Genomic DNA, 72,089 nt, shown 5'->3' on the forward strand with positions numbered 1-72,089 from the left:
ACAGTACATTATGCTTGATAAAGAACTATGTTACTGTTTTATGTTTTTATTATTCTATACTTTTGTCATTATTCTAGAGGGTACTCCTTCTAATTATTTAACAAAAGAAAGCTCATATAAAACTGTATGCCATTCTATGTCAGCAGCAACCTCAAGCAACTGTTTACCACATCTCTTAAGTGTATCATTTTCTCCCATGATTGACTTAAAGTCATGTTCACCTTGGTCCGAGGGGAGCAATAGGCGTGAGTGTGTGTGTGTGTGTGTGTGTGTGTGACATATAACCCAAGTATGTAGAAGGCTATACTATCTAGGTTTGTGTAAGTATACTCTATGATGTGTGCAAAATGATGAAATTTCTCAATGCTTTCCTCAAAGCATATGCCCATTGTTAAAGGACCCATGACTGTACATATTCCTCTTTCCTCATCTTCCTCAAGGGAAAAAATATATATATAAATCAGTTCCATATGACTTCTCCCAAAGGGAAGAATGAGAAAAAGAAAGAAGGAGTATTCCCCTATGTCTGACCCAATTACTCTTCTTACTTTTTTGTCTCGTTGTCTCACCAAAGCAGTCTCTTAGGATTAAGCGGAGTTGTCAGACACCAGCCACAGCACACAGTGAGCAGATGTGGTCAGGATGGATATGTACCCCAGACACAAAGATGGAGAACCTAGGCCAGCACAGGAGCCCAGGAGGTAAAACATCACGGACCCAACAGCATCATCTCTACTGACAAATAACGGTCCCAGTGTATATAACCAAGGATTGACTAACCAGGGCCTACAAAGCAACTATACTTCAAGACATGGGGACAAGGGACAAGAATATGCTGAAATCTCTGAGAAACAATCCACAGGACAGGAAAGAAAATGCCAAAAAGAAGGCAAACTTTTAGGTAAAGACAAGACCCCGAGAAGCTATTAGTTTGTCTCTGTTGTAAAGCTGTATTTAAAGAAGTTCTTGGTCATCTGAAAGGAATATTGAAGAGGAAAGTTGTCAGATTCCATCCCTGGTATTGGGAAACAACATCTTGACCATTACATCTCAGTTATTGTCTTCCCTCTGTATCTCTGTATCTGCAGGTCCCATATCCATGGATTCAACCAACCACAGATTTTAAAAATTCAGAAAAGAAGTACATCGGAACTGAACATTTGCAGATTTTTTTCCTTGTTATTATTCCCTAAACAATATTGTAAAACAACTATTTGCATAGCATTTACATCATAACTAGATATTATATCTAGAGATGACTTGAAATATACCAGAGGGTATACATAAATTGTATGCAAATACCCCAATTTATAAAAGAGACTTGAGTATCATGGATTTTGGTAACTACAGTGGGTCATGGGATCAATTCCCCTCAGACACCTGGTGACTGTATTCCTTTCTGCTTCTAAAGATGTCTGGATTAAGCCAGTCTACATGGTTTAGTGATACCTCTTCTAATTTTTACTGAATTTAAACTTCCTGGGCTTCCTTATAAATTTACTTTTCCAGATAGATTTTGCTACTGAAGAGAGGAAAATAAAGAACAACAATCATTTCCATACTTTAAATTTCTTACTAAGTGCCTTATAGATATTAAATGGTCACAATAACTCTTTGAGTTAGAGTTATTTTACAGATGAAGCCGTAGCTACCTATTGTTAAGTTACTTACAGGCAGACCTAACTACTTCTGTTCCTCTGCAGATTTTAGCACAGTGACTGCATAGATGGAACACTCTCAATTATTTGTTCAATTAAATGGAACAGGATTTCATTGGCAACACTTGGGATTAAGAACACCATGCCTCTTGATTCAACAAATAAGGGCTTTTTTCCTTTCATCACCATGGTAATAAAAATAGCTAATATTCACTGGTCTCACTGGGTGCCAAGCTCTGTGCCTAATGTGTCCCATTCATCATTTAATCTGGCAGTCACAAAAATTTTATATCCCAATTACAAATGTGGCTCAAAGGTTTAGAGAAACCATTACCAAGGGGAGTGTGCACATGTATGGGTGTCTCTCTTACTTCTTTTAAAGCCACTAGTATTCAGTAATAGGGGCTCCACCCTGATGACCTTATCTAATACTAATCACCTCTTAAAGCCCCACCTCTAAATACCATTGTCATAGAGTCAACATGAGTTTCAGAGGGGAAAAACTATAGTCAAACCATAGCTGCATTCATCTGCCCTAATATTTTTGCTATATGTTTATATATTCTTATATATGTTACATACTTACTAATTTTTTCAAAAATAATATTATATTTATACTGATCTGCAACATATTGATTGTTAACAGTTTCAGACACCTTTCCATCTGAGTATATCTACCAAAATTCATGTGTTGAAGTCTCAACCCCCATTACCTCAGAATGTGACTATATTTGGAGACAGAGTAAATGGGATAGTTAAGTTAAAAGGAGGCCATTAGGGTGGGCCCTCATCCAGCATGTCTTGTATCCTTATAAGAGTAGAAGAAGACACAGACACATGGAAGATAGACCATGTGAAGACACAGGGAGAAAATGTGTCTTCACATCTACAAGACAAGGAGAAAGGTCTCAGGAAAAATCAACCCTGCTTACACCTCAATCTTTGACTTCTAGCCTCCAGAAATATAAGAAAACTAATTTCTGTTGTTTCAACCACATGGTATATGGTATTTGTTATGGCAGCTTTAACACACTAATACATAGCTCTACCACTTCAACACATTTCTTTTTAACTGTCATATAGAATATTATTTTTTAAATGGAACATATATGTATATATCCTTCCTTTTTAATTTACAAACATCACTAAATTGAACATTCCTGTGGATGCACTCTTATGTATTTGTGAATGAGTGTTTCTGTTTGTAGATTCATCAAGAAGGAGCACTCATGTCAAATAAGTAGCATTTTTTTTATAAGTCAGGACATATCACCTTTGCATTTTGCGTGCACATGGTTTGTTAAAGAATTCATCCCTGTTCTTTCCCAGTACTAACTTGGCTTCCCACTTTCCCTTCTATGTTGCTTGTTTCATTTTTTACATTGCATTTGACCTTTTTCTTAGAGAGGTAGTTAAAAATAGAAAGAGGAAAAATAGTCATTCACATGCTTAAGTCCAGAAAATGACAGAACTCTCAGATCCATGGAAGTCAAAGAACATGTTCTGTCTCCAGTTTCAGTTTAGGGTTCATCATCCCTTGAATTCCCCAAGCAATGCCTTAAATTCATAGAGATCATACTAAACGAAATGGGGAACATTGCAGCCCTAGCAGTCAATATGGTTGTCATTGCTAAATATGTCATTGTTGTCGTTGCTAAATCTCTCCAGGAATAGATTTGGGTGGAGACAGCCTGTGGCATGACAATGTTGGACTTCTCCATAGTTGGTTTCAAAGAGCTCAACGCATTAACACAGACATTCATTTCTGGCACAAAGCATATTCCCCTCTTCTCCTTTATTTCTCTTACCTAAAAAAAAGTCAATACCACATGGTTTCAGAATGCTATTCCCTTGTTTAGAAACCACACTCTCCATGACTATGGCTCAGCACAAAGCACCAACTTTCTGGGCGGAATTGAAGCTCTCCACAATCTGGTCCTGCTCTCCTCTCACCCCTCAACTGTCAGGCACAGGGCCTCTGCTCCCAGAGTCTTTCACACCACCTCCAAGGAAGCTGCAGTTGCCCCACCTCATGCCTTTGCTCAGGTCAATTATGTGCATGTTCTCACCATTAGACTGAGCTCTTAGAGTGCAGATCCTATGCCTCAGTTCCATTCTCCTGGAACAATGTGAGACAATATTAAATATTAAAAAAGAGAAAGGAGAGGGGAAAGAGTAGGGAGGAACACAGCATCTGCCTCAAGGATATTGCTCTCCCAAGTCACTTGCCAAATCTCTTTCTCTTCTCCAGCTATTGAGCTGAAATGGCAATACTGTACACCCCAAATCTATTTGTCTCTGATGCCTGAGACAGCAGTTGAGACAGAAACTCGGCTGTTGAGGACCTCTGTGAGATAAGAGGATCCGGAAAATCATTCCCACTGTTTCTAGCCTTAAGTCCAACCAAATCTGTTCCCCCTTACCAATAAAGTCAGTTTTCTCAGCTACAAAATGGGGATAATAGAATATACTTTATGGAGTTGCTATGAGGTCAAACAACATGTTTAATTAAAAAAAGGTTTATAGCTTATAAATATATACAACATATGGTTGCAGAAAACCCCCCTTAGCAGCAGCAGCAGTCTTAATATCCCACCTTTCAGGAGTCCAGGTTTCTCTCCCCAAGACTCAGTACAAAGAAAATGCAGTGATGAGAGCTACCCACTGGGCGGCAGTGTAGAGTTCAAAATGGATTTGGTTTGGTAGGTATATTCATGATAAATAAGTCCAGGGAAGAAACAGAAATATTTAAGTATCATTTTCCTGGTCACTGACATATAAAATTACTTTTGAAGCTAAGAGGAACTAAGGAAATCCCAGAGGCAGTAACAAACCTATCTACTGAGATTTTTCAACTATTTATTCACCTTCAGAGGACTTCCCACAGTTGGAAAAGCTGGTAGACATGCTTTGGGCAAGGAATTTCCACATAGGAGTGGAGAAATATGGGAATTTCCAAAATTTAAAACCAAAAAGACACATCTCCTTTTGTTTCAGAAAAAGTGGTAGATAATGGCTTTTATAAATCCCCTGAGAGATGAGATTTTCAATTTATGGAGTCAATGAATCTTCACAGTTAAAAAGAAGGGACTGTGTAATTAATGATCCAGTCCAAGGCCTCATCCAACAAATGAAGAAATGGGCCCCCAAAAGGACAAGTCATTTGCACAAAGTCACTTAGCTCAGTGATAGCATTGCCCAGCAGAAGCCTGGGTCTCCGACTCCCAGGGCTGTTATTGTCCAGGCCACTAGAGCCATGTCTAAATAGGTGACTTTTGAAGCAATAAAAACAAAGTGGCTTACCAAGACGTAGAGTCCTGGACTCGTGGGAACTGGGAAAAACTTTTCCATTCAGCAATTAGGTATTTATCTAATGATCTCAAAGGCAATTTATATGTGTCAAACTTTCCCAGGATGGTAGAGACAAAAAAGCAGCAGTCTAACCATAGGAAATCTCCGTTTTAGGTAGAAACTGGACAGCAAGGAGGTTTGGCTTCAGGAAGGTTTTCCAGCACAGATATAATACATAAAATTCTCATTCAGAAAATCTTCATTTTTTTTTCAGCCTAACTCCAATCCACTTGCCAATCTAATGCAGAGTGTGTTACACATTAAAGCCCCAGGATCCCTTATGGGTAACATATGTTGCTGAAACATGTGGAGCCATAACATCTTGTAAGCCAGTGGAATTGTCCCTAGAGTTAATAGAACTCAGTTAACATATGTTTCTGCTATTCTCATTCTGAGATATATTGAAATATATCATGCACAATGTATGGTTAATTGAAAGATACAGGGGGTATATTAAAAAATAAATCTGTTTATGTGACCTATGCTGAAATACATTTGAAATGCCATCAAGTTATCTTCATACTGATGTACGTAGACTCTCTCTGTCATTTCCTCTGATCTCTCTATCCTCTTTCCTTTCAATCTCCCGTGACTTCTTGTATGTTTTGTTGGTGCCAAGCTAACCACAGAATACTAAGATTAGAGATAGGGAGGTGCAATGCCAGGAGCTGAGGCAGCAAGGAAGGAGGTGTGGTAGGAAATGAGGAGCAACAGGAGAAAAGAATCAGTCATCCCCACCCTCTGAAGCCTGGCAGAACCATATTTTAGAAACTTAATCCCAAGAGGAAATCAAGTACATCTGCTTTACCCCCTCCCCTTGTTGCATGGTCATATCCATGTGTCAAAGAATGGTCTAATTTTAACTTCTTTTGTACAGCAAGAAAGTCATTGAGATGGGAAATAAATATTTTAGCCTGCAGTTTTCTCTGCTATTCCTCTCACTGTCAGATGCCATGCACAGCTAGCTCTCAAAACCCATCACCTCCTCCTGCATTTTCCTATTGTCATTCTCTCCCATCCACTTACAATGCCCTGGTCTAGGCTACCTGTGATTTTTAAGTCTGGCTCATTGCCAGAGCCTCCTACTTAGTCTTGCTGCCAGCAGTCTTTTCCTACTCTGATCCATGGTTATAACCAGCTCACCAGAGTTGTGATCTTCTTAAATTCAATCTAATTTGAAAAATATGATTTTCCCATGGTTCTCTGTTGCCTACCAAACAAAAGACAAACTCCTTAACAGCATGGAAGGCCCTTCAGGATCAAACCCCAGCCCAGCCCAGCCTACAAGCCCATCACTGTCTCCCAACTAGATGGAGAAAAGGCACCCAGCACAGCAGTAGCCTAGGAATCGAAAAGAACATTCTGGGTGTTCTTAGTATCTGATACTTGATAGATACACAGATGATATTTGTGGAATAAATGAGGAAAAAAAAGAATTTAAATGGCCCATGTGAAACCCAAGACCTGAAAAGCCTTTTATAGGACATTTCACCCTGAAATAGTCTTCAGGCTATTGAACATTCCAGAGACAGAGATCTTGAAGTTCCGGATCCTAAATTACCTTGTTATCAGGAAATACATGCCAAAGTATTTAGGGATGCAGTGTCAGGACACAGCTTTCAAGTTGCCATCTCCCAGAAAAATAGTTTCCCTATGCAAGAGATGAAGCAAATACATTAAAATAATAATTTTGGACTCTAAGTGGAAGATACATGATTGTTATTCTTTCAAGACAATTCTTTCAAGTTTTGATGTCTGATATTTTTTCATAATAAACATTTGGGAAAAGAATTAAAAAACATATTTTTTTATGTTATTTTATTTCTCCCCAAAAATAGTTTAGCAACAACATCTAGGAAACAGGGATCATACTGACTCCTAAAGAGCCAGCTAAAAGGGAGCAGGAAGAGCCCCAGAAAAGGACAAAAAATAGGGATACCACATTGCCTATTTTTCAAAATATCATGAAACAACTATGAGAAGAAGAACCTTAGCCCATTTACACTTTAACAAACTCAGACTAGGAAATAACACCTATGAAAATTCTTTGAGAATTCTTCAGCCCATGTAACTTACTCTTGGTTTAGAGTAATATCAAACTGGTGTTTATAAAACACTTACTACATGCCAAGCACGGTGCTAATTCAATAGTAGCCCATTGAATCCACGCAATAGCTGCATGACTTAACTACTATTATTTCCCCCTTTTATAGGCAGAATCACTAAAGCTGTGTCTCCCTACCAACAGTTTCTGGTCTGCTATGGTTTAAATATGGTTTGAGTACATTCCCCAAAGGTTGGTGTGGTGGAAGCTCGGTCCTCATGTTAGCTCTTCATCCCTGTGACCAAAACACCTGAAATGAACAACTTACAAAAGAAAAGGTTTATTTTGGCTCATGGTTTCAGAGCTGACTCTATTGATCTGGGCCTGAGGTGAAGCCAGGCATCATGGTGGAAGGACATGGTGAAGAAGCTGTGTTCTGCTTATGGCAGCCAGGAAGCAGAGGGAGAGAGAGGAAGGGGCCATCGGGAAGGTGAACCCTTCCGGGGAACACCTCTGGTGATCCACCTTGTCCAGTGACACCCCTCCTTACTACACTTGCCACCCAGGCAGTCCATTCAAATTAGGATGATCCAGTCATTTAACCTCTGAATATTCCTGCATTGATACAGGAGCTTTGGAGGAATACCTAATATCCAAACCATAACAGTCCCCAATGTGGTGGTAGGACCTTTAGAAGGTAAGACCTAATAGGAGGTCTTTGGAGGCACTGTCCTTGGAAGAAATTAGCGTAGTCTACATGGAACTCTGGTTAGTTTTCAAGGGAAGGTTTTTATAAAAATGTAAAACTGACAATCCCTCCCAGTTTTTTGGCTTCCTGTCCTGTCTTACCATATGATCCCTCTTGCATGTATCCTGCCATTATACCATCTTCTGTGATGTGATGTAGCCATTGGAGCCCACACTACAACCAGTGCATGCTATTTAGAATTTCAGCCTCTATAACTATGAGCTAAAGAAACCTCTTTTCTTTTCAAGTTATTCAACCTCTAGTATTTTGTTACAGCAGTGGAAAATAGACTAATGTGCTCTTGTCTAGGAGCCCTAACTGTGTAGACCTTTCTAACACTGTCTTCTTAGCCATTTCTCCTCTTACCCTTTGGGTCCCTTGCCATATTAGGTACTTCTCTGTCTCATCGGGTGTTCCTAACACCTGCCTACACATTTGTAAACTGATCTTACTCCATTCTCACCTCAAATTATCCTAAGTTAACCATATCATCTATATTCTGCTAGAATTCTATCTAATAACAGGAGAGACAGAGACAGAGACAGAGACTGGACAAAGTGAATCCTACCCAACAGTAAGATGCATCAGGAGGTAGAAAGGAAGCTCCTGAAAAAAAAAAAAAGGAAAACATTGTATGCAAACCCCCAGTCATAATAAAAACCAATTCAAAGGCCAATTTGGAAATAGCTAATAATAATGCTGAAAGTGCACAAACTCCATTGCCCAGAAATAGTAAATACTCCTATAAACTCTCATAGCATCCACACACTAGAAAACATGTGCAAGAATTTTCAAAGCAAATTGTGTAGCAAAATCCCAGAAAAAAAAATTCTTAATGTCCACCATTCATAACCACATAGTGAAACAATATGTGGCCACAAAACAAATCAGTTAGAACTACCTGTATCCATATAAATGACTCCCACAGACATAATTGAAGCTAAGAAAGTAATTTTTCAAAGAGTACATATAAAGTGCTACCCTGTGTAGACAGTTAAAAAACATGCCAAGCAAATTATGCACTGTTTAGCAATACAAACATAGTAAAAGACTGAAGGAATGTCTCAGAATGACAAACACCAACTGGAGATAATGATCACCTCCATAGAGAGAGAGGCAGAACGGGGATGTGTCCACAGGGGCCCTTAACTTTGTTGGGGTCTGATTTCTTACAGTGGTTGTTTAATACCTAAGCTTTCTTTTATTATTCTTTAAACTTTCTATATGTTCTCATATTATTGTATCATTTCATAATTATTTTAAGGAAAGGAAAAAGGAAAAAAACACTTGTGGAAGTTTTCAAGGAAAACAAAGATCTCCAGGGTAGCAACTCCATTACCGGCATTTGACTCACTTCCCACCCTTTCTGCCCCTTTGACATTCAAAGTCACTCAAACAATTCAAGGTATCTGGGCTTCTCTGAACTTGAGGTTCATATGGTGGCAGGGTAGTTCCAGGTGCCAAATTCCAACTCTGAAAATGTCAGAAGGAGCTTCACTGGGAAACATGCCAAGAAACCAATTAGGAGAGTACATTTCTTATTAGGAGAGATTATATGAATTTTAGGCAAGATCAGGTTGTGTTAATTGGTCCTTTAGGAGCTACAGAACACTGCCTCAAGAACATGCTTCTAAATTGTTATAAGAAATCTTTCCGGGGAAAAGAAAGGAACAGGTAATTGTCTCCCTGTGTCACCAAAAAACTAACAAGAACTCCTAAAGTACAGCAGAGGACAGCTAGAGGAGACCCCACAGGCCCAGCCCAAAGAAGGTGCTGGAAGAGGTCATGTCATACTCTTGTTATGGTTTGGATCTTGAATGTCCCTCAAAGTCTCATGTGTGGAGGTCTATGTCCCCAAAGCAGCAAGACATGGGGTGAAGTGATTGAATTGTGACAGCTCTGACCTCCTCAGTGAATTAATCCATTAATTAAGCTGAATGGACTAATGGGCAGTGCTGAAAACTGTAGGCATTGGGACAATATTGGAGGAAATTGGTTACTGGGGGCACGTCCTGCAAGGTATTTCTTGTCCCTGTCTGCTCTCTTCACCTCTCTTTCCATGAGCTAAGCAGGTTTCTTCCACCACACTCTTCTGCCCTGATGCTCGGCCTCACCATCTACCATGGATTGAAACCTTTAAAATCATGAGCGAAATAAATCTTTCCTCCTCTAAGTTATGTCAGGTATTTTGGTTACAGGGATGCAAAGCTGACTAACACACTCCTGAATACATTTCTCCATGAACTCACAAAGGCTCTGTTCTCAAAACATCCAACAACAGCAAAACTACATAAGGAGTATCTTCTCCCTCATCATGGTAGAGGTGAGGCAGCCCCACCATGAGACTAGATCCCAGTACCGTGAGGCCTGGGATTCAGATGTCCAGGATGTCTGCAGCCCATGCCCCTGTAAGCTGTCTGGGACCATGGCCTGGTTGGGGAGGGCAAGTGGGGAAGCAGGAAGAATGGGATTGTTTGTAACTACTCAGGGGTGCAGCTAATATCATCACATCAGCCTCCAACCATTCACCCTGACGGTATTTTCACCACTTTTCCAAATCTATTTTTTCATGAAGGGATCCCTTCTCTCTTCATTCCTTCTCTCTCATCTTTTCTGACAAAATTGCTCTTCTTTGGAAACAAACATTCCTGTTTCTTCATTGGAATGCCTCCTATCTCCTCCTTAACAACATTCTGGTCAGTTCTTGGAATGTGGTTTACATTATCACAGGAGAACAAAATAACACAAGGGCTTCCCAGTTGAGCACCACTGGTGGGCTTGGGCAGAATCCTGCCTGGAGAGGGAGGTTAGGGGTGAGCCCTCAGTTTCTGGAGTGACTGTCCTCTTCTCTGGCAGAGTCTACTTGGGTGCCTTGGGAATCTCATTGCAAGTCTCTCACAGCTGCTGTGAGCTGGAGCGGGTGGGGGTGACACGGTGGCATCTGAAGAGCCTGAAGGGAGATGGTTTGCTCTTGTGGGATTTGTTGCTGGGATTGCAGGCTTCAGGGCTGACTCACCCAAAGAGGATTGGGCACAAGCCAAGGAGCAACGGAAAGACTCTGGGGTCACACACACTACTCTTAGCAGTGCCAGCTCAGCCTGCTGGGGGCCAGCTAGGTCTTGCCAGGCAGGCTGAGCCCCACCCAGGGAGTCAAGACCTTTTTGCAATTATCAAGGTTTTTTTCTCTACTAGAGCAAGTATGCATTCCTCTCCTGAGAATGGATTACAAAGCAAATTGTTCCTGCCTCTCTTCAAAGGCCAGTGGAGTTAGAAAACTGCTCCTTCTCCCTCCAGAAAGTTTAAAATTAAGCACAGGCAGGTTTGTGTGCTCCAGAGAGCAGCTTTGGTGGAAGGTAACATACTCATCCCCTTCTCCTGAGCCTTGGGGCTAGGCTTCCAGGTGGAACCCCACCTCCTCTGCTTCCTCTTTTATTTGCTGACCCCCCCCAAACCAGTCCAAGAGTCCAAGGGAGAGGCAATTGCTACAATGGAAACCAGAAGGACAACAAAAATAAGTGCCCCAGGAATGTGACCACATTGGGGCAATTTCACAAAGATCTTATCGCTGAGATTCAGTTTAGGTATCTTCCTGAACCCCTCCAGCTCCCTTCCAAGCCTCCAGCTAGTTCATAGGGTCACACAAGCTCTTCTGGCTGGTTCCTTCTTTTCTAGAAACTTCTATCAAGTGAAGTTTGCCCAAGGCCCCCTCTCTGTTTTCCTCACACACATGCCTCAAGCAGTCTCTCTCCCAGCTCATGAGAAAGTCATTCCCCATGGCCTTGCTCTGCCAGAGAGCCTAAAGGAGAAAACTTTTGAAAGGGTTCTGAAACCAGATCATCAGCTGCCAAGTTCCAAACCATAAGTGTACCAAACCACTGGACAGACCCCTGAATCTACCTTTCTTACTTTGCAGGTGGGAAATGAGGAGCTCGAATACGGGACCAACCCAAGTTTCTGGAGTATCTTTGAAAACAAGTCTCATCTCTCCCATGCCCATGTATTCACGAAAATTGCCAGCCCAGAAAGCGGTGATTATTCTCCAAATAGAATGCTTTCCTTCAGGAAACTTGGGGTTTTCACCTCAGGCAGGCAACTAGAATTCTTGCATAATGGGCCCCCTCTGGCTTGTCCTCATGCCTTGTCCTCCTCACCAAGGACAGCCACAGTGCCCTCTCTAAAGTCCCCAGCCTGGGCCCACTGCACCTCTGCTGAAAGGCTGCTACACCCTTTTAACCGAATTTCTGACTCATCCTTCAGCCTCAGGTTCACTGTCCCAGTCTTTAAGGGGCTCTGGTCACTCTACCACCTGTCCACAAACAGCCAGGCCAGATTCTCTTTCTTAGCCTCTGCTTGATTCTTCTTCCCACTTACCACAGTCTCTCATGATTCTGTCTCTTTGCTTTTGATGTGAGCTCCCACGTCCAGCTTACCAGCACAGGACCAGGATTGTGCCTGTCACAGTCACTGTTGTCTCCACAGCACCGTGGCTGGCACAGGTGTGTGTTCCATAAACACAAGGAGTCAGCTCATGAATGAGATGCAGTCAGAGAGGCAGGACACGGGTTTTAAATACTATGACTTTATTAGGAGCAGGCTGTTGTCACCTCAGCAGCCAGCTCTCTTGTATACACAGTATACACGCCCAGCCAGGACCCAGGTTCTCCCATCCTTCCTCAGCACAAGGAATGCAAAAGAACCCAGCACGGTGGGGGCTCTATCAGTGACAGTATTTAGTGTCTTCAGGAGCTGACTCCCAGGCTTGGGGCACTCAGGACCCTCAAATTGTCCTCAGCTCCTTCCAGCCCCCCTCTCTAGAATGACAAGGTCCAGAAAAGGGTGTTTGGTTCAAACTCGTCCAATCAGTGCACATGATGGGCAATGTAAGCTAGGGAATCCTGAGCCCAAAGTCCCACTGAGGAAGTTGCTGGAGCCCCCAGAATGTTCCTCTTCATCCATAGGCATGAGAAAGCACCCTAATGTTTTATTCCATCACCAGAAACCTAATGCTTGAGTCTCGGCTCTACTCAGCCCTGGAGAACATGGTTGGAGTGAGGAAGTGTTCAAAGACAAAACAAATTCCCCAAGTTGTCTTGGTCATACTTCTTTGGGAAAAGACAAGAAAGAAAAAACAAACAGACACCATGGCAGAAGAGAGCATGGAGAGCTGGCTTGCGTCAGGAACAAGAGTGGTCATCCATCCTTGAAATGACCTGTAAAACAGCTAACAGCAAACACTGCTCTGCAAAGGGGCAGTCTCCCCCGTGATAGCACCTCCCTTCCCACCCACCCTCTTTCTGCACAGCCCCCTGACCACCCTCTCCTCACAACAGAGAGAATGCCCTAAGCACAGGGTGCCGTGCTGTCGTCAGCTGGCTAAGCTCCCTTCTGACTAGGCCCTAGAGCCCCGGGGGCCTTTTGCCTCTGCAACTTCACAGTGCTCACTGGAACAAGGAGGGGGATTCCTCCTCACTCCATCCTCCCCCTCAGAGAGCTGCATGCCTTCCACCCCCTGCAGGAGTTCTATGCAACGTCTCCAACCTGGGACAGGATTAGATCATCATAAAGGTTAGGCTGGTCAGCTGATTAGTTTATGGATTTTTGACTATTTGGGAACACCACATAAAAGAACTGAACCTGTCTCCCCAAGAAGATGCAAGTTTTGATCTTACCTCATGAAGTTCTCCACTGAGGACCTAGACTAAGTACCTATATTCCAAAGCAGAATACCTACCCCCTTTTCTCACTGAGGCATCTGCTTAGCCAAAAGATCTCTAACCTCAAAATATCTTCCCACATGGAGCTGTAGAAAAACGCCTTGGTTTTTATACCTCTGACACATCTATAAGACAGACAGGTCTCTAGCAGTTCCCACTAGTGACTGCCAAGGGCCCCTGGGTCTCATGGATTCTTGGTGTCTCCTGAAACCAGCTCCCAAGGAATTTAGAGAGAGAGACACCACCACCACCCTGGTCTTCCTATCTGGAAGCCCAGCAGGTGGCCACTCATCACGCATTCATCTTTGTGACTGGGCAGATCAGTCTGTAAAGATGACAGCTGGGTGTGGTGGGAGCACCAATCACCTCTGTCCCTGGGGAGGGACGGGGTGGGTTCCCAGAGAGCATAATCTGAGGTAGCGAACAATGAATCCCATTTCCCAACTGGAGAGGCAAAGGCCTGGAGATGCAACATAATGTGCCCATGGCAGACAGCAGGCGCTATCAGGAAGAAGAGTAACTTGCAGGCATGTGAATGTTCAGGGTCTGGCCTTCCTGGTCATGTCCCACTAGTTGCTCAGTGGGCAAAGAACTGTGGTCACTTTGTAGGTTCTGAACCAATGTAGAACTATAGCATCAACCATATTATATATCCACCTCATTAGGAAAAACTCATTAGACCTGGAGCCTCCTTCACCATTCTAAGGTAATATCCCCCCAAAGCCAGGCCAGCGCTCAGCACTCACCCACCTTGGCTCCAGTGACAGTAAAACCCTCTAGATCTCTCCTCACATTCCCTACTTCAGCTACAGAATCTATCACCCCTTTAAAGTGTCAGCCTCTTTTTGCAATGGTCACTTTCCTCTTGACAAAAATGGCAGGCTTCCTGTGGACTTCCTCCCTCTGCCTGCAGAGTCTCAGAGGGCCCCTTAGTGGCAGCCCTTTGTTTTGTCCTGGACATCTGGGGGAGAGGAGGCTGACTCTTTCAGGGAGGGCCAAAACGAAGATTTAAGAAACCTCCAGACTCCCTATATACATCTGTCTCTTTTCAAATGCAGGGGCTCAGGCTCCAGTTATTCCCGATCTCACTCTCCCTTCAACTACCACCCAACCCAGGCAGTGTTTATTGTTCAGTCCAGGTCAGTTAGAAAAGGAAAAAGGTCCATAAGCACCGTGAAAACCCTGCCTTTTTCAGAGACGGCTCAGAGTCCCTGGGGCCACCTGAGGGTGCCAAGCTGCTGGGCCATGGCTCTTCCAGCAGCCTGTGGCCTCCCTTATGGGGGCCAAGGTCCCTGAAGTTCTGCCTGGGAGGTGCCCATCCTCCAGGTCCCTTGGAAACTGGGCCTCAGCACCTTCTGCCCAGTACCTACACCCCACAGTCTCTCCCAGCAACCAGGTCCCCGAGGAGCGGAACATGAGGTAGACTGTGCATTAGTTGGCTTCCCCCTGCCCAGTCCAGGGAGGAGGGAATCGCTCACCCCAACCCATGGTCCTTGTCCTGGACGCGAGTGACATCTTGGCACAGGTCCCTGGCTGCCGTCCTCTACTCCAGCCAGCCAGAACACCAGCACCACAGTGGGGCAGAGAATGAAGGGGAGAAAGGAACAGTCTCTCAGCAGGGCCTCAAGATGCAGAAATCCAGTTCCTGGGGCTTGCGTCGCAGATTGCACTGGTCCCGGGCCAGCAACTGGCCGCCATGGCCCACACACTTGAGTGGACGTCTCTTAAATCCACTCCCACAGCTCTTGGAACAGGGTGACCAAGTCCCAAGCTCCCAGGTTGGGCAAGGCTCCCCACAGGCTCGTGTCTCCACTGGCCGATGGGCTGCATCACAGGCAGATGCCCCACGCTGTCCTGGGGAGCTCCGACAGTCCACAGCCCGCTTCTGCAGGCCACTTCCACAGCTCACAGAGCAAGCCCCCCAGCTGCCTGCCACCCAGCGTGCCAGGGACCGATCTTCTGGCTGCTCCACTTGATTGGAAAGGCTAAGGACGCTGTTGTGTAGCACCGAAGGGCTCCGGGGGTCCTTGGAGTGGGAAGACTTGTCCTCCTGAGGGTCTTTGGGCAGATAGAAGGAGTAGCGAACTCGAGGTGGTGTCATCTTCCCCACAGAGAGGACCTCCACAGTCAGGGGCTCCAGGATAGGCCGGGAAGCCTGCAGGCTCTCCACCGCAGTGCCCGTGCCACTGTACCGCAACAGGCTGCCCTTCACCACCAGGTCCCGCTCCACAGCCGATACCACAAAGTTCCCATTGAGCAGGTACTTGCCTTGGCTATTCTTCAGGGCCAGGTAGTTGTCATCCCCAATCAACCCCTTGTAACCACGCTGGCGGATGTCAATGCTTGAAGCACCTGCAGGGATGGCCACTACAAAATTGTAGCCATGCCTAGGGTAAAAAAAGGGGATTGTGCATTAGACGGATGCCTAGACCTAAGGACCTCATACCCCTTTAAAGTCATAATTGATCACCATTCACAAACCCCAGAGCAGGTCACAAAGATGGTAGAAGATTGCAAAGGTGAGGCTGCTCCAGCACCATCCAGGTCATGATGGAAACACACCAAGTTAAAAGGTGGTACACAGATTTCTTGATTATCTGAAACTGAATAGCTGCCCATAGAGCCTCATGATCGTTTTTCTTCAGTAAATTTATCTTGTGGTGAATTCTAGAGTGGGAGTGAAAGCAGAAGTTGTAGAGGTAGAGAGAACCTCATCCTTTGCTTTGCTATGGGTCTTGAATAAGTTTTTCTCAGCTTGTCTAAACCTCTGTGTCTTCACCAGTAAAATGGAGTTCATGATCTCACATACTTCATTCAACTGTAAGGAGGGATAAAGAAGCCACAGCCTGTGAAGCATGTCACACAGTGGGTGGCACAGTGAGAACCCCATAGGTATAATCTGTGATAATGAGGAGGGGGAAAAAGGAAATAAATCTGTGGCTCTCAAGTCCAAGGCTGGGAGCTCAATGCAGTGAGACTGTTCTGGCCTTGGACTTGGGTATGGAAATCCAGCTGGCTCAGATACCAATTCCCTGGTAACTTTAAACAGTTCCTCAATGTTCTGATACTCACATCTATATAATAAGTGGGTTAAGCTAGATGATTTCTACAACTCCTTCCAGCTCCAATCATCTGTGAAAGAACACTTGTCATTTAACCAAAGTACCTCTCACTCCCCATGTGGCCCCTCTGCAGGTCCCTGTGAAGGACAGCCTGGATCACCTCCACCTGCAGCACCAGAGCTCCAGAGAAGGGGCTCGGGACCCTCCCTGTCATCTCCCACCTAGAAACTCAGCAGAAGATGTCATGTCCAGAGGGTCCAATCAGACTCCAGGACAGCCATCTTGTCTCTCCATCATCAGTACTTGGCCTCCCAAGTTTTCAAGGGCATTTATACTCCCTACTCTAAACTGAGATCTCAAGTGTCCTGTTCTTCCAGAACATGGGTCAGGACCTTGGAGAAATGGGAATGAAAGGAGAAAAGAGAATGTGTTTGACCTCAGAAGGCTGGGGAGCTACAGACACTAGAGTTGGGACTAGAAGAGGCCCAGAGATGATTCTTCAGCAGATCCTAGTGCACTTTTCCTAGGAAGCAGAGGTCCCTTCAGCCCCAGCCTCTTGTTCACTGTCCCTTGGCAATTTATTGCCATTCTCTCCCTCATCTGACCACCAGGGCTTGGGCCTCAGGCTCAGGGAGAGGGTAGCAGCTGTCACGTGCTGTCACCTTATTATCTTTTTGAACATGTATTGAGCATTTATTCTACACCATGTACTATACTAACCATTTTATTTGGACTAACTCCCTTACTCCTCACAAGAGCTCATGTGATAATACATTAGTATTATATCCACTTTACAAATAAGAACATCTAGAACTCTGGAGATGGAGTCACTTGTCTAAGTTCAGGCAGAAAGTGGAGAAATGAGATTAGAATGCAGATCATAGAATGCTAGACAGAACCTAACAAAACTGACATTTCCTTAAATATCATCTGCTGTGGTGTGTTCTTGAAGATTCATCTTCCTTTGCTAAATAAATGGATGGATTGATGGATGGATGGATGGATGGATGGATGGATGGATGGATGGGTAGGTGGATGGATGGATAGATGGATGGATAGATGGATAGATGGATGGATGGATGGATGGATGGATGGATGGATGGATGGTTCAGATGATTATCAGCCCTAGAAGAGAATGAGTGGCCTCCACAGTAAGAGTATGGCCAGAATCTAATATTCACCCCAACCTAAACCAAGCTTCCAATGACTGGGAGAATTCCACTCACCCTCCTCCCAACTTGCTCCCTTACACCTTCCAGGACCCAGAACTCACATGGGCTTGGTGAAAATTCCTGTCACCCTCTTGCAACTTTTGTTGTCTCCCCCACACACTCCACATTTGTCAAACTTCTTCTTGGAGCCCAGGTTCCCATCACAGCCAGCCTTGATGCACTTGCCTTGGACACAGACTGAGGTGGAGTCAGGAGAACACAGCGTGCCATCCACCACCTGCAGCATCCCCAGAAGGGAGAGAAGAGGAAGAGGGACAGCTCAGCCTGATGTTACCCCAAAGCCTAATCCCTGCTCTGTCTCCTGCCCCATCTTGCTCACCTTGGGTGCCAGCACATAGAAGTAGCCAGTGCCATTCGCTCGGCAGATGAGTTTGCACTTGTCCCTGGGAGACACACCTGAGTATTTGGGCACCCATGCAATGGCCAGGGTGAGCCGGTTGGTGCTGTGGTTGTAGCCATTGAAAGCCTCACATTGCTCTTCCCGGAAGCTCTTGCCAGAGGCTAGAGAGGGAGAAATCACATGCAGGAATTTTCAGGGAAGCACCACAGGAAGTGTAAAAGAGAATATCCCTCCCTGGGATGGCTAGCATCAAGAATCTAAACAGCCCTTTCCTACCCTCAAGAGTGTGATGCTCATCACTAGAGCCACAGCCTCCCCAACTCAAAGGACAAAAGCAGCTGGGTCCAAAAGATACAGGGCATGGATAATAATGCATCCTCAAAGGAATGTGCCACCCTCTCCAGCAATCTTGCCTTGAACTCCTTTTATAACAGGTATCTTAAATATTTTTTGGATTATGAAAGCCTTCAATAGTTTATTGAAACTATCTTCACAATAATGTTATTAAGTGCATAAATTATATATATTTACCAAGAACACCAATTATAATAATATACGACTATCAGCATATTTTGAAACGTATCTGTGATATGTATGCTTCTTTGATAATGCATTAAATAATATGATTCAATAATGAATCTAATAACTGCTATAATTTTAAAGTGGGAATGGATAAGCATAAATGGCATTTTGAGAATTCTTCAACTGAAATAGCATATAAAAATAGCAATGATTTCTATTGGTGACAAAGTCACAGGTGTTTCTATTACTGTTTCAATTTGTTGCCTAAGTGAAGGAAATATCAGAATTTAGATGAAACAGTTAAAAAAGAAAAGAAAAAGAAATACTCAATTTATAATTGAAGGGGACACTAAGTTTTAGATAGAAACTTCAGTAAAAATAGAGATGCAATTTTTTCCCACCAAGTTCATGGGCCCTGAATTCCTACTTGAAAGAGAGTCTTGTCAGTACTTAATTAAGAAGACATCTAGTGCCTCATTCTCTTGAGCCATTTAGCCTCCCAGTCGAAGCAGAACACTGTTGCTTCCCCCTCACCTGAGCTGGGACAGGGCTGCAGATTGCAGGATCGGTATTTCACCCTCACTCCTTCGCAGTACTTGCCCCCATTGGCAGGGGTGGGGTTGCTGCACTGCCTCCGAGCCAGCTGCACACCCCCACCACAGGTGCGCGAGCACGATCCATATGGTTCCCATTTGGCCCAGGAGCCATCCACCTGCGAGGAAAAGCCACTTATACTCTTTCAGAGGTCCAGGTGCCACACGCAGCCCTTTAGCCTACAGAAAAGCCACCAGTGCAATCCTCAAGTTCCCATCTGGCCCCACTGAAATGAAATTCACTTTATACCATGAGAAAAAAAAGCAATATGCACATGATCTGTATGCATAGCACCCACATAACACTTCAACTGATTAATTAGCCAACACCAGTGGCTCCCAGTTATGAGACATCCTTGGGCCACGGAGTGAGGCAGACAAGTTTTATCATCACCTCTGCTCTCACCACAGAGCAGGCTTGAGCCACTGGCCAAATATCCTTAAGTTGTATATGCTTTACCTGCAAAAATGGAGCCAATAATACTTGGGTCTGAGGTCTGACAGAAGATTTAAAGGAGGTGACAGGTATAAAAATTCCTAGCACTGGTCCTGCCTCCATGCAAGAATTCAAAGTTTCCCCTTGTCTGTTGTTAGTATATTTACAAGAATCTCAGCAGTTCCAGCTAACAGCCTTGCCAATAAACAACGTTGTCATAGATACTTAAATATTTTTATTCATAAATGTTCAGACTCTTTGCCAAACCAAATTGATCTCAACCTCAATCAGGAGTTGCATTTGAGAAAGCCTCAGTATCAGTGATGACAATATTTACGTTAAGAGGACATGTAGATAAGACTCTATTAAGCAATTCTAAAACTCTATTTGGCTTTGGAGTGAATTATGCATTGGGCTTTATTTGTTTGTTTGTTTGTTGTTTAGCAGGGTAGAGAAGATAGAAAATGTATAATCTTCATTCTGTTTTTCTTAGGATGATAGTAAAATGAATTTTCACCCCTGAACACACCTTTGTTGGGCAATAAAGGAAGCAGCCCAGTTGTACATCCTGGTATTAAAACTGCCACAGTTCATCCATAAGGTAACTAACCCACATAGGCCCAATCAGAATTGCTTCCATGAAACATGAGTACTTTAACTTATGTACATATTCAGTATATTTATTGGACTATCCTCCTCTCAGATAGTTACTGGCTCATTGTTTTAATATGTCTTTTTTTTAAAAAAAAAAAAAAGATAATAAACTTTCTTGTACTCCTGCTTTCTCTCAAACTAGTGCTCCACTCTAATTCCCTCCTTTCACTTCCTGAGAAAGTCATTCACCTCTTTTCCTTTCCCATCTTCACTCCTCAGAGCTTTGTTTTATGGTTTTTTCCTCCATCACACCACAGAAGCTGCTCCCTCAAAAGTGAGCAATGACCATCTGAAGAATTAATAATCTGAGCCTAGACTTTATTCTCTTCACTTTTTCTTCAATACTTAACACTGTTCCTGCAACTTCTGAGCCAATGCTCTTTGTTTTTATCTGGTGTCATTTCTTCCCACCCACTTGTACAAAAACATGTATTGTACTCCTATCATGCACCATTCATTCATTCATTGGCCAAATATTTGCCGTGTTCCTACTATATGCCTGATACCATGCACAGCAAGTCCCAACCCTCCAGGTCATCACATCCTAGTTAAGGAAACACAGATAATTAAAATAAGCCAGTACATGTAGATTATTGGATAGGGTTAAAAGCAGGTGTGGGTTAGGGTGACAATGATGGGGAGGACCCTGGCAAGGTGGGCTGCTCTTTATTATGAGGAGTCAGGGAAGCCTCACTTATAGAAATTTAAGGGAAATACAGGCATGAGCCATGCATATATTTCAGGCAAAGGAAACAATGCAAAGGCCTTGAGAAAAGATGTGCCTGGAGCAGAGCAATCAAGAGAAGAGAAGCCGGAGATGAAGGCAGAAATGTGTGGCCATTCTGAGTCAGGTATGGAAACCCTGAAGCTTCCAAGAAGAGAAATGGCATAACCTAACTCACATTTTTAATGGATCCCTCTGGGCACTTGTTGGGGATGGTCTCTAAGGAGTAAGATCAGAAGCAGAGAGACCAGTTGGGGAATGACTGCTATAATCCAGGCAAGAAGAGTTGATGGCTTAGACCAGGGTGGTAGCAGGGAAAGCAGTGAGAAATAGGATTCTGGATCTCTTTCAAAGACAGGGTCAATAGAAATTTCTGAGATACAGAATGTGAAGGATGCAGGAGAAAAAGGGTTTACATGGAGCTGACAAAGCAAGTTTAGGGGATATGATCAGGAGCTCAGTTTTACAGATGCTATGTTCAAGATGCTTATCTGGTATTCAAATGGAGATGTCATGATTCAGTTATACAAGTCTGTGGCTTGGGAGAGAGACATGTGCTGGAGATACAAATATAAGAGTCTCCAACCTGTGAATGGTATTTAAAGCCACAGCCTCAATTAATCACTTAAGAAACTGAGTGTTGTTACACAAAATTACATATAAGAGGTTGTGAGGGGAAAGGGGGGGAAACAAGGGAGAGAATTGAACAACAGCAGATGAGGTAGAGAGGGAAGATGGGAGGGGAGGGGAGGGGGATAATAGGGGATAGAAAAGGTAGCAGAATACAACAGTCACTAATATGGCATTATGTAAAACTGTAAATGTGTAACCAATGTGATTCTGCAATTTCTATTTGGGGTAAAAATGGGAGTTCATAACACACTTGAATCAAATGTATGAAAAATGATATGTCATGAGCTTTGTAATGTTTTGAACAACCAATAAAAAAAAAAGAAACTGAGTGTGTACAGTGTAGAAGGTAAGGACTGAGCTCTGGAGCACTCCGACATTTAGAAAATGAGAATGAGGAAGAGCCAGAGAAGGAGACCGAGGAGAAAGCCAGTTAAGAGAAGAGAAGAACCCACAAGAAGCAGAGACTGCCTCACAATAAGTGGAAACTGGGTTCTCAGGGGATAAAGTGATGGGTCATGTCAGAATCTGCATCAAATCAGGGCAAGTGAGGGATGGTAAACAACTCAGATGGCTATTTGGTGACCTAAGCAAGCATTATTTTAGAGGAATGGTGGGAGTGGAAGCCTGATTGAAGTGAATTCCTGAGAAATCCAGGGAGTAAAGAAGCACATTTATACAACTCTTTTAAGGAAAGTTGATGTCAAGGGAGTCAGATAAACAGATTGTGATATTTGGAGAGGATGAATGGTCATAAGAAGTATGGTTTAAGATGGAAATGAAAAAAAAAGGTTTGTAGCATAATAGGAAAGATTCAACCCAAGAGACAGAAGAAGTGATACTGTAGGAGAGAATGGAGAAATGACAAGTGATGCCCTTGAGTTCGCAACAGGGACAGTACAAAGCACAAAGGTTGGCCTTGGGTTCAGCTTGGACAGTCCCTCCACTGGAAGTGGGGAAAGATGGGAGTATGTATAGAAGCAGTCAGACAATTGATGCAGTGCCTTGGAAATTGTCTTCTGATTGCTTGATTGTTCTTTTCCCTTAGTAAAATAGGGGAGGAAAGGTCACTGGTTGCTATGGTTTAGATGTGGTTTATCTCCCATTAATTCATGTGTTGGAATCTTGGTCCCCAGAGTGGCAGTATTAAGGAGGGGTAGGACAACTGGGAATTAATTAGGTCATTGAGGACACTGCCTTCAGAAGGAATTAAGTAGCTCTTTTGGATCCTAATTAGTTCCATGAGAGAAAGGTGTTATGAAAGAGTAAGCCTGCACCTCCCACACTCTGGCTTCTCTTACCTCCATGTGATCCCTCCCTCTTGCATAATGCTATGTGCCATGAGGTGAAACAACCAGGGAGGCCCCTCACCAAAACTTACATCATGTTATTGGACTTTCAGTCTCCAAAACTGTAAACTTAATAAACTTCTTCTCATTATAAATTACCAGCCTTGGGTATTTCATTGTAGTAATGGGAAATGGACTACTACACCAGTACAAGTAAAAATGAGGAAGAAGTTGGTGATGGAAGGACGGACGGGGTGGAAGTGTAAAGAGTGAGAGAGCGCATAAACTATAGAAATGAAATATATATCACTCCTGGCAAGAATTATGGGAGTTTCCAGGTTGTTAATCTAAGCTGATACCAGTGAGCATAATTGTGCATTTTTTTCCAGCCATATTCACCTATGCAGGCACATCTGAGTAGGTGAGTGAGTTGGGTTCAACCAAGGTGGTGGCTAATCCAAGTAAGCATGACAGAGAGGGATGAGATAAGGGAACCAAGAGTGTATCTAAAGGAGTCACTTTAACAATGGACCACAGAATCTCAGCTCAATAAAGAGGAAGTAAGGACATGTGACAGAGAGATGGAAATAATGTTGTATCCATGGACAATAGGCCCATATGGAATTGAAGAATTGTTAGAGACCAAAAAAAAAAAAAAAAGAAGTGAGTTGGGAAGATGGCTTCAATCAAATCAGGTAGTAAGAGGACTGTTCAGAGATGACATGGAGGATATAGTGGATTTTGCTGATAGAAAATTCCAGAAAGCATATGGAAAGATTGTGCTTACCAAACCACATTTCCTGTGTCCAATATCTTCTTGCCTAGTCTATTCCTCCTTTAGATTCCTCTTCCCAAGAGAATGAGCTGGCTATGACTCACCTGTCCTCAGAATCTTCTAGCCTGAACCCATCAGCCTAGCCATGGTACCCTCAGCTACCCACCCACTAGCTCACTCAGTCCCACTCCATGCCTTGCTGCACCTCCACCTATTGGGCACTTACTCAACCCTCAAGGCTCTCTTCAAATGCCTCCTCCTCCTCAAAGTTTTTTCAGTGCCCTCTGCTTAATCTCTCACCCCTGTTTCTCCCATAACACATTTTTATACCTCTGTTGTAACTCAGAATTCTTGCTTCTCCGTGTTTGTATTCTAATGACATTTCTAGGTTCCTCACAAGACTATGAGCTTTCTGGGGTATGGCCTACATTTTATTTCTTTTTCTGACCAGCACAGTACCTTATTCAGTTCCCTGAAGCCAGTGCAGTTCTGCCTAATAGATTATTAAAGATTTAGTTAAATACATATTCCCAGGTGACAGAAGAAGATTTTAAATAATATTCTCCCACATCCATCTCAGGTGCTTGGTAAAGGCTTTTTAAAAATATTTCCTCCGTTCATATAAAACCCTATCCCAAGTCTTTCTCCAGTTGGGAATAGGGTAGGTAAGGGACTGTCATGTTTAGGATCAGGGAGAAGGATGGACTTCTTATTCCTGCCAGGAAAAGTGCAAATCCCTTTACTACACTAACTCAAGACCTAAAGAATATACAGTTTGTATTATATTCAGAGAATCTTTAGGGTTCTGTTGTTCTGATTTGATTGCTAGTCCTATTTATTATTTTTCTAAGGGCAGGGGGACTTTTGTTCAATTGTATTTCAGCTAAAAAAAAAAATCGACCAAAGCAGAGTTCAGGATATGTCAAGTTACTGAAGCTTGCCCAAGGCTCTGCTTCATTGCATCTCTAATCCTTGTTCATCTGTGTGGTCCCTGGCTCCCTCGCTATAGTTGTTGAGGAAAGAAAGTATGGAGCCAGCGGTAAGCCACTCCTAATGTCAACTACTCAGCTCTGGGTCCAGAGCTCCTCCCACGTAGGACAAGGCACAGAACACAGGGCTGACCTCAGTCCTGTCAAAGGCTGTTTCCCATGTATCTGTAAGGCTTCACCAAGTTCTCTGACCTACCATAGCTTTTTCTCTACTTTCAGAGTCAAAAAGAGGCTACAACCATAGACAGAAATGGAGACACAGTGCAGCAACGTGAGTCAGCTGTGGTCACACAGCCAATCTGTGACAGGGCAACTTCCCAGTGGAAACCAGGTAGCAGAGGCCACAGACCTCCTCCTCTCCTTTCAGGAGTTGCCAACTCATCAGCTCCAGTACTCACCCTGTATTTGTTGAGGTTGTGTCTCTCCACACAGGCCCCCTTGAGGCAGAACTTGCCATCACCACAGCTGGTACCATCTGCCCAGGGGAAGTGGCGGGTCTGGCACACCATCTGCCCCTTGGCCTTGCCAGTGCACCACAGCTTGCTGCAGTACTGCATGTATGGACAGGGTTTTGAGCCCACGCCAAAGGCCAGCTCACACTGCTGGCTCAGGGTATAGCTGGTGCCTGGCAGGTCCTCAGGCAGGGAGATGGGCTTGCTGGGCTGGTCCAGCAGGCAGTCACCTACAGAGAGCCAAGGACATTTATCAGGACAAGCTGGGGACAGTGGGTCTTAGCTGGCCTAAGATGTAGGGAAGGAAAGAATCAAGGGGCAACTGGGATGCACCCACATCAGGGCCCAACTCCTTGGGGCTACATGACTTGGGTACAGAGGACAGTCCAGAAAGGTAGCAAGAACCACCACATGACAGCAAAGACATCCTTGCCAAGCCACCCACTCCTCTCTGCCACCTCAGCTTACCATAGCCACTGTCCAGGAAATCGGTAATGATAGCAGCACTGCAGGCTGACCAGGGGTTGGCACGGTCAATCTGGATGAGGGTCGGGGACATCATGTGGTTGGCTTGGAGCTTCCCAAACACCTCCTCACACACTTTCACATTGTCATGAGGCATATTGAACACATGACCTGTGGAATGAAATGAGGATTCAGGAGGAGAGGGCTACACAGGATAGGCATGAGGGGTTGAGGGAGGAATCAGGGCAGGGGGCAGGAGAAAGCCTGTGAAATGGTTTCCAGGCTGGTCATTTGCACCTGTCAATGAATTGTTTTGCCAGTGTCCTCAAGATCATAGGCTCCTGTTTTCTGTCCCCCTCTGCTAGGCTGTGAGCTTGCTGAGAACAGAAGCATGTCTCCTGGCCTTTAATATATTCTCCCCATAGTGCCTAAATGTCAGATATTCTGCAGAGGTACTCTGACTGTATAACTGGCCAACTGGGACAATAAGAAAAAAGTGAAACAAAGCCAGAGCCAAGGAGATGCTAATCCTAAGAAAGGATCCCTAAGATTTCAGAATATGAGACCAAAGACAAATGTCTGCCCACTTCACCCACACAAAGCACCCAACACAAACCCAGTACAGTCCCAGAGGGTGACTCTCCTCCCTTCCAGTCTTACCCAGCTCATGGGCAGTGGTGAAGGCTGACGGAAGCCCATCATCCTCAATGACGGAGCAACTTCTCTTGGGATCACACATGGTGCCCACATCAGCCATGCCCAGGGTGTCACAGGTGGTGGCCCCACACAGGTCCTGCCAGGTGGAAGAGAAGCAGAACCAGCCCAAAGTTAACAGTGCCAGAAGGGATATGAAGGGGGAAAAGGGCATATCCTATGAGACATTCCAACTCACCCCACCCCAGTGCTAGTCAGGCCCAGACCTTACAGCCAGGCCCTCTGTGCTAAGAAGTGGTAGGCTACTCATGGAATCAGCCCAGACTGAGGGAGGAGGCCTCACGAAGAAAGCCCTGTGGCTCACTGAGAAGACTGTGCTCAACCACATCCACAGGGAGGTCCTACATAAGGAAATTAGGAGGTACAAAATTAAACTACAAGGGCCACTACTTTATATAGAGATAGCTTTCCAGACCAGAAAAAAAAAAATATTGCAATTCCCACTGTCAAGTGAGGCTCTGGTCATGACTCCCTGAAGCAGGTAGGGGTGGAAGGCAACCACATGCCTCATCCAGAGCCAGCTTTGGTCCTTGCTGAGTGACTCCTTTGGACAACTATGAGTTAAGCTCATATTCTCAAATTGTTACCAGTGAAGGAGCTGCTCATGCCAGAGATTTGGCTTCCCTGGACTGGGAGGAAGCAGGGTAAGGTAGGAAAGAGCTACCACCTACATACAGAATGTCTACCGAAGCTAAAGGAACCAAGGGATTAAGGGCTGTTGGGAAGAAAAGACAAATAAATCATCACCTAAGCAGGAAGTTCCCTCTTTTTATACTGAAGCTTAACTTTCTGCAGAAACTAGGGCTTTCCCCACTTTTATGTATAATTATAATGTACCAACTTTAAAAAAAAATAAACAGAAGAAAGACCAATAGAGTAGAGGAAGGGGATCAGGAGGAGGGAGGAAAGAAGAGAAAGAGGAAGTACTGGGGAATGAAATGGAGCAAATTATGTTATATGCATATATGAATATGTCACAATGAACCCCCACCAGAATATATAGAATATATAACTATAGTGCACTAACAAAAATATAATTTATTTTAAAAAGAAAAGGAAAAAAGAAACTAGGGCTTCCGGCAGCACATCCTCGTAGGAAATATTTCCCGGGGGATGCTGAAGGGCAAAATGGGGCTCCTGGAATGGATAACTCAAGGAACACACCAAGCACTATAGGTCAGTGATACAATCTAGAGGCCTTAAGAACCCAGGAGTTGGAAATACAGTAAGACCCTCATGTCCATTCTGCTCCCCTTGAAAAGACATGTATTGAATCAGTGACATGGGCATACTCTTTATCACATGGCTGCCTGGAATACGTAGAGCATTCTATCATGTGAAGGAAAAATAACATGCATTCAATCCTCACAACAGTGCCAGGAGGCAAAGAGGTTATTATACCTCTTTGGCAAAGTAGGAACTGAGGCTCGTGATCATAGCTAATCATGTCCATGATTTACTAACTGATGACACCATGCATGCAATTTATATGCATGACCTGGTCTAATCCTTACAACATTCCACTGAAATAATGACTGATTATCACAGACCAAGAAACTGAAGCTCAGAGAGGCTCATGTCACAGAGCAGAAACATGCACTGAGTACAGAAGTTCCTCAAAAGACTGGGAATGGAAGTAGCAAATGATCCAGCTATTCCACCCCTCAATATTTATTCTAAAGAATTAAAGTCAGCATACTATAGTGATAAAAGCATACCCCTGTTTATAGTAGCACAAGTCACAATAGCCAAATTATGGGATCTGCCTAGGTATCCAGCAACAGATGAATGGATAAGAAAAATGTGGCATTTTATATATAATAGAGTTCTATTGAGCCATAAAGAAGAACAAACTTATGTCATTTACAGGATGTGGATGCAACTTGAGAGTGTTAAGTGAAATAACCAAACTCAAGAAGTCAATGGGCTTTCTCTTATAATTTACAAGCTAAAAAGAAAAATAAAAAAGGAAAAAGGGGGAAGCTCATGAAAATACAAGGGAAACCAATAGGGTAGAGGCAGAGGGCCAGGGAAAGAGAGGAAGGGAAAGACGGGGGGATTATTGAGGAATAAAATTGACCAAATTATGTTGTGTGCATGTAGGAATATGGAACAATGAATCCCACTATTATGTATAATTACAATGCACTAATAAAAAAAGAAATAAAATTAAAAGGTCACATTTAATTCATTTTTTTAAATACACTGAAGGTCCATATGACTGGGAACTCATTAGCCTTTCTACCACATCACAGTTAATTGCTCAGCACTCCTGAGCATTAGCATTAGCTCAGGAGAAAGAGCTGTGTCATTCTCCTTTGGGACTCAAGGGGGTTGGTTACATGAGCACACACAGAGCGTGGTTCTCAATTTTATTCCTCTTGGGGGCTGTGTGTCTGTATGAGTGTGTATGTATGTGTGTGTATGCGCATGCCAGCTTGCACTCGTGCATATATATGCTGACCTGGGGGAGGTAGGGCAGCTGCAGAGTTAGCAGGGCATGGGAGGAAAAGTGGTCATAGTACAGAAAATCAGCAAAATTTAATCCAAAGCACTCAGAAGTTTATCACCTGAGCAGTCAAACTTGGCTTCCCACCGTCAGGTGATAGTCACACCTCCTAATGAGTTAACAGTTCTTCTGGCCAAAGCACCACGAGGGTGACCAGCCTGAACCCAGTGTGTGCCAGAGTCAGTGACGGGCACCGTGCATGCCCTACCTTTGTTCAACTGCCCTTGTTTGCACAGTGCACTTCTTCCACTTCCAGGAACCCCACAGTGGACCTCAAATTCCCTTCCTTTCCTAATCCCCTTCTTCTCTTCAAAGATCCCCTCTCCCAAAAGTTCTTTTCCCCCAGCGCTCTAATCCTGGAATCCAATCACTGTCAAACTTGAGAAGTTTATCAGAGTAGCAGATTATGGAATGTGCTCAGGATCACAGACCAGCTGTGAAGGAAGGGAACAGGGAAAATGAGGAAGGAAAGGATGAAGACTTCACATGCCATGGCATAGTGAAGAAGGAAGAGAGTAGAAACAGGGCCATATGTCCCCACATACTAGAGCATGGGATCCCATTGTGCAAAGGTGGCCATCTCTGGATATTCTAGTGTGGTCATTTGAGCCTATAGCAGAGTTTATGACAGGTGCATCTGTGGCTTCTGGGCCACACTGCACACTCACCACTGGCTTCATGCAAGAGAGAGAGCACAGGAATAAGAGCCAAGAAGCCTGGATTCCAGTCCTAGCTCCATCATTAAGTAGACTTTGGCCAAGTCTCCTCAGGGTCTCAGTTTCCAACTCTGAGAAAGGGTCAATCTTCCATTAGAACTCACAGTGGTCAGTGCCTTAGGCCTCTTCTCCTTCTCCCATCCTACGGTACTAAGTCCCTTTTGACCAGGTAGGCTATAAAAGGAACACACAGAATGATGTGCTTTTACAATGGAAAGAACAATAAGGAGCCTCTTGTCTTCTGACCCATGTCAGAGTGGATAGCACTAACTCACAGAAAAGTGACAGTCGCCCCTGTCCCTGCTAGCAAGCAGAGTGCTAGCCCCTCATCCTGCTCCTCAGAAGCAGCAGGCCAGAGAGACAGTCCACACAGCCCTGCAGCTGCCTCCACTGGCAGGAAGTCCTTAAAGCCAAAGTGTCCTCGCTCTCATGGACGGCGGATTCTCTGAAGCAAAAACATGCAGCTGCAGGCCCTTCCCAGCCAGGAGCAACCTGTTCTTTCCATCAAGAAATCTGGGTTTTGCTGGATCAAACAAGAGTAACAGGAAAAGAGCCAAAAAAGTTCCTTGGGTAAGAACATAGCAGAGAGCAGCTGTCAGGTAGTAATGGGTGTTTTCATGGTGGGAAGATGCACTCTTGGGGTCAGAAGATCTGCCTGCCCCTCTTTCCCCAGTCAGGGATGCAAATGAAGAACTAACTGCTCAGCCCGAGTTCTTTGAACGCCCACGGGCTCTTGTACAGGGGCCCAGTTGTGCCTCATTTATGGCAATGAATGCCTCCACCCTTCTGGAATGAACTCTGAGGCACTCAAATTGCCTCAGCCTCTTCAGCTGGAGAACTGGTCTCCAAAAAATAGAAACTCTTTTGGTTCCCCCTGCCTGGAGGGTATAGGATATAGGCATTTCCCAGTCCAGCCCCTGTAATTTTTCTTATAGTCACAGCTCTTTTCCAAAGACCCAAGAATCAACTTGGCCTAAAACCTAAACCTCCTGAACTATTCTTTCCTAACTGTCCCTTCTTATAAAATAATTTAGAACTAGAGTCACAACTTAAATAAATAAGGATAACAATTTGCAGCAGGGTCAATCCCTATTTACCAATGTTGCTCTCTATACACCCCCTCTACAACTTCTCCCAACTCCCTTCAGGCCTCCTTCCCACATCCACTGTTTCCCATGTGTGTACTGAGATATTCAAAGTTTTCAGAGACATGTAGAGACACATTATAAAATCAAGCACATTAATTTTTTTAATGTGGCAGAAAATATATACATTCCATGTAATCTACTTCCTGCTGGATACAAGAAGTCAGGGCCACATTAGAGGATCTAAGTATTATACCCACCAGAACTTCAGAACTACATTCTCATTTTGCACATAAAGAAACTGAGTCTCAAAGAGTTGATATCACAGGCCCAGGGCCTCGAAGCTATGAAGTGAAGAATGGGGTCTTGAATCCACACCTAAGCCAGACCAGCAACGGTTATTTGCTCTAAGTCACACTTCACTTGTCAGGATACCATAATTACTGGTGAAAGAACCCTTGCTAGTATTAACAGTGACCCTTTAACTTGTTTCACATCTGAATTTCTGCTACTTTTTGCTGTATTTTCTTGTTCAGCCCAAGATCCATTTGTTTATAATCCCCAAGGTTGGAAAGGTTTCACTTTTCTAGAAAAATTAAATCTAGGAATTCAGTTCCTGGGCAATGTAACTCAGGCTGCCTGGTGTAGAAAAAGAAGATAGTATAGTCTAGAAGGTCATTTGCTTCTATTAGCAGATTAGGTTTCACCGGCACATAAATCCCTCCAGATGCACAAAATGGTATTATTGCAAGAGCCTGAAGTAAACAAAACAACAAGAATTACCTCAGTGAGTAAGAAGAAGCAGCCAAAGCTTGCAGGAAGAATAAACTTTCTCTGAAAAGTACCACTTTAAGAAAAAGTACTTACCCTAAGTGAAGTAAGCCAATCCCCCCCCCCAAAAAAAAAAAACAAAGGAAGGCCAAATATTCTCTCTGATAAGTGGATGCTGATCCATAATGGGGGGGGACCTGGGGAAAATGGAGGATGGGGTGGGAAAGGGGGATGGGGGTAGGAAAGACTGTGGAATGAGAAGGACATCACTACCCTAGGTACATGTATAACTGCACATGGTGCAACACTACATTGTATACAACCATAGAAATGGAAAGATGTGCTGCAATTGTGTACAAAGAATCAAAATGCATTCTGCTGTCATATATATCTAATTAAAATAATTTTTAAAAAATAAAAGAAAGAGTACCTACCAAACGTAAGGATGTTGGCTAACATTTATTGAGTTGCTACTTTATGCTAGGCAGTGCTCCAAACATTTTACCTGAATTAGCTCATTTAATCTGCATAATAGCATTAGGGGGAGGTGCCATTATTAGGTCCCATTTTATAAAAAAGACACAGATAAGGTAATTAGCTCTGTATACAGGAAGTCTCAGTTTAGACAGAGAAGATGGAGGCACAGTGAGGGTTGAAATCTGGGCAATATAGCCTAGGGGCTGAGCTCTAGCCAGGACTCCTGCTTCTTCTGGTGTGCATTGATCCCAAGAATGAAGGGGCTAAGGAATCTCAAGACAGAAAGACTGCCCATCTCATAGTGCCCCTCTTGCTGGAACAAGACAGGGGAGTCCTGAGTAGAGAAAAGCAGCAGGATTAAGGGCAAGCGCACTCTGCCACTGCTGCTATGGTGCTGGTTGAGCAAGCTCCTGGCTCCTTGCCCCATATCTGCATTGACACACTGACCGCATCCCTGCTGTGCACCCTGTCTGCTGACTCCAGGGTAGATTCAACATGTTCCTCTCTGGGGCCCTGCCTTTCCCCAAGACAAAACCTGATGGCTAGGAGCCAAGAAGAAATGCCAGAAGAACCAAAGACTCCCTCTCCCAACCCTGCAGCCTGATAGCCTGAAAGCTGGATTAATGATCCCCAGGGACACAAACCACCTAGGCACCCACAACCATAGGCAGGTCCTTGCACTCTTGCCTACACAATTCTTCCATGTACACTTACTGCTCCATGAGATACAGGGACTTGTGTAAGGGTTACAGAAACATAAAAAGGTCCCTGCCTTAAATCAGCAGATTGGCAAATGCTGGCAGTCATAGTTTAGACACAGAGGAATATGCAGATAAGTGTGGTGTATACTTGCAAGGGCAATGAGACAGAATGCTTTAAATCAGGGCTATCCCAAAATTACATTCTGGCAAGAGACCTGAAGGTAATAATTCAACAACAAGAAACATATCCTGAGCAACTAGCAGTGATAATAATAGCTGCCATCATTGAGTGTCTATTCTGGACTACTCAGTAATTCATCCTCGAAAGAGCCCCATGAGTTAGGTGGCGCGTCATCATCGTCTGCCTCATTCTAAGGACAAGAAAAGTGAAGTTCAAACAGCTGACTCATTCAATGTCCATTGCTAGGAAGTTCAAATGCAGAGATTCAAAAAGCTCTCCCTGACTCCAAGCCTGAGTTCTTCCCACTGCACCAATGACCAAATCAAGGTGACAAGACAAGACAGGGGGGATTGCCAAGAAAGGGAGGGAAAGACAAACAAACAACCACAGAGAAGTTCAAAGGAAGGTGGAGAACAAGACCTAAGAAGAAAATCTCACTTGCCTTTTTAATTGAACCAGCAGTTTAAAAAAAAAAAAAAAAAAAGACGAAGCCAGGCAAGGTGGCATGTTCTTGTAGTCCCTGCTACTCAGGTGGCTGAGGAAGGATAACCCTCGAGTCTAGGGACTTGAGTCTGATCTGGACAACTCCAAAAAAAAAAAAAAAAGATTCCCTCCACCTCTTCTTATCTTCTGCTGTTAATATAAGGCTTACTTATTTGGTGTAGGGAAAGGATGAAGACAGTACTCACCCTACAAGACGGGGAATAATCATATTCTACTCATTCCTCTCTTTTTCCCTTTCTCTCTCCTTCCCAGGAGTGATGGTGCATTTCCATGAATGCCCAAGAATGACAAATTATTAAATACCAAATCTTCAGAGGGACCTCTCTTCTAATATCTTCTAAGGCCTGACTTTTAAAAAATCCTGATGAAATCATGATTTTTTTTTTTCCATTTCAATTCCCAGTACTTCTTCTTTACCTCTCCTCCTTCCTCTACTGACTCCCTTCCTCCACTCTACTGGTCTTCATTCTACTTATTTATTTATTTTTAATCAGTTTATTATAGTTATACATAAAAATGAAATTCGTTGTGATGTATCCAAACATGAACATAGCATAATTTGGTCAACTTCATTCCCCAGTTGTTCCCCTCTCCTTAACACCTTCCTCTCCCTTGGTCCCCTGATTCTACTCTACTGATCTTTTATTTCCACATGATCCCCTTTTTTCTCTCTAGCTTTCATGTATGAGAGAAATTTGGGCCTTGTCTTTCTGAGTCTGGCTTGATTCACTTATCATGATGTTCTCCAGTTCCATGCATTTACCAACAACACAATCCACAATAGCCAAGTTTTGGAACCAGCCTAGGTGCCCATTAACAGAATGGATAAAGAAAATGAGATTATATATTCAACCATAAAGAAAAATTAAATTGTGTCATATGTGAGGCACTATGTTCCAATCTCAGCACCAAATATAAATAAATGAATAAAATAAAGGTCCATCAACATCTGAAAATTATTTTTTTTTAAAAAAGAAAGCTCTGACCTCTATTTTATATGAGGTTTCAGAATGCTATTCTGCTCTGCACAGTATAGAACATCCCTCTATAACACATTGGGATTTCTCAAGGCCAACACAAGATCCGTTCCAAGCTTGAGATTGTGAGGGGACTAGTCAGAGTATGAATGAAGAAACTCAGAGGAAAAGCCCTCATGATAATCTCAAAAGAGAAAGAAGGAAAGGTAAGCATAACAGAAAAAAAAAGAAAAAAAATGACAGCAAGCAGGCAGAAAACTGCAAATCATTTTCAAAAAAAAAACCATAAACTGCAAATCATTTTCAAAAAAAATGAAAATGACAGCCATAAAGATGAATGAAATTATGTCATTTGCAGGAAAACGAATGGAACTTGAGAGCATTATGTTAAGCAAAATAAGCCAAAATCAGAAGGCCAAAGGTCATATGTTTTCTTTCTTATGTGGAAGTTAGAGATGAAAGCAGAAAAGGAAAAGAAGGGATGGGTGGCTCTCATGAAAATCAAAGAGGAGATCAGTAGAATAGAGAAAAGAGAATGGGGGAAAAGGAAGGGAAACGAGAAGTACTGAGAAATTATATTGGCTAAATTATATGGTTATATTGTATATGTACAAATATACAACAACAAATCTCACTATATGTTTAATTTTAACATACTAATATAATTTTTAAAAAGAAAAAATATTTTTAAATTTTAAATGGAAATGAAATCATCTCAAAAAAGGAAATGTCACAAATTATAGTAAAATGGGTATAGAAGAGAGTAGAGGGTATCCTACAACATAGAAAACAAGCTTCCTCCCAATTCCCACAACCTCCCAGTTCTGTTGCTTTTCCTGCAGCCTAGCCCCTTGAAGAGTATCCTTAGCTCATGGGTAGGAAAATGTCCCCCCATGCAGCTTCCCACAGGGAAGGCTCCATTCTCTGTCCTGGCACTTAGCACACCCTATTGTAATTAGCTGCCTCTTGCCACACATTTAATTCCTGGGGGTCCTGGGCCACACCTTATTAATATGTGTAGCTCCACAACCCAGGGTAGTATCTGCTATTTGCAGATGCTCAATCAGTACCAAGAGAATGCACAAATAAATGAATGGAAACCATTATACCACAAAGGATTACCAAAATAGCAGAGCAATTGAACCTAAAGATAGAGAAGTCTCAATAGTAAATACCTGGCACCTGCTGCAGGGTGTAACAAAAAGCCAAAGAAACTTCTCCTTACAGAAACAAATGAGAAAGACTCTGGCTCTAATTCTCAGCAGATCCTCGTTCCAGTCCTGTGCTGACCTCATCCCGTTGTTATGAGCCTGGAAACTGACTGCTTTGCAAAATCAGATGTGCGTCCTTTCTCCATGAACTTTCTCTGAATCTTTACTCCTCAAATTGTCAAGATGCTTGTCGAATGATCAGTGTACTCTCCCTTCCAGACAGTTAAGGATCCTGGAAGGAACCACATCTGCCTTAGTCTAGAAAGAGCAGCTGTATGCTCATGTTCTCATCCAATACTGTACCTATCCCTGGGGAATTCAAGAATGAGAAGTTGCTAAGACTCTGAGAATGCATCAGGCCCTAAAGTCTGTGCTGGAGAGGAGGTGGGGAGAGATGTTTACCCAAAGCATAACACACATACCTTGATTATGGACCTGCCAACACAGCCTCCCCTCTCTCTGGCTTTGCCCTGTAGACGCCTAAGGGAAAAACAGCTCCCAAAAGTCACATGTTGCACATCACTGCTTCTGACCCAAGTGGTCATGCATCTTGTACCCATTATGCACAGACAACATAGCCCCCTGGGGGTCTAGCACACCACTGAAAAACAGAAGCTGTCATGCTGTTTGATCGCTTCTTCAAAAGGCTTGATTCCTCTGATGGCATGGCCCAGATTCCCAGCAGGACTTCTCTTCCTGGGGCTGGTTCCAAAAGTCAGCCTTAATCACTAAGAGGAGATTGAGGTCTATTAATTTAGAGGCTGTGAGTGACCTCCACAGTGGCATCCTGGATAGTGGATGGGGCAACAGATGGTTTCCCCATTAAGATAGCCTGTTCCTGGCCTTTGCTTTATTTCCTCCCAACAATCTGACAGCAGAACTGGTCTGTGTGCAGAAGCCAAAGTCATCTCCTTTGCAGTTTCCCCCATGACTCAGGCAGTACTTGCAGGGGCTGGGCAGTGGCAGCTCAACAGACCTCAGTTGGAAGAATGAGCACAAGGAAACAAGACTCCAGGCCAAAGACCTCCCTAGAGAAACCAGGTGGTGGGAGGAGAAGAAGGCTGGGAAAGTAGGAAGTTCATCTCCAGGAAGGGCCTAGCTCTGCCAAATGGGTTACTGTGGAAGACTCCAGCTCCAGCCTGTGGGCGCCAGACCAGCTTTGAGTGGCCATTTGGAAACAGTAAAGAGCAAGAGCCCCAGAGGTAACCAAGGATTCTGTGCCATCGCCAGAATGCTGTGGTTATGATAATGACAAAACAAGAGTGAGGCACAGATTCAAGTTACAGCCCCCAAAATCAGAAGATACAGGTCATTTGGTTGGCCCTTTTACTCCCAGCCTCCTGTATTTAAGAAATTTCAATAATCCCAAAACTTTACAGTGCCCAAGCATGTCAACGCCTATGAATCTAAATGTTCACAGATTCATAGCTTCTTTGAGATAGAATATCAGGTAAAGACCTGAAAAAGGCAGAGCTGCTTTCCTGGTCTGGGTCCATATTTCTAATCCCAGTACTCAGTATCTTTCCAACCCTACAGCTGGAGTCCCTTGACTAAGCTCATTTCACTGCAATAAGGCAGAAGCTGTTAGAGCCCTGCACTCAAGTGCAGTCCTAGGAATTTTAGTGAGTTCCGAAGCTGAGCACCTGAGCGATCCTGTCTGCTCTGCTCCACAGCATCCAGCTGGGCAAATGGGTCACCCTCTGCTAATAAGCCGTTTTCCCAGCTCAGCTCCAAGTGAAACTCCACTTGAAACTCCAAGTGAAACACTCCCAGCCTCAAACAAGTGCCCTACTAAAATGCCTGCTCAGAATGAACTGCAAGCCCTCAACAAGGTCCAGCAGAGAAGGATATGGAAGAAGCAGCAATGAAGGAGGGATGCTTACTTGAGTCAGACCTTTCTCTGCAACCCATAAAATAAGCCAGTGATGCCCTTCGTCCCAATCCAGGTTTTCCTGGCCCAGGACAGAGAGAGGATAACATGTTACCTGCGAGAAATGTAGCAGACGCTGACCCTGGATCATCTTCCAGTTCTACAGCCAGGGAAAGGAACCCTCTGAGATGGTGTCGAGAACTTAGATGCCCTATACAAGACTGGCGGGCTTTCCTGCCCTCTCCAACGCCATCCTCAAAGCGCCTCCTATCGGCTTTGAAAACAAACTACGGCTGGGGCGGCAACTTCCTGGGTTCCGGCCCCTCAGCGATTGATCCGGGAGGCGCTGATTGGTCGCGTCAGGCCAACACCTTCGGAAAAATCAGGCTTTCCTACAACCGCCCTGAAGCTCGAGAGCAGGACCTCTGCAGAGCCTAGGAGAGGGCTCTTCCTGGAAGTTTCAAAGTTGGAGTCGGAAGAGATAAACGGAATTCAAATTTGGGGGTACTGCACAGCACAAAGGGGATTTGGAGAGCTAAAGGCGGTAACCCTAAGAGAATAGGGCTGTTTCCAAAGAGGTGACAAATTAACTCACCTGCCTGGTGAAGAGGATGGCGGTATCCCAGTACTCGGGGTGCTTGTCGCTTACTTTGTTCAGCTTCTTCTGCCAGGCGCAGAAGTTGCGCAGAGTCAGGGCTGCATTGCCGGTGACCTTGGGCCCGGTGTCACGGTCTCCAAGAAGCAGCACCTTGACTACAACGATGTTGATGGGGTTCAGAATGCTGGGATGGCGGTAGAGTCGCGCCGCGGTGGCCAGCAGCGTCAGCAGATAATGCTCCAAGTCCGCGCCGTGGAACTTAACCATTGACTCGTCTGCCACAACCAGCGTCTCCACGTAGCGTGGGATAGACACGAAGCGCTTGGCGCGCCGGGACCTGCGCGGGCTGTGACTCTCCCCCAAGCCTGTCCACCGCGGCTTGTAAGGGTCCAAGGCCCGAAGGATGGCGGGGTTCCAGCCCGAGGCCACCCCACAGCGAGAGGTGGGGTCTCCGGAAAGCCCGCCGGGGGCACCCCGACGCTGGAGAAGGTGTGCGCCCTGGCTGTTGCGCTGCGCCGCGGGCGCGCTGGCATTGGGCAGCGGGCTAATCACATACTCCGCGCCTCGGTAGCCGAAGGCTCCACGTAGCCCCCCGCACAGGCTAACAGCGGCAAACGAATCTGGTTCAGCGTTCACGTTCCCGGAGTAGAAGCAGCGTCGCAGGTCTAGAGAGCTGCCGGTGAGCCCCTGGAGGGGGACGCCCAGATACTCAGTGGCGAACGAGGGAGCCAGAAACTGAGCATCCGGCGTCAGGTGTAGATAAAAGTCCTCCTGAAATGCTGTGATCTGAAAAATCAGTCCCTGCTCCCCGGAGTCCTCGGGGCCCGGCCGGTAGTAGTGGCGGCCGTTGATGTCCGGGTCCAGTCGGATGGGAACGACCACCTCCCGTTCTGGCTCGGAGCTGCCAGCAGGTCGCCCGGCGAAAACCAAGGTTAAGATGCCCAGCAAAAGCATGGCGCCGAGCAGCGCACAGACGTACTCTAGAAAGGGGCTCGGCCCGACTTCCCCGCCGCCAGCACGGTCTCTTTGCAGCCTACACACCAAAACCACCAACGCTTCGGGACAGTCAGCAGCTCCCTGAAAGGAGAGCCAACCAAGGCAGGGAGACTCCTCCCAGAACAGCTAGGGTGCACCCGGCAGCCTGCGCCTCCTACCTGTGCCTTCCAGCAAAGAGCGCCCTGGGAGCTTAAGTACAATCGCTGTCAAGTGCAAGGACGAAGATTTGCAGCGGAGAACTGGCGGGAGGTGTCGGGCTGCTTCTCGCAACAGCAGCCACTCGCAGCGCAGCGAACCAGGCGCTGGGCGAGCCTATTAAAGGCCCCCTCCTCTCTGGACTGCCCAGTCAGCGCCCCTCCCCTCTCAACCCTCCCAGCCTCCCAGAGCTCGCAGCCCCGGGCCTCCAGGGGCCACCGAAGAACTCGGTCCCGCCTCCAGAGCCGAGAGCCATTTGGCGGGGAGGGAGTGGCGTTTAGCTGAGGCGGAGGCGTGGGCTGGCCAGGGAAACCAGTGCTGGTGTCTCGATTCGCATTTTGCCCTAGGTTATACCCCGTGCCAGTAACATCAGTTACTTCTGTCGCTGGTGGACATCTGTGCATCCTCCAATTTTAGCCTTTATAAACCTCAAAGCAGCTGGGTTTAGGAATTAAGAATGAAGACACCACTGACCTCTCTCCCAGACCCAACTCATCCCTTCTGTTGCAAAGTCCCTGCTGTTTCTTAATTACAGAGTACCCTGAAAGATCCAGAATCCCCTTACCTGCTACACACACCCCTATAAATATCCTATTGTCAGAAGAGCAACTTCCAAGAAACAAGGAGAGCCCGCGTGGAACCCAGAGCTTCCCAGGGCCAAGGTCTACCCTGGGGGCAGTGGTGTGTTGAATAGCTAGTACAGACCACTAAATGTTCAGGTATTTTTCTAGTCAGCTGTTAAACAAGGTCATTATTAATAAAATACATAAACTTGCAATTAAATAATTTGTATTTTAAAGCAAAGTTGATAAATACCCCAAACCCACCACTTCCTAGTCATTTGATTATTGTCTATGGTCTTGACATCCCCTAACATTTCACAGCTCCCAGGAAAGATAGCAGAGGGAGGTGGAAATAAATGGAGACACTAAATGGCCAGCTATTCTGCATCTCCCCATTCAGGAACATCACACTTGAAATTCATACTGTTGTGTAGCAAATGCTTCCAATCAGAATTGAAGAGGACAGATTGAGGTCTTGGTAAACATTAATTAGCACCCCTGTTTGCAGAGAGGATATAGAGAGCAGTTGCTGGGGCTGCAGGGACAAGAGAAAGGGTGTCTTCCTATCAGGGAAGGGTTCAGGGTTTAATGGATAGTAGAAAAACCAGGCAATGCATCCTCCATAAGATTGTCCCATTTGATCCTTGACCAAGTGATAGGGCACTGGAGTGGGAAGTCAAGTATGTAACAGGTTGAGAATACACAACAGTGCCATAAATTCCCATCTAGTTTGTAGAAGACCATTAATGGCTCAAGAGCCCAAGTTTCTCCTTACCTCTCTTGTAGAATTCACTTAATTCTCTGACAAGAAAGGAAAGGAGAGGAAGGAGACTTTTCTAGTCTCTCCTGATGCCTAGAAAATCTTTCAAGAACCTAATGGGGGAAACAGAAGAGGGGATGTGCAATGATTTTAAGCAAAAGAGGGGTAGATTGGAAGAATTTGGGAGTTGTTTTTTTAGAGAAGTGGCTGCTCAAGTAGACCACTCTAGTGCTGAAGAAAAGGAGAAAGCTGGGTCTAGTCCATTAATGAAGTGTACTTTCTGTCCATTATCTTCTCCCCATAAGGATTCACTCTTGGAAGAACCCCTTGGGCCTTGGAACAGGAAGACAGTACAGATGTACTGAACTCTACTAGGCTCCCTCCTTAATTGAGGCAGGAAGAATTGAAATTCATGATGTGAATGAATAAGAGTTGGTGTTTATACTTTGTAAATGAAAAGGAGAGTACACATATGGGAGGATTGTGTGTGAGAGAGAGGAAGTTCTAGTTTATAAGGGCCCTGTGTGTTTGAGTGTTCAAAAAAGGACTGTAATTAAAGAACAACTCAAACAACCAAGAGCAATCATAAGTCACTTACTAAGGGCAAGCAATTGTTTCCTACACTCAGCAGTTTTAATGGCAGGTTACAAATTTTCCAAACACATTTTACATTCACTCTGATGAATGGATTCAGGGAAGGCCTCCAGGGTGTCAATCAAGATCGCAGGTCCAGGAAGAGGAAGCCCCATCTCCATCCAAGTACGTTGGTCTCACTGCCCCCATCACAGCCCAACTGATCTCATCCCTGAACACAAAGACTGACCACCTGGACTTACTCAAAGGCTGTAGCATGTATTGCACACTTACTGTGTGCTAAACATTGCACCAAGAGTTTTGTGTTTATTGTCTTATTTCACACTTGTCTTTCCCCTTGGGAACCTGTAGTTCCATCCAATTACTTTTACCAGAGATTCCTAGCCAGAAATTAGGATGGAAAGATATGCTGCTATAATGTACAGAAAGCCCTCAAGTCAAAGAATTCATGATCCACACTCCCATTTCCAATTACTGCTCTGATTCTTGGACTCTGGATATCCTTATCAAAAGAGAAAGGATCACAGCTTGGAAGGCTGAAACAGGAGGATCATGAGTTCAAAGCCAACCTCGGCAATGGTGAGGTACTAAGCAACTCAGTGAGACCCTGTATGTAAATAAAATACAAAATAGGGCTGGGGATGTGGCTCAGTGGTCAAGTGGCCCTGAGTTCAATCCCCAATACCCACCCACCCCCCAAAAAAGAGAAGGGATCATCCTAGATTGGAGGTCTTTAGTCAGAGAACAGTATCTGAATCCTCTGCCTCAGTAACACCTAAGGCCATTCCCGATCAGGAAGATGGCATGTTTTATTTAGCCCCTAGAATTTATCTTTATCTAAAACCATTTTTTGCTTGATTTTTACTTTTTCATTGACTGACGCCCTCCCCAGTCCCTGCTAGAATGAGAGGGGGATTCTGTCTCAGTTATTCCTCTATTATACAGGGCCTGACACAGTGCTGGGCACACAAGGGACTCCTATGAATATTGAATGAATAAATCAACCCACTTCTGTTTCGCAGCTTGGTCACTCACAGTTTGTAAAATCTTGGGTGAAATATTTCATCTCTAAAATGAATAAGGTTATCTCATGGAATTGAGGGCCTAACACACTACTCCCATAACAATTTATTTCCTACACCTCTCTGACAGAAACCTTAGCCTAACACCTACACCCAAAGCCCAGAAACCTCATTTCAGAACTGAGGCATCTGAGGTCCAGAGAGATAAAATGACTTGTCTAAGGCAATCCAGTCAGCTCTTTACTCATTTCATGAACTCTTTCCTCTTTATTCTTTGCCTGAACTTTGTCCTAACTAAGTTAGCTATCTTGGTGGCTTCATGCTGCTATTTCTAGATGCATATCTCTATGTAAGACATTTCTCTTGCATAGGAGGCCCTCTCAACCTTGTCTATGTCTGACTGTAGATGACACTTGATTGAACTCATACAGTTCTGGTTGTTCCTTCTTTTCCTAATTCCTTTTGGCTTGTATGTATTCCATTTCCAATATGGGCATGTTCACTTTAAACTTGCTTGCCCTTTGCTAATAATTTAACATTGAACCCTTTCCCTTAAGCTCAGCTACAGCCACTCTGGCCAGGAAACTCATCAAAAGTAGGTCTCCATCCCCTTTTATGTTGGTTTTCATGACTGTTCTCAAAACAGGTATTGAGTACTCAGCTGATCTTGTTAGGTTCAAGAGGTTCCAGGCAGAAGATCAACCCCCAAAGGCACTGAGGCCAGAGGGAGGGCGATTTTACTTCTTTCAGATCCTGATGATTCACCATTATTGAAGCCAAATGCCCTCTGCCAATCTGTAACATCAGCATTCACGAGGATCTCCCAAATGAAAGAAAAAAATCAAGGAGAAAGAAGTAGGGGTTACAGGGGCAGGCATCATAATCTAGACAAGATTGTAATGGAAAGGAAAGTGGTTGGAAGAAGTCTCCCAACTCCTCACATCAGATATTATAAATCATTGACTTACCATGTTGGGATTTAAATCAGGTTTTATACAGCAACATGAAAACGGGTTTATGTATTTATCAATTTATCAATTTTTTTGCTTTATGTTTTCTTTATCATTATATGTGAAAGATCCTGAAAAGTCCCAGATATGTTTCATCCACTCTTTATGGAACCGGTACTACAAAGATGGTCAAAGCAGACAACACCTAGCAGGCACAGGCCTTGGGGAACCTCTTGGAATGCTTAGCAAATGTTAACCTACAGAGCCACCATCATCCACTGGCAACCACAACTGCTGGAGCCCTTAGCCAATCTTATTCTAGATGTGGAGACAGCTGAAGCATCTGGAGATTCATCTAAGCACCCATGAATTATAGTCCTGGGCCCGAGTCCATTCTTCATTTCTCAGAGGAAATACTTAACTCTATTTTTTCCCCTTCAGCCTCCCACTCTGTTTTTCCCCCACTCTGGGGCTAGAATGCAGGTAGAAGTCCCTCTGATATTTAACTTCTGTGCTTATTCCCTTGAACACTAGAGGGTCAGAATAAAGGGTCCTTATTTGACTTTGACAAACTCAATAAATAATTCCAAGCTATCTCCTCCTTCCACCCTGAATCCCCCTTATACAGTTTTAAATAATAGCCCCCATTCTCGTATCTCAGATTCCCCAATTCAGTCATTTATTTTATAACTTTTCACAAACACACCCTTCAGAGCTCTTGGCCATTCGATATATAGATGTACCTTTGACCTTAGTGCTAATTGAGGGTGAATGCCTAGAACTGAGACAACATTAATGCTAAATCCTCCACTCCTATCTAAGGATTTAGAAAACCACTAGTTTTTTTCTGCCAAACAAACTTCTATAACATCTACTCATCTCAAATGCCCCTTTCCCCTTCCTTATCAGCATCCTAATAATACTTTCAAGATCAAACTTGACCTTGAGCCTCAGGCTCCACTCCAGACAATGATAAAGGATCACTTCTAGATTCCTCCACATCAGATGAGGCTCCAAGACAAAATTCATCATTCCCCCTAACTATCATTCCCCCTAAGTATCCATTCTTCTTCCTAATAAGCACTTGACACATACATATTATGTGATTTATTAATGAGATCATTTATCCTCTCACTTTGTCCTCACAAATACACTTGGGGAGAGGAATAGTGGGACAGGAACTCACATCTCCACTTTGACCAAGAAAACCTAAGGCTCAGGCTGGGGTTGTGGCTCAGTGGTAGAGTACTTGCCTAGCACATATGAGGCACTGGATTCAATCCTCAGCACTACATAAAAATAAAAATAAAAATAAAATAAAGGTATCTTGTCCATCTACAACTAAAACAAAAAGAAAGAAAAACACCTAAGGCCCAAAGAGTTTGAATGACTGAAAAGAAATCAGTTTGATTGTAAGAAGCAGGATTCAAACTGCAAATCTCAACTTGTATTAAGTTCCAGCCCTGGAGACTTCCCAGACCTCAGCTGCCTTTCTTCTGGCATGGACCACCTCATTTCCACCTTCATTAGCTCATACTCGCTCACCTATCCATGCCATTATATCCTCCCAGCCATACAGTGCTCTTCCCAGTCTTCTACATTTTCCCTTCTCGTACTCCTTGAACACATACTCCAGAGCTAACTTTAGGGCTGGGGTTGTGGTTCAGTGGTAAAGCACTTGTCTTGCACATGTGAGGCACTGGGTGTGATCCTCAGCACCACAGAAATAAATAAAGGTAAAAAAAAATAAATTAAATAAAGGTACTGTGTCCATATACAACTAAAAAAATGTATATAAAATTCTTTTTTAAAAAAGAGCTAATTTTAATGTGATTTATAAGAATCCAGTGAATTGCCTTTAAGCTGTACTTTCTTTGGATCAACAATTAACATGATGGTCCTAAGTGACTTGGTCTACTGCGAATTCATGAAGAAAACTCATAATAAAGGGACAGTATTTAATGGGTATTATAAGAGCATATTTTTCTATTGTATTCATTTTCACTTCTGTGTACTGTGACACTTAAGGGGACCCAACTCACTGAGATCAGCATGGATCACCTGGGCTCCAATGCAAAGATTCTTAAATCATTTGGGGATCTTGGAGAATGTCATAAACACTGTGGAACTTCATGCCTGAAGAAACATCCAGATACATACACAAAAAAAAATTTCCATAATTTTGGAAGATTTGTAGCTTCTCAGAAACCCATTCTTCTAAGTTTAGCCAGACCTGCCTGTGCCCAAAGAGGAGGAAAAGTCTCCTCTCCCACAGAGGACAAGTTATTAGTACTTGAAAATCAGAAAAGCTGTTCCAGACCCAAGTTCTTATATGATGGAGAGATTAGGAGAAGCAAATAGCCTAGCTCAATGCCCAAACTGCAGGTCAGCAAGCCAGGACCCAGCCTCAACTCTAATTTGATGTTGTTTTATTTGGGGGTGTTAGCTAAACAACCCAGCCTCCTGGGATTTTGAATTCCTGATTCATGAAAGAGGAAGAATGTTCTTATTATCATGAGTAACAACATATTGAACTCAAAGAGTGAACAGCATTGTTTGGGACTCTTGTAATTAGAAAGTATAATGCAGTTTCCACCCTAATCTGGAGTTTTCAATTTATTTGATTTTTTCTGCAAAAAAAAAAAAAAAAATGAGGTAAGTTGCAGGTTCTTGCTCTCTTCATTCAGGTAAAATTAGCAGGTAGGCATGTTGCCTGGGCAAACCCATAGTGAGCAAGCCCTGTCTGTGCCTGGCTCCTCCATTCTAACCTACCCAGCATGCCCTCCTGACCTCCTCACTCCACACCCCATGCTTGGCCCCATCACCACCATGTTTTCCAGTTCTTCTAGTTGTTCTAGTTCTTCTCACGCATCTTCACTCTCTTTTCTCAAAATTCCTGCCAGCATCTCATTTACACTAAGGTGAAAATAACTGATAACAGCTCTAAAATGTTTCCCATTCATATATATTTATACCTTAAAAGCTTCCAAGTCTTTTTCAAAGTTCTGATGGTAGAATTCCAGACAGCAGTCAAGCAAGAACAGTCTTTAAAAGGGGAGGAGGCAGAAAGGGGGTGGTAAAAAGACCTTTCCAGGCAAGATGGCCATTAACAGTTATACAGGTTGTGCACAGCACAGCACTAAGGGGCATATTCTCATCTACAAGGACCCCCGGAAATAAAACACATAAACAGCAACTGATTCCATCTACTAACCCTGATCTCATTCATCTGGTGCTTTTTTTTTTTTTTACCCCAACAAGACCATGATGGATGGGCTTTCACTTAGTGAGCTACTGCCCTCATTTTTTTGCCTAGTGTCTCATTTAGAAATGTTGGGTTGAACACTTTACCTCTCTAACCCTCTCTTTTACTAACCTAGTCAATGCTCATTGCTTCACTTAAGTGTTCATGCCTCTCTGGAAGTGGGGAAGCAAGCAGGCATGAGAATGAACTTCATGGATGGCTGAGGTGAGATCATGAATCCAAAGTGGCAGATAAAATTTACAACTGAGCACCAATAACCCAATGTGCATAAGTCTTATAGATGTGAGTTCTCTCTAATCCTCAAGGACATTGGAAATTAAAGGGGCAACAACTCTGCAATAAAGAAGAACGTAAAATGTGACACATATACACAATGGAGTTCTACTCAGCCATAAATAAGAATGAAATTATGTCATTAGCTGGTAAATGGATGGAACTTGATGGAGAACATCACACTAAATGAAATAAACCATGCTCAAAAAGTCAAGGGTCAACTGTTTTCTGTCCTATATGAAAGAGAGAGAGAAAAGAATAAATCAGAAAGAGATCACTAGAGGAAAAAGACCAAGAGGGGTAAGAGGGAGGGAGGGAGAAGGGGAGTGCTGGGGAGTGATATTGGCCAAATTATATTGTTATGTTGTGTGCACAAACAGATACGTAACAACAAATCTCATCATTATTTACAACTGTAATACACAATTTAAAATGTGAGGGAGAAAGGATCTCATGAAAATAAAAGAGAGACCAATGGAGTAGAGTAATGTGATTGAGAGGGGAGGAAGGAGGGGAAGGCATGGGGAAATATTGCAGAACAAAGTCTAACAAATTACACTATATCCATGTCCAAATATACCACAGTGCAAATGAATCCCGTTTTTATGTATAATTACAATGCACTAATTAAAATAATATAATAGAAAGGAGTAGAGTAGAGCAAGCAGAACAGGGGGAGAGAAGAGGGGAGGAAAAAAGAAGGTCCTGGAGAATAAGATTGATCAAGTTATATTATGTGCATGTACAAGTATGGCACATCTAATTCCACTATTATGTATAATTATAATGCACTGATTTTTAAAAAATATAATATATAATATAAAACTAGCATTTGCACCAGGCCGATCATGGAAGAAGAGCTGCTCTGACTGTGCTGGCTGCAGGTCACCCTCTCTCTGCATGAGGGTCCCAGAGCAAAGACCTAGGTAGTCAGCATATCCTGCTGCTTTCCTACCTTGGGTTCCCCCATGTACTGCTGAAGTCAGATGTCATCTCCTCCTATGAACGTTCTGACATTCTGCCTTCCCTCACTTCCTCCTCCCTGTCCCTCCATGCAGCCGCTTTTGTCCCTATGGAGAGCCAAATGGTGACAGGATATAGTAATGTCACTTCTTAGCCAATCTGGCAGAAGCATCCCAATAATTTGTCCAATGCTACAAAACTGTGGTTGGTGAGGATCCAAAAGTCAAGTCACTCTGAAGAAAGATTCCTCCTTTCCTCCCCTTTTCTCCCTGAACTAATCAGGAATCTCTTCCTTCATCATATCAGGACATCCCATTCTGATATTTTGAATCTGCCAGTAGACAAACTAGAGGACACATGTAGATCACAGAATCCATCTGGGTAAAAGTCAATGTATTCCATAAGGGAAGGGTAAGGGTACCTACTGCATCTGGAAGGAGTCCAGGTGTGAGGAGACAAGGGACAGAAAGGATGGTGATTGGATGAGCAGATGTCACCTCTGTTCTTAAAAATGTGAAAAGAGGTAGGAGGAATAGGGCAAGCTGAAAACATGGGTAGAATTTTAAAAAGAAGATCTAATTGCACTTCAACTATTCTCGTGTCCACATTTGATTCCCAAATATGTACCTCTATCCCCCATCACTGCCTGAGTTTCATTCCACATACCTGTGTCCACCTAGACATCCTAGATGGTCCTTAAGAAACCTAAAACCAAACTTTTTTCCTCCCCATATGCACACATGCAAAACAACACACAGGCATGATGCGTCACCTCCCCTCTCCATGAGGCCAATGGCATCTCTCTTCACCTCATCCCTCATCTCTCTTCCTTGACCCTCTGAATCTGTCACCTTTGCTAACTCAAAGGGACTCCCAAATCCTCCCATCCTCATTGCTATCACCAAGCCCAGCCTAGCACTACCTCCTGCAACCTATCCTAACAGGTCTCCATTCAAACTCTGCCTTCCTGAAATTTGTATTCCACATAATTGCTAGGGTGATTTCATAAAGGACAAACACATTCATGTCCCTTCCCTGCTTAAAAATCTTGATTGTATCGCATTGACACCTGGAAAGAAGTTCATAGTCCCCAACACAATGAATATACCCTTTTGCACACCGGCCCCAACTGGCTTTTCCATCTTGGTCACCTGCCACTCCTCTGCTGTCCCTTCCACAGCAGATCTGCAAGACTCGTTGAATTCCTTCTTGTTCTCAGACATGTCAGGCCCCTTTCATGTCTCTGTTTTCTTGAACCTGCGCATGTGTCCACCTTCGTGAATTTTCTCCCTCCAGTGCCTAGCAAACTCCTACTCATTCAGTAAAGACCAACAAAAATACCACTCGAATGAAATCTTTCCCAACCAGCCATCTGCCTGTCAAATCACAGTCATCACTACTCTCTTTGGGCACTCATAACTTATTAACTAGTTCCAACAACAATCCACATACCAGGCTTTTGCGTACAGCTTTATTCTTGTACTTGTGACCTTAGATGATAGTTAGCTATTTCACTTTCTCTTTCACCAGACGACAAGGTACCTTGATGAAAGAGTTGATCAGAATACAGGAATTATCTTTTGCATTTCTTTACCCCTGGTGCGTGGTACCATTTCTGGCACATAGTAGGTTTATGTAATGACTAAAAGTGAAGATGCAAGAGAGAGGGAACTGAGAAAGGAAGGCAAGAAAAAATCAGAAAGAGAAGAAAATTGAATTAGGTTCAAGAAAACAATGGAGAGGTGGGAGCCAAAAAGATGGGAGAAGCGCAAGAAAAATGAGAAAGAGGAAAATAGAAAGATGTACATAACCTCATCTATCACCACCAAAATGTGTGTGTGTGTGTGTGTGTGTGTGTGTGTAGTTGAATAGGTAGTTTTATGTATCCTCACACATACATAAGGCAAAGAATCAAAATGTGCCTTCAGTATTTGAAGCCTCAATACTAACAAAAATGCTTTCCCAGGCAAGCACACCAGGCCACATCCGACCCTCCTCCTTCCTTCCTCTCCTGCCACTTGGCCCCTCTCTTCCTAAGTTCTGATGTATTCTTTCTCCATCACTTTGTGAGGCAATTAGAAAACAGCTTCACATTTCTTAGATAAGTTTACATAAGGTGAAACCCTCTTATGCAAGTCACTAAACAGGACTAAATTCTAAATATTTGAATTCTTCCATAATGGAAGGTTCTTTTGCTGAAGAAAATTAAATACTAAAAGAAAAAGGTCAGAATGAGGATAAAATGATCCATGGGTTAATGAGGAAGCTGAAATACATCAGCATATCCCACTGCACTTCGGAGACCCAGATTCAGCTATTAGCCCTGCCTCCAGACAGTTCTGGTCCTTGGTCATGTCATTCTTAGATCCCACTCTTCAGGAGACAGTGGAATTAGACATGATGTCAAGAAAACCCTGGACTGAGAACCCCCATTCTATCCCTGCATCTCATGCCAACCAGCTTTGTGATTCTGTTTAAATGATATCCTCACAGGTCTCAATTCCCCATCTGTAAAGTGAAGGGTCTCAAAAAGGCATCTCTTAGCTCCCATCCCCTTCTAATATCTGTGTTCCTTTTTAAAATTCTCTAATACCAACAAGCAGGATGAGACTCCAGGTAGAGTGGACTGCCAGGAAGACTGTTCTGAAAAAAAAAAAAAAAGAAAGAAATAACCCCTATGATCTAAGGAAGTGAGATCAATGGACAGTTGAACAATTTGCACTAAGTATAGATGCCTAAATGCAAAAACAAAAAATTAGGTTTCTTAGCCAGAACCAAAAATAATCCTCCACTACTCTAGAATACATGAAAATTAAAATAAATGGGACCTTTCAAGTCTTACAATATCATCTCCCACTCAATCCAAGAATCTTCTTTTTGAACACCGCTGCAGCTGTTCCCTGTCATTGCTTGATTACTTCCAAGACAGAGGTGCAAGCAGGGGTAGGTAATACAATTACTGAGGAAACCTGGTATGTGTCCCTGGCCTCCCTCATGCTAGGCTCACAGAATTTGAAATTCTACTCTTAGTTGTCTATTTCTGTTGGTTCTCCTTCCTTGAGTCTCTTAAAATTCAAACATTCCTAGTAGGTAGTACTTACTATCAAACTTTTCTGTTCATGAGAGCAGAAAGTTAGATTTAAAGAGCCTTGGGCAGCTCTAAAAGAAGGGAACTTTTGAGGATGAGAGGAAAGGCAACAAGATTAACTCCAGGTATATGTGATGATGATGATGGTGGTGATGGTGGTAGTAGTGGTGATGATGGTGATGGTGGCGGTAATGATGGTGGTGGTGATGTTGTAGTAGTGGTGATGTTATGGTGGTGGTGGTGGTGGTGGTGACGTGGTAGTAGTAGTGATGTTATGCTGGTGGTGGTGATAATGATGATGGTGGTGATGTGGTAGTAGTGGTGATAATTATGGTGGTGGTGGTGGTAGTGGTGATAATGATGGTGGTGGTGACATGGTAGTGGTCGTGATGATTATAGTGGTATGGTGATTATGCTGATGGTGGTGGGGGTGGTGATAATAATGATGGTGGTGGTGATATTGATGATAGAAAACAACATCTATCTATGCTTTTATTGCCAATAATTCCTCTTAGCACTTACATTCTAATTCATTGTAAATACTTTTATAAAACTGCGTAGTTTTTACAGCAAGTCCCTTGACCTTGAGTAAACACTCTCCATCCTTAAGATTTCAGCTTCTTTCCTTCATCTCTCTTTTCTTTCCTTCTAAAATAGGATAAATAAGTGCAATTTTGTAAGTTGGTTGCAATAGCTATACATATGTGTGTGTTTGTGTGTACATGTGGTTAAGTAGAGATATATATCTCCACTTAACCACTTTTACATAGAACCAGAAATGATTCAGCAGTTAATGAGACCCATTGTTCAAGGAGATTTTCAATGTCTCATAGCAGCTATAAAAGGAAAATGTGACAAGGTTCCCATCTAGTGGTTAAAGTCATTAGTGAATTGGGGAAAACACTGCTCCTACCAATGATTAACCAGGTATACGGAAACAAAGCCCTTCTCACGAAGGAGCACATCCCAGCTGCTGCTGGAGGTGTCTCAATTTGGCCAGCTTTCCTAGTCTGCCTGATAATTTGAATTGAGAGGCACTGACCTGATAAAGACTAGAAATCAAGGTAAAGAAAGGGATAGTAGGACAGAGTGCAAGTTACTTTAAATAACTCAGCTTTTTATTTGTACATTTTTTTTTCACACTGGGGTGCTTAACCCCTGAGTCACATCCCCAACCCTTTTTATTTCTTATTTTGAGACAGGTTCTCATTAAGATGCTTAGGGCCTTTCTGAGTTGATGAAGCCGTCTTTGAACTTGTGGTCCTCCTGCCTCACCTCCCAAGTGGCTGGAATTACAGGTGTGCATTACCACACCCAGCTTATTTGTACAATTTTGAAGGACTGCATTCTTAGTCTTCAATGATGCTATAGAGAAGGCTACTTTTTGAGAAAGCTGCTGAGATAAGGAAGGGGAAAGGAGGAGAAATACCAAATTCTAATAGTGCCATCTTCTGGCCATATGTAGTGAGGCACACATGACCTTTGCTCTCAAATGTGGTCATTTTTACTGCATATAACACTCAAATGTGCAAGTAACTCTTACTGGCCAGTTACAGTAATAATCACAGATTATAATCATAGCAGTGTTCTACATGGAATCCTAGGCAGAATTCAGACTGTAACTTGAGCAGGGACCACCACATGCAAATTTGGGTATGCAATACTTGACAGTCACCAAAAATACAAGTGACAAGAACAAAAAGGTTGTTTGTGCCTGTGGTTCTCAGTATATTAAAATCAAAAGTCTTGTTAGCAAACAAGTCAATGTCAATATTGCAGTAAAGTCTATACCAGATTTGCTTCTCAGTGATACAGATAACAGAATTGGGGGTGTGCCCATTGAGGATACTTGTACAAACAGCAGCCAAACGAAGGTTTTAAAAAAAAAAAATGAATCAGTAGCTGGCATCTTGCAGGGATTTGCACTGAAAATGGCCTAAAGATATGAATTAATGGGATGATATTGGAAAAATTATATCGTTATATTGTGTGCATGTACAAATATGTAACAATAAATCCCACCTTTATGTATAACAATAATGCACATAATTTTTAAATGGTGGGAAAAATATGAATTATTGTTTTTCCAAATATCCATGAAGTTCCAGAAGATAGAATGTTTAGAACTAAGAAAGAATCTAGTAGCTAAGATGCACTGGAAAGTTTGCATACACACAGGTGGTTATAACAAAAACCTGCATGCCAAACAGAATACAAGATAAATGTCAACACAAAGGTGATGTCCAAAATCAGACTTTGCCTGTCCAGGGTATATGATATCTTAATAAGACCAAGAAATCCTTTTTCTATTGTAGTCAATGCAGAGCTTTGGTCATGGCAAAACAGCAAAAATAATAGAAAATGGACATAAATCACGACACAAAAGCATATGACTTTGTTTAGAAAGAGTTCTGTTCATATTTCAGTGCTATAACAGACTTCTGAGAGAAGTTATCTATTTCCTTCCTTGAGACCTTTAAAAAATGGACAGTGAAAGAGATTGCCCCAATGAATTTCTAGGGTCCAGGTCTATAATACTGTGATTTAATCCTTGGTTTTACTCAAAGAACACTAATTCTGTGTAGGATATTCTCTCCAGAAAAAAAAATCATCTGTTTAATTAGCAATGGTTAAACAACCTATCACTCACTAGCTAGGTGATTCTAAATAAGTTATCTAACCTCTCTAAACCTAATTATTTACCTGCAAGATGCTTTTTTCAAAGAATTTCATCATAATTAAATGAGAAACATTTGTGATCTATGTAGCATGATGGCCAGTCCACAGCAAGTACTCAAAAGATGGAAATTATTACTGATGAGTAAATGAAAATTAAATTAAATTAAAATGTCTAGTCCACAATTAGCATTCAGTACTAATGTAGAGGTAAGAATTGCAAAGGATACTTTAAAGCAAAACAGTTTCTTTATCCTAATATGGGTGGTGCCATAGCATTTTAGAAAAAAAAAAAACATTTGTTACATGACTTCAGGTAAGTTGCTGAAACCCTGCTTTTCTCCTTCTTATCTGTATAATGCAAGTAGAAATGAATTAGATAACCAATTATGTTGCCTCCTTAGAGTTTTTAATTCTAGAGAATACGAGAATTTAGTACATACTAAAAATGTAGGCACTATATAAAACTCCAGCTATGAACTAAGAAATAATCAGTTAGCAATGGTTTACATTTATTAAAAGCTTAAAATTCACAATGGATCTACAGTATAAGCATCACAAACATAAAAGTTCTTTAATTATTTAGGTATTAATCAAAGAACAAATAACTACTAGATAATAAATTCAAAATGAAACGAAGATATTTTATTTCTTATATGGATTCTGTTTTGTATTCAGAACAAGAAATTATTTGAGTTTCTTATTCTATGAGAATCACACATACTGAGTCTAAATAATCTCATATTCCAAATTTGAGGAATACAAAGTAATGCTGTTTTACCTTGACGATTCAACAAACTTTTTTGAGCCAGCCAAATAGCAAATATTTTAGGCTTACTCAGCTCTACCCTTATATCTAAAAGCAACCAAAGAATCAATGAATGACTCCACATTCCAATAATTTTTCTTACATACAGTGAAATTCGAGTTTCATACCATTTTAAAGTGTCATTAAATACTAATATTCTTTCTATTTTTTTTTTAATTTACCACTTTAAAATGTAAAAACCATTTTTCACTTGTGGACTATACAAAAACAGGCAGTTTGTGCAGAATGTAGCCCATGGGCCATAGTTTGCCAACCCTTGCTGTAGTTATATTTTATAAAAGAGAGTGGTAATGTAGGAAATCCGGAATGCCCAATTGGGGTTTTCGCTAGTCAATGTGTTGGTGTTTGTTTTGCTGTATGAGCTTCATCTGCCACTCTTCCAAGGGCTTCCACTACAAACCACCCACTTTCTCCCTGATGCTGCAGCAAGGTCTGGGGTTAAGCATAGCTAAGGTAAGCCTGACACCTTGTGGTTACATTGCAAATGGCAGGCACCAACCTGGAAGTTACCAGCATGACAAGTTTTGGGAAAGGATAAATCTAGGGAAGGAGAGTCCTGCAGGTTTATGGGACAGTGAGCCAGCCAGCGGCTCACTATGTGGTAATGTGGTGGTAGTGATAGTGGTAGTTGATTGTGGGTAGTTGTTGACTAAAAGAAGCAAAATCAAGCCTACAGTTTGTTATCTGTCTTCTCCCTCCAAAAACAATTTCCAAATGGGAGCATTTCTATCTAAAATAAAAAAATATTTAAAAAAATAAAGGACCAACAACTTCCAAAGCCTCCTTCCAACTGGAGGTTCCAAAGACACTCCAGACTTTCGCTGGTATGGTTAAGTCTCCCACTTCCAACCATTACTATACATCCAGGAGGACAAATGGGAAAACTGGCCCCAAGTCTCCATTCCGCTCTTCTGTGATGCTCAAAAAAAGAGAACTTTCAAGGAGCTAATTACTGTTGGAAATAAGTTTTACTCGGGGAAATGGTGAATAAGAGGTTTCAAGAAAACAAAAACCTGTGATTGAAATGTCACAACAGTCCTGAGGGAATATGGATTACTCATTGTCTATGCAGGTCAGATTGTCCCAGAGTTATCACACTGTTGTGTTGGAATGAAGTGTTTTGCTCATTTTTAAAAAATGATTGAAGAGGTGTCTCTTTCCATCCCCTTGTCTCTAGGAGTGTTTCCTCCAAAACATCTTAAGACTCAGCTTAATCCTATCCTATAAGCTGTGCAGGGTTAGGAGATTCTGCACTACACTACACAGGATGCATAGTAGATTCACCCTTTTGTCTAATTCACAGCCATTTCTTTGTGTTGATGAGAAAGCAGAGTGGGGATTCTTAGGGAGGGCATATTTGGCAGGGCTTCTCCCCAGATACTATAGTCACAAAAGTATTTTTGTTGCTGTAAGGGACTATCCTTTGGAGGTAAGAAGCCTGAGAGTCCATGTGTGCTGGGCTTTCACAACTACAGAAAGGGATTAGGTGGGCTAAAAGAAGCAGGAATGACCTCAACTGTCAGTATCCCCAGCATAAGCAGAGAGCTGGGTAGCTGGGGGTAGGTGACCTGGCAATAGACTTAAGGGACCAGATTTTGGGGATCCCAATTAATCCTCCATACTGTCAACTCAGAGAAAGGACATAGAGGGGCTAAGTCTAGAGCCAGTATTTAGAGAATAGGTTTCTGAACCCAAATCTAAACCTGCACAATTAGAATTGGAGAGGGACACCAATGCTGAATTTTGTTGTCTTGAGACCATATCATCCCTCTTTTCCTGGGTTCCACTCTCTTCTCCAGGAAGAAGTGATGAGACAGAATGAATCAACCTCATACTGGTACCTGACCCTATGGGCAAGGCAGTAAAAGGGGACCTGTCACTTTTCCTGAAGTCCCTCAGATAATCAGCAGGACTGTATGGCAGAAGAAAAGCTGTAGTAGTGGTTGGAGTCCTGCTTCCTTTCTAGGGATGTGCTAACTTTCCCTCTGGGATGATTCCACTTTGCTGCTGACTTCGCTCTGGTTAACTTCCACTGTGCTGGATATCTGCCCCAGAACCCCCGGGAACACAGCTGTAAAGATTCGTAGATAACTTAAACAGATAGGGTTCTCTTAGGTTACGCAGTGGTTTTAGTGGAGAGAACGATTCAAATATGACCTTTCCACCTCCGACTTGTGCTTTACAATTAAAAAGATCTGAAATCTCCTAAGGCTTCTCTTTGGACAAAGGGGGATCTCCTCCGGAGTGATTGCAGGAACCTGAACACCTTCTCTCCGGCAGATCTTCCAAGGCTCTATCCTGGACACCTGGCCCCACAGGATGGAGAGGCTAGGGTCTCCCTAAGGGCTTTGCCTGAAGGCCTGTCCAGCATTGTAGGAGTTAATGTGGGTCCGCACGTGAATGGAAGGGGAAGAAGTTGGAATTGACGCTTCTCGGGGGCGAGAGGGGCGGGTCTCGCTGACTCCTGATTGGTTTTACATTTTGTCCAATTTTTTTCCCCTCCTCTCTCATTCTCTCACTCCCTCTTTTCAGCTTCCCTCTCTGACCCCAGGGGAGGGGAAACGGGAATAGTGAGAGATCAAAAATAAACCTCTTGTGTCAAAGCCGGGAAGGAAGTATAAATACGAAGGGCTCAGCAGCCCACTCGGTGCTTCCCGGAGAGTGGAGGAGGCAGGAGGCGGCTGCGCTGGGCGGACGCGGGGCTGGGGCGGAAGACCAGCGCACGCGGGTCGGGGCGCCAGCTGCTAGCGCTCAGCTCAGCGCGGGAGGAGCGGGCTGCGCAAGCCAGAGGGGCCGCCAGGGGACCGCGGCAGCCGCGCGCTGTGGCCGCCTGCTGCCACTGGCCGAGTGGGCCTTGCATCTGATTGATCTTTTTCCTGGAGAGAGCGGCTGGGCCACGCTCCTGCTACCAACACCTGCCCGCATCGGGCGGACTTCTTGAAAACTCTACGGTGCGCCTCAGCCAAAGCCCCCATGCTCCCCGATTCTGCCGCCGCCCGGTGGCAGGCGCTCATGCTGCTGCTCCTGCTGCTGCTGCCGTTGCTGCCGCTTGCCCGCGGCGCCCCAGCCGGGAGGGCGACCCCGGGGCCGACTTCGGAACTGGTAGTGCCCAAGCTGTTGTCGAGCAGCACCGGCGAAGTCACGTTCCACCTGTCCGCCTTCGGCAAAGACTTCATGCTGAGCCTGACGCCCGACCCCAGCTTCCTGGCGCCGGAGTTTAAGATCGAGCGTCTCGGGGACTCCGGCGGGTCCGCCGGGGGAGAGCGGGAACTACGCGGCTGCTTCTTCTCCGGCACGGTGAATGGGGTGCCTGAGTCGCTGGCGGCCTTCAGCCTGTGTCGCGGGCTGAGCGGCTCCTTCCTCCTGGCCAACGAGGAGTTCACCATCCAACCGCAGGGCACTGGGGACTCTCTGAACCGGCCGCACCTCCTACTGCGCTGGAAACTTGGGGAGCGCAGCGGGGAACCGGGGCTAACTGCAGCCGAAGCCCGCCCTCTCCCTCGAGGACCCGAATGGGAGGTGGAGACCAAAGAGGGTGAGGAGCAGGAAAGAGAGGATGATGAGCAGGAGGACGACGAGGAGGAGGAGGAGCGCAAAGAAGAGGCAGAAGGCACCAGTGAACTGCCACCACCCTTGGGGGCCAAGAGTAGGACCAAGCGGTTTGTATCTGAGGCTCGCTTCGTGGAAACACTGCTGGTGGCCGATGCGTCCATGGCTACCTTCTATGGGGCCGATCTGCAGGTAGGACTCCGAGAGCTTTCCCCAGTTGCTCTGCCTGGATGCCCCCAGCACATCTCCCAGCACCTGTCAATTTTTCCCTTCCCAAGCCCTCATCACCCTCCCAAACCCGACCCCAAACCAGAAAGAGTAATAACTCAAAATGTTTAACTTCTTCCATCCTGACTTCTCCACTCCAACCCCCATTTTAGAGTGGAGGTGCCGGCGTAGTCTTCCTGCTCACAACCCTCTCAGTCTTAGTCTCCAGCAGCACGTGGTGATAGGAACAGAAAGTGGGTTTGAACGCATCCCCCAGGCACCTGCTTCTCCCAAAAGAGATGAAATTTGAACATTTTGGAAGAACACCCACCCCTACCCTTATGTCCTCAGCTCTCTACCGTTGCTAGAGAGGTTCCCAGTGAAAGGCAGCTAGACTGGAAAGAGGTAGCGATTTGGCTCCCCTGGGGTAAGGAACTTCGGTTGCCATAAGTAAAAGACATTGTCTGGAGGGAGTTGAACCTGGAAAGGGGCTCCCAACTTCTGTGTGCCCAGCTGGTTGTAATCAAGGGGCATGGACTACCTTGCCAACCTGGCGCTGAGCCCCTGCAGAACTTGGCAGTGCCAGCATCCAGCACAAGGAGGAAGGGGAACAAAATTTCTGCCTGGGGGCTCAGCCTAGGCAACTGACATTTCAGTGAAAAAAGGAAGGGAATGGGGAGTGGGAATGAAACTCTTACAATTAATGTCTTTGGAGGGGCCAGAGCTGTGCTTGGTCCATCCAGCTGTCCTCTGCCCAGATGTAACTAACTTTCAAATGACTGGGACAGAAATACTGAGTACAGGGGATGACTGCTGTAGCCAGACCATCTCTAACTAGATATAAAGATGGTGCTGATTTAGCAAGAGATGTCTGTATCACCCTAAGCCCTGATACCTCCCTCCCAAAGACTGGGCAGAGGTCTTTCCAGGAGAAAAAAATATGTCTTTTCAGTGAAAAAAAGAAGAGAGCTATCTTTCTCTTCAACTAGGAAGCACAGGACCAGACATTCGCCAGTTAGAGAAGAACTGATTTGCCCAGAGGTCACAGTTCCCTGAAATAGGGATCCTGACACCACAGCAGCTCAGTTAACACTTTTGTAGTGATGGCATTCTTGGCTGGAAACCCAATTCTAGTTCAGCCTGTGCCTGACTGTTGAGGGCACCACAGGCATTGGCATCACCTATGCAGAATAGTCCAGAAAAGAAGGCAGTTAGCCCTCTATTTCTCACCTGATCTTACCCACTCTCCTATCACCAGGAAGTGCAGAGTGAGAAAGATCCAGTGAAAAATGGATGGGACAGGAAGTACTGCTGGTGAGAGATCCATGTGGCTGCTCTTCTGGCTACTGTCTTTTGTGGTATTGGCTTCTCCCAGAACACTGCAAGGTGGCTCTGAGCCCTCAGGGCACTCTAACTCACGAGCTCTTGGTTAATACTGATTAAACATTTGCTTCTCTGCTGACCCTGAGAGCAGGAGAGAGGCACTAGCCTCCTCTGATTCCTTTTCCCAAGCAAGTAGTGAAGAGGGTATCAGAAGAAGATAAGAGGGCCTCTCCTATCTCATTAACATCACAATGGTCAGCTTCAGGGAGCTCCACCAAGAAAGAAGCTGAGATATGTTTATTGCAAACCTAGAAGAGAGAGTCTGGGCCTGTTCTCCTGAGCAGACCAGTTTCTGACATGTACCTGAAAACCAACATACAGAAAAGCCAAACAAGAACATGGGGAAGTAGCAAAAAAAGTATTTTTTTTTTCAGTCTTTCCTGTCCTCCCCAACACCTTCCTTGTTCTCACTCTCTCAGCTCCTCTCCTAGACACGGGAGATGCCAAGTATTTCCCTCAAAGACATATTTGGCATCTCCAGACATCACAGCTGTCCAGAGGCAGCCACACTTTGGCACTGGGATTCAGGATTCTCCAGCCACTGTTAACAGAAGGCTCAACTGGGTCCTGCACCAGGTTTTATTCACTCTGCTTGAGATCCAGTTCTGCTACCCCAGACATGTTGCTCTCTCTGTCACAGAGCCATCAGGGCATATCTATTCTCATGGGACACCTAGCTGGATTGACCTGGGTGATGGTTGCTCCGTTCCCTCCTCCTCTACATATGCAAGTTTTCTGGACCTTTGACAGCTACACACAGGCACCTCTGCACCCTGCCAGCACCAAGTAGAGAGCATCAGAATAGGGTCACCAACTGTGAAGGCTGCATTCTTCTCCCTGGGGAGTGTACTTCTGAGTCTCATGCAGAAAAGAAGTCTTTACTGAGCTGGACCAGCCCTGCCCCCTCCACCTTGGTCTCATCAAGTGGCAACCCACCTGCACTCCTGCTCCCACCTATTAGGGTGAGAGAGGGGCTGGGGCACATCTGTCTCTATGACAACCACTGGCTCCTCTGCAGCCACTGAAATTTTCAGCTTAATGCCTTGGGCTTTCTAAAAACAGGTCCATATGCTCAGCTGAGAGAAGAATGAAAATCAAGGCTTGGCACCCCAGGGCCTGGCCTACTCAAACCCTTTACCCCCAGATGGAAGCTAGTGGGTGGTTTTTTGTTTTTTGTTTTTTCATATTTTTATTGGTTCATTATAGTTGTACATAATGATGGGATTTGTTGTTACATATTCATACATGCTTTCAATACAGCAATATAATTTGGCCAATATTACTCCCTAGCACTTGCCTCCTCCTTTCCCTACGCCTACCCCCTGGTCCCTTTCCTCTACTGATCTCCCTTTGATTATCATGAGATCCCTGCCCCCTCAACCTTTTCCTTTAGCCTTTTTAGCTGAAAGCCAGTTCTTTAAACATAACTCTCCAAGGAGTTTCCTATAGACTTCATTCACATGAATGGAAGGCACTTTGGGGTATCTTAGAGTAATTGGGGAAAGATGTTGAAAAGAGCATCTCTGCCCTTTAGGGAGTAGAAGACACCTGTACATAATCAATTCTAGTCTGAGTGCCTATGAGGGTGCTCCATGATGAGCCCATCTCCTGGAAGGTTCCACCATTTTCTGAGTATTTTCAATTTTCAGAGTGGTTTTACATGCATGACCTCATGGAAATACCTGTGAGGTAACAGAGAGCTCACAGAAGCCATAGACTTTTCCAAGGTCACAACACTAATGAGTAATGGGATAGATTTGCAAACCAAGTCTCCCAGACCTGGGTCCAGCACTCTTTGTGATTGCACCATGGTACCTCTTTAGCATAAGAAAGTCCGTAACTCTGTTCACCCTATGGCACTTGTCTATGTTGTGGGGTGGATCTTTAAATTGAGCAATCCAAAGATATCCAGCTGAAGTGTGAAGCCCTATCCTGAGAAGAAACCACCTTCACCTTCAAAGCTGTGAGAACTATGTTCCAGTCTGGTCCCACTGCTAAGCGACAATGAAGTTTTCCAGAACTCTGTACCATTGCTTTCACTTAATCCCTTGACAAAAGAGGCCCCTGCCTCCCACCTTCTTATCTGGTTTCAGAGTTAGAGCGCTCAGACAAAGAAGGCTTGCTGAAAGGAAGGACCACCTTGAAAGAGACCATTAACAATGTCTGCATCCAGCCTTTGCTCATTGCCCCCTGGATGAACCTGACCAGACAGAGTGAGTGGTGGGCTGAGCAGTGCCCCAGGCTCTGTCTGGGAAGTTTCTGCCAGTGTTTGGGCAGAAAGCTGAGCTTCTGAATTCTCTTTTTAATAGAAAGGGTCTGGGAGAAGTGTTGATCTTCCCCAAAGCCAACCAGAGCATCCCTAGATGTCAGGCTCCTGTCACAGCTATCTAGCTCATCTCCTTACTCCTATCCTCTGGGGCCAATGTCTCCCACAGGCTCTCACACTGATCATATAGCCTAGTTCACCCAGCACAGTCCAAGTTTATGCCTGTTGTGGCATAATTATTAATAGCATCATCTCTCAATGTCAAGAGTGTCCTCGTTTAGAAGATAATAGAAACAGAGGCCCCACCTGTTCTGTAGCTATCCCAGTTTTCATGGATGAAAGACAAGAGTTGTTTGTGCATGAATTATGTTTTTCCCACTGGCAAAAGAATGAGTCTTCTCCCCTTGTGTCTGCTGCAGTCAGAACTACTAAAGATATAAAGTATTTCCCAAAGAAAATATCTTAATATCCAAAGGCTAGGTGTGCATAGACAATGACAGGGACAGCCTTGCTTGCTGGCATGTTTGGGTTTGTTTGGGCCAGACTATAGTTTTCCTTGCAGTAGCAATGATGGGTGGTAATGTGGCAACCAGGAGCATAGAATTTAGGGAGAAATAGAGATAACTGTGTCCTTGAACAAGTTACCTATTTCTGCATACCCTGATTTCTTCACCAGAAAAATAGAAGCAGTTACCTAAGTCCTAGCATTGTCTTGAAGACAGAACTAAATATGGAAAGTACTTGATCCAATACATAGTAGGTGCTCAGCAAAACATAGCTATTACTAGAGTTGCCTTCAGCGAAGGAAACCATTTGTCACAGTGGGATGATGGTGTAGCCACACAACACTGGAGTGCCAGACACTGCTTTTCAGCTTCGCTCTCCCAGAGGGCAGAGAGGCCTTCTTTTTCAGCTTGCCCAAACTCCCAAGTGTTTAAGGCTGACAACTTGTAGTCCTGCCTAAGTGTAAGCTTTAGAGGTGACATTGCTCTTTGCTATTTGGAGAATAAGGCAAGATAAAGGATACCCATGCAGATACCTCTCTTTCCTCCTCTCACTTCTTTCCTCTTTCTTTGCTTCTCCTCCATCTACTCACCAGTACTATCTTGAACCCTAGAGAAATACCAGGAAGAATAATGGCCCCTGGTTGTGAAAACTGGCTTTTCTGTATTGCTGCTCTTCTGATCTCTGCCAGTGTGTCACAAGGGAAGCTTTAGGGCCTGCTATGTGATAACCAAATGGGCAAAGAATAAAAGATGATGTTCTGTCCAGGAAAACTACTGCTGGATTCATTTGGCCCAGGTCATTCTCCCCTAGACTCCCACCAGCTTTGGCTGCCACAGGAGCCCCCCTGCTGGAGGGGAAATCTCCTTGTTTGTATCTGAAAGAATCAGAGGTCTATGTCCCAGCCAGCTGACTGGACCATATTTTTCTATTCCTGTGGATACCAATGGAGAAGACTCGCCCCCCCCACCCCCGTCCCCTGGTGGGGGGGGATGCTTTCTTTCCCTAACAGGAGTTAAGGGCATGAGATCCCCAGGTCACTCAAGAGTAGGTTTGTTTGACCATTCTTGGCCAGACTGATCATGGGTTCCTACCAATTTGTTGGGGGTTTTTGGAGGTTTTCTGAAAACCATGGACCCGATAGTCCTAGGTGAGGTGGGGAAGGATCTTGTTCACATTCTTGGGCATACTTCCTGCATTTACATGGTGAGTAAGGAGGTGTGGGAGGTATAAATAGACTCCAGGTGGTAGAACAAGCCATCTGACCTTTCCCTTGATCAGCTCCCAGGCCTACTCCCTGTACAACTAGAAGTCAGGCTTTCCCTTTGGACCCAGAGGATTGGTGGGGAATCAGAGATCCACAGACCCAAGGTGACACACCTAGCCCAGGCTCAGTGGTCTTTCCCAGATACCCTGAAAATGCAAAAACTCCTGCCAGTGTTTCTCTGAGGTGCCAACTGGGAGCAGGAGATGGTAGGGATGACAGAGCTGCTCAGGGACACAATAGACACGGAGAGGTCCACAGGACCAGGGCTTAGGATTCTGAAAGGGACATTGGACCACACAATCCTAGCAATAAAAATGAGATGGTGAGTGACCAGGAGGAATTTCAGATGTCTTCAAGTCTAACCTATCACTCTGAAGCAAAATGGCTCCCTGGCCAAAGCTTCCTGGCCCAACAACTGTGCAGTGTCTGGAGAAGAGAATCATATGAGTTCCCTAAATTACAGAGAAGGAGGTCCCTGCAAATCTTAATTCTGGGAAACTTTCATAGAATGATTTACCCCAACTTTCATAGAATGATTTACACCATTTTCTTTTTAGTTGTAGCTAAATACAATACCTTTATTTTATTTTGTTTTATTTTTATTTGGTGCTGAAGATTGAACTTAGGGCTTCACATGTGCCACGTGAGCGCTCTACCACTGAGCCACACCCCAGCCCGATTTACACCCTTTTCCTTTATCTTCACTGAGGACATGACCAATGCATCATCTCTCACTTAGTCCCATTTGATCAGCTTGGAGCATACAGACTCTTCTCAGACCTCAAGTCTAAGTTTCTTGTGCTGACCTGCCATGGCCCGATGCTTAGCAACTGGCATCTCATGGCTTCACACCATATTTGAAAGATCTCCTCTTCCCCAATTTTCAGAATGTGAAATGGGTACTCCATGAAAAGAAATCTTGTGAAGACAAATCTTGAAGAAGGCAACCTGTGGTCCCTGCCTGTCAGACCCTGCTCCTTCCTTGAGAGACTAGGAGACTCTTTCTGAACCCCAGAAGCAGTAAAGACCTGGCTAGGAATCAGCCTCAGCAAGCTATCATTCCTCAGTGTTCACCCCCAATTGCATAATATGTGATTGCTTTTTTTTTCTTTTAGGAATATAATTCCAGGAGCAAATGCCAAGTTTCAGCTTTGCTGATATTTACATCAGCCTAAACCCAACTAGAGTACTTGACATGCTAAATAACCTGCACTTAGTAACCTGCCAACCTTTCTCTGTAGAACTAACAACAAAATACCTGCCTCCTTGCCTTCAAAGTGAACAGACAGGTCCCATTCACAAAAAAAAAAAAAAAAAAAAAAAAAAAAGAGAGAGAGACTCATCTGGAACTCCCACACACAGCCTGTGCCATTGGAATGTCTCTCTAGTCTTTCCCCCTCCTTCAATTCCCATCTTCCAGACCACAGAAGAACAGAAAGAGAGGCTGATAGGAGGTGATGCTCCAGGGAACAGAGAAGCAGAACACATGAACAGCAGCCCAGTTAACCATACTATAAACTGAAGGCATGCCTGCCTCTGTCCCTTTGTCTCTGCCTCTGCAAAATAATCCAAGAGGGCAACTTCAAGAAGCCCCTGTGGCAGGAGAATCAGCTCCCATCTGGCCTCCTCTCAAAGCCTTGGAATTCATCAGGGGAGCTGTTGGCAGCCCAAGGACAGGAGAGAGGCCAAGCAATGATGTAGGTTCCTTCATCTGGCTTGGGTGGAACTGAGAGCAGGTGGGATCCTAAGCACATGGGTCTCATTAGGCCTTCTGGATTCTCTCAAGTCCCAAGCAGAAGGGAATAAATCCTTCAGGGCTGTCCAAGCAAACATCAACAAGCCAAACCGTGGGAAGCTAAATGAGAAAAGTAGGAATGTCAGAGACAGACATACCTGGGCTGGCATCCTGGCTTTAAGAGTGGTGTGACCTTCAACAAGTTATTGAACTTGTGTGACTCTCCACTTCCTCTGTGTCTGCTTCATAGAGTTATTGTGAGAATTTGATGAGGTGATGTGTGTCTAGTGTGGCCAGTGGCTGGTGCAGAGTAGCTATTGCTAGGAGTATTTATTATAATGAGCAAAGTTTGAGGTTAACAATTCCCATTCTGAGCAGTAGAAATTACCCCAACAGACGTTAGGAAAATGCTTGGCTGAATTCCAAAAGAGAAACTCTAACCTTCAGCACTCAGATCATTGCTTCCAGGCTGAGGCCAGGGAAGGGGAGGAGGTTGGCAGGAAGACAGTTGGTGTCCAGATTAAGGCAGAATAAACCATGCAGCCCAGAAGAACTATCTATCTGCAGCTCCAACACAATAGCCAGGAGCTATATATGGCTATTTATGTGCTTAAAATATAGCTGTGTGGTGGAAGAACTGTCTTCTAATTTTATGAAATTTTAATTACCTAGGATTTAGATAGCCATGTGTGGCTTGTCTGGATGTTAAATGCACAAGCTTTGGGGCCAGCATTTGGGTTTAAATTCAGATTGTCCACTCATTCACCCTATGATTTTTGGACTAATTACTGAGCCTCAGTTTACTACCATGGCAGATGAAGGGAAATAACACCAAGCCCACAGGGGTTTTGTGAGTCATGGCAAGATATTATACACCCAATGCTCAACCCAGAGCCTGGAAGGAACAAGGTAAATGCCCTGTCACAAACCATGATGGCAGAGGGCAGGCCAAGAACCATGAGATTGAATACTTCCCCCTTCCCATTGTTCTTCCTTCCTGACAGAACCACATGCTGACCCTGATGTCAGTGGCAGCCCGCATCTACAAGCACCCCAGCATCAGGAACTCCATCAATCTCATGGTGGTCAAAGTGTTAATAGTGGAAGATGAAAAATGGGGCCCAGAGGTGTCAGACAATGGTGGGCTTACACTGCGCAACTTCTGCAACTGGCAGCGGCGTTTCAACCATCCCAGTGACCGCCACCCGGAGCACTATGACACGGCCATCCTGCTCACCAGACAGGTGTGTGGGCTGGCTCCAGAAATCCTGGGTCTGAAGGGGGACAGGCTGGGTGGATCAAAAGGAGGACCACTAGGCCTGCCCAAACATGGGAACTGTCTCCCTGCTGGCCTCAGCTGGACGCCAGAAGCCTAATGCTTGGAATGATGAGGAGGAGGTCATGAGGACAAGTGTGAGGTATTTGCAAGGGAAGGAGAAGAATCTTGTAAGGGCTCTTTTCCAAAAGTTCATGACCAGCTGTCTGCTGAGGTCATAACAAGAGGAAACAAGCTCAAGCCACTCAGTGAGAGAGCTGGAGTTGGAAGTGGGACAAGGGTTCTGTCTTCAGGGGTTGTTAAACACAGAAGCAGGTAACCAGGCAGTCCTTCAAGATTTCCCATGGCAGGGGGGCTGCTTACCCATCAGGCTTGATTTAAACAGCTTTCTGAAGACAAGGGAGTGTGGTATTGTGTGCCAGGCCCTGTCAGCTCCTTCAGGACTCACAACAGTCCCAGGGTCAAGGATGGTGCTATCCCCATTTTATAATTGAGGAAACTGGGGCACAGAGAGGCTACACAGCTCTCTTGCCACACAGTGGCAATTCCCATAATTGAGCCCAGTCAGGCTTTCTGTGGGGTCTTTCTCTGAACCACTGTGCTGTTCTGCCTCTCAAAATGAGCCTATGAAATCCTAGTAGCCCTAGGATGCTGCCGTCATAAAACAGGGAACAGGCTTTCTTATGTGAGTGGCCCATGGTAGGACACGGGGCCCTTCAGATAGCTTTGTGTGTGTTGTTGATGTTGTTGACGTTTGCAGTACTGAGACTAGAACCCACGGCCTCATATATGCTAAGCAAGCACCACTAGGCTACATCCCTAACCCCTTTAATTTTTTATTTTTGGGATAAGGTCTTACTAAGTTGCCCAGCCTGGCTTCAAACTTGGGATCCTCTTGCCTCAGCCTTTTGAGTAGCTAGCATTAATAGGCATGCACCACTATCCCCTGCTTCGTTTTTTGACAAAAGTGATTTTCATGGGTTGCTCTCCAAGTTCGAAAGACAAGGATAGGTGAACTAATCTGACCATAACTAAGATAGAAAAAAAAAAAACAATAATGAAGGGCCACAAGGTCGGATATCAAGACACATAGAACCCTACTGCTGCTACCCAGACCTTTACAAAGCTCAGTTAACACAGGTGAGGCTTAGGCCAGCAGTTGAGTATCCCATGTAATGGCCGGTGGGGAGATTCACGTGGACCTGGTGCCTTCCTGTGATCCTATACCTGCTGTACACGTGCCACAATCACTGATGGCTCTCTTCACCAAGCAGAACTTCTGTGGGAAGGAGGGGTTGTGTGACACCCTGGGTGTGGCGGACATCGGCACAATCTGTGACCCCAACAAGAGCTGCTCCGTGATCGAAGATGAAGGGCTCCAGGCGGCCTACACCCTGGCCCATGAGCTAGGTAAGATTTGCTGTGTCAAAGCCACGTTGCCACATATAGGAAGGAACTATCTCTTCCGGGTTCAATAGTCAGCTATCGCAATTGGCCATCATATCTCATAACGTAATTCTGACAGAGTGGGTTATATACAATAGACATTGTGCATGCTATTGTAAACTCCATTCCCATCCTGAGCATAAGGACAAAACACCACAACAGTGTCCTGAGGCATCATCAAAGTCACCTGAAGAGTGCCAAAACATGAAACAAATGTCCAGGTACAGCCACGATGCCATACATAACTGAGCAGTAGGGTGTGGGGTACCATGTTGGACAGCAATTAGAAGAGGTAAATGTGAAATTCAGACAGGTAGAGACAAAAAATAAAGGGGTACTAGTGTTCCTCAGTCATCCGAGAACACTTTCTGGAATAGATAAGGCTAAAACCAAAAATCTTTAGGTAGTCAAGGTGTGGCTGTTTTCACAAGGAGCTGGTGATTGGTAGCACTGCCAAAACCATCACCACAGCTAGCCATGTGGAATAGACCACGGTCTCTCTGCTCCCTCAGGGCACGTTCTCAGCATGCCCCATGATGACTCTAAGACCTGTGCACGGATGTTTGGGCCTATGGGCAAGCACCACATGATGGCACCGCTCTTCGTCCACTTGAACAAGACACTGCCTTGGTCTCCATGCAGTGCCATGTACCTCACGGAGCTCCTGGATGATGGCCACGGTAGGCCCCACTTGGCTTCCTCTCTGCTTCTCCCTGTCCACCTGGCCAGAGGGCCTCTTTGACAGCTCTCGGCACCTGCACTGACTTGGGGAATCCCAAGACCTGTGCTTTCTCAGAATGCTCTTAGGGTGGGGAGAGACGTCAGAGGTGTGTCATTCTTTGAAAGGCATTCTAAGAATTTCCCCAGAGGGCTCCTCCTTGCCCAACTTCCTGTAGCCTGAGCTCTGGGCTAATTTAGATTTATTCATCGAAGCAGGTGGAGTTAGTTTTAGAAGTTTGTCTGGAAGAAGTGAGTCTGAGCAGAGCTTAAAGGAATGGAAGAATGTTTATGGTAAAGAGGAGAGAAGATAATGTTCCAGGCTGGAGTGGTTTCTCCTATGGTAGCTCAGAAAAGGCAAGGAGGCAGTAATCAGGTTGTGTGAGAGCAAGAAGTGGGGGATCAGGGATGCCTGGTTAAAACAGCTTGAATTGTTGGATAAAGCAGTGACACAATATATTCTTCTCTTTGAAAGAGGCAGGGAGACAAGTAGTACAAATATAGTAGATTATCCAAACAGCAGTACTTGGGTCGCTCTCCAAGTTTGAAAGACAAGGATGGGTGAACTAATTTGACCATAACTAAGATAGAATGTCATGTCATGGTTTTTAAGAGGATATTCACATTCCCAATTATTGTGATGTAGGTTAAGGGTATGGCTAGATGGTTATCACTAAGTCCACACTGGGAGTCATGGGAAATGCATCCTAGATGTTCTGATAATAAAAGAGAAAGTCAGTCCTACAAAACTTCTTGCTATTGTTAGTCAAAAAAAATTAAAAACAGTCTTAGATGATTGGGTATTGATAGTGTTTGGATCAAGGTCAAGGAAACCATGATGTCTAGACTTTAAACTACATCATATGAAATTTGATTGTAATGTGGGGCCATGCAAACTGAGGAGACCCTGCCCCTTGTTCTTACTTCTCTACTTCCTCTCTTTTCAGGGGACTGTCTCCTCGATGCCCCCACCTCCGCCCTGCCCCTGCCCACAGACCTCCCAGGCCGCAGAGCCCTCTATCAGCTGGACCAACAGTGCAAGCAGATCTTTGGGCCTGGTTTCCGCCACTGCCCCAACACCTCTGTGCAGGACATCTGCACCCAGCTCTGGTGCCACACAGATGACTCTGAGCCCCTTTGTCATACAAAGAATGGGAGCCTTCCCTGGGCCGATGGCACCCCCTGTGGACCTGGGCACATCTGCTTGGATGGCAGCTGTCTGCCAGAGGAGGAAGTGGATAGGCCCAAGGTGAGGAAGGAGGAGAGGGAGTAAAAGAAGGAGAAGGCTGTTTTCAAAGGGGGAACCACACTTGAAAGTCAGGAACTATGAGACTTCAGGCTAGACTGCAACTTCTGACTTCTAAGTAAAATCACTCATAACAAACAAACTGAAGCATATTTATCCATACAAGCAAGGAGCCCTTAGAGGCTGTACTCATGGTCTATGGGATGCTGCTGTTGCTCTGGGAATTTCAGCAACTCACCCTTTGAATTGCTTTGAGACTGAATAGAGAGCTTTTATACAGATTGTTGAGAGGTGTGAAGGCCAAAGATGGGCACAGAATAAAAGACAGCCTTTCCAAATTCCATTATAAATGAAAAGAGTGACATGGACAGGAACATTTTATCAAGGATTGAGTGACAAGTGTTCATAGCCTCCCCATATTTAAGCCGAATTCCTAATTACAGATGAGGGGAATGAGAGTCATTGTGGAATTCCATACTCAAAGAGGAGGAGGAGAGAAGGAATTGGAGCTGCCTCTGACCAGGCAGAGAAATCTTGGCCCAGTGCAGAGGAAACTTCCATGAAAAACCAAGGCAATGCCAGTGAGGGTTTTTTAAATGATTCACTTCTTTGCACTGCTCTTAATACATCCAAACTGCAAGGCTGATCACATTTCCCTTACTGCGAGTCACGGAGCCATCACTATGAAACAGCATCCGCTTTGTTTCACAGCTTGATCCCCACCCAGCACAGAATCACCAGGGTGGCCCGAACTCACTCCATGGGGCCATCCTCCATGACCCATCTTTTGTACTAGGCTTCAGCAGTCTTTTGGGCCACATAAGCCACACACTCTCGTCCTAAGCCTGCATCAGTGCAGGATTCATGGATTCATCTCAGCAACCTCCCAGTCCCCTCATTCATTCTCTTTCCACGTTTTTGAAGGGAGGGGAGAGAGGTCAGTCCACCCACCTCCAGAAGCAGAATCAAGCTAAATGCAGGGAAAGAGTGATATGATATTTCCTCTATTTTTATGGAGAAAGGGCAGATCATAAAATAATTTGTATACACAGAATTGTCTGTAAAATGAAAATATTGTATCTTTATGATTATATATTTGGAGCAAAAATATGAAAGGATATTGATGAAGATCATAACAATGGTTTTTCTCTGGGTAGTAGTATTTTTAAAGAGTATTCCTTTCCTTTTTTACACTCTTCCATATTTTTTATATGTACATGCATTTTATAACATTTTGAACCAAGGGACAAAGCTTTCTTCTCATAAATTAATTGTACACTTGGAAGTAATTGTGTATGTCCCATGTATTACCCTAGCATTGGAATCAGTAGCGACATTTGGAATAAATCTTTACTGTGGGTCCTGTGCACTCTTGGTGATTTAGCAGCATCCCTGGGCTCATCCTTCTAGATGCCAATAGCATAAACCCTCCCCAACTGGGCAACCACGGTATTTGCACACATTGCCAAGTATCCCGTGTAGAACAAAATGTGCTGCCATAGAGAACCATGATGTCAAACCCAGCCATATCCCTATGAAAGGCTCTCTTTCATTTATTCAGCAGTTATTCTGTTGTGCACCTGAATAAGGCAAGGTACTGTCTTATATACCAGGCAGTCAACTGTGAATGAGCCCAGCACAGCTTCAGGGTTCACAAAGCTGCAGCTAGGCAGGCCATACAATCAATTATCAAATAACTGAAGCAGTTACAAAACTTTGTGCACCGAGATGAGAATAGCTAGATGACAAAGTCAGGCCCAGTCCCCCCACCTCTTTACTTCTGATCCAGTGGCACTGTATATTGCAGGTTGTGGTGGATGGAGGCTGGTCCTCATGGGGGCCCTGGGGAGAATGTTCCCGGACCTGCGGAGGAGGAGTACAGTTTTCACACCGCGAGTGTAAGGACCCAGAGCCTCAGAATGGAGGAAGATACTGCCTGGGTCGCAGATCCAAGTACCAGTCATGCCACACGGAGGAATGCCCATCTGATGGTAACAGCCATTTACGGCCACACCTGCTAGGGCAGCTGCTATTTCTGCTGCAACAGATTGCCAGGGGAGGACAAGGGTGGTTCTCCCAGGATGCAGAGTTGAACTGTAATCCACATTTAAATGGGCTCTGCAAACTTGGGGGTGGCTCTCAGGGACCCAGGACAGTTCTTACTATGTTGGGAAATGCTGGCAAAGTCAAGGAGAAATTTTGCCCTGATCTTCCAAGATGTGGAGACAGAGTGTGTCACTCCTAACCAAACTTACTGAGGAAGGGCTTTTGCAGAGGGGCTAGTGTCTAGGATAATAATCCTCCTGGAGGCATCTGAACCCTCATCT

The 72,089-nt window shown here is 44.4% G+C and overlaps 2 protein-coding genes across 2 annotated transcripts in view; one reads left to right on the top strand and one right to left on the bottom strand.

Annotated features, from left to right (window-relative positions):
* Positions 1–13,095: 13,095 nt before the first annotated feature.
* Adamts15 (ADAM metallopeptidase with thrombospondin type 1 motif 15) lies at positions 13,096–39,262 on the bottom strand. Its single transcript, XM_076846161.2, has 8 exons — positions 37,990–39,262; positions 26,339–26,471; positions 25,682–25,849; positions 25,160–25,443; positions 19,206–19,383; positions 18,129–18,310; positions 17,851–18,026; positions 13,096–15,902 (listed from the first exon to the last, which is right to left on the bottom strand). The coding sequence occupies exons 1-8, from the start codon at positions 38,944–38,946 to the stop codon at positions 15,128–15,130; spliced, it is 2,853 nt and encodes a 950-aa protein (XP_076702276.1). The 5' UTR covers positions 38,947–39,262; the 3' UTR covers positions 13,096–15,127.
* A 17,877-nt stretch (positions 39,263–57,139) lies between these two features.
* Adamts8 (ADAM metallopeptidase with thrombospondin type 1 motif 8) overlaps positions 57,140–72,089 on the top strand; it is a 20,035-nt gene continuing 5,085 nt past the window's right edge. Inside the window, exons 1-6 of the mRNA XM_076843560.1 lie at positions 57,140–57,907; positions 66,082–66,321; positions 67,628–67,763; positions 68,312–68,479; positions 69,464–69,765; positions 71,570–71,753. Coding sequence (XP_076699675.1) covers positions 57,140–57,907; positions 66,082–66,321; positions 67,628–67,763; positions 68,312–68,479; positions 69,464–69,765; positions 71,570–71,753 — 1,798 coding nt within the window. The remainder of the gene's footprint in view (positions 57,908–66,081; positions 66,322–67,627; positions 67,764–68,311; positions 68,480–69,463; positions 69,766–71,569; positions 71,754–72,089) is intronic.

Source organism: Callospermophilus lateralis, chromosome 2 (genome assembly GCF_048772815.1).
Source record: "Callospermophilus lateralis isolate mCalLat2 chromosome 2, mCalLat2.hap1, whole genome shotgun sequence".
Lineage (NCBI taxonomy): Eukaryota > Metazoa > Chordata > Mammalia > Rodentia > Sciuridae > Callospermophilus > Callospermophilus lateralis.

Coding starts and splice junctions, on each gene's coding strand:
- Adamts15 (XM_076846161.2), bottom strand. CDS start 38,946: ATGCTTTTGCTGGGCATCTTAACCTTGGTTTTCGCCGGGCGACCTGCT. Junction 25,850..26,338: donor CACCACTGCCCATGAGCTGG/GTAAGACTGGAA, acceptor TTCATTCCACAG/GTCATGTGTTCAATATGCCT. Junction 15,903..17,850: donor GGAATTTTCACCAAGCCCAT/GTGAGTTCTGGG, acceptor TTTTTACCCTAG/GCATGGCTACAATTTTGTAG.